General features: G+C 42.2%; 1 protein-coding gene across 2 annotated transcripts; it reads left to right on the forward strand.

The window, feature by feature from the left end:
* Positions 1-18,345: 18,345 nt before the first annotated feature.
* On the forward strand, positions 18,346-24,733 carry LOC147607243 (uncharacterized). 2 transcript variants are annotated; one of them, XM_086790238.1, is made up of 13 exons: positions 18,346-18,941; positions 19,177-19,238; positions 19,337-19,445; positions 19,586-19,666; positions 19,767-19,883; positions 20,008-20,547; positions 20,703-20,813; positions 21,020-21,495; positions 22,184-22,283; positions 22,387-22,446; positions 22,607-22,699; positions 22,808-22,927; positions 23,731-24,733. In XM_086790238.1, exons 1-13 carry the CDS (start codon positions 18,873-18,875, stop codon positions 24,106-24,108), a joined length of 2,316 nt encoding a protein of 771 aa, XP_086646364.1. In that variant the 5' UTR covers positions 18,346-18,872; the 3' UTR covers positions 24,109-24,733. The 2 variants fall into 2 exon arrangements, with proteins under 2 accessions (XP_086646364.1, XP_086646365.1); XM_086790239.1 differs by having other exon boundaries at positions 19,340-19,445.
* The last annotated feature ends 47,356 nt before the right edge of the window (positions 24,734-72,089 follow it).

Genomic DNA, 72,089 nt, shown 5'->3' on the forward strand with positions numbered 1-72,089 from the left:
CATACAATGCACTACTGCTATGGGGGTCCTGTTTGGTAATGTAAACTGCACAATTGCTTCAGCCCAATAATGATGAGGCATGCTCTTCTCAACCATTACTGCATGAGAAAATTTTATAATGTGCCTATTCTTTCTCTTATTAACACCATTTTGCAACGGAGTGTACCTATGTAAATTGTCTCCGAATTCCATGCTTTTTCAGATACACATTGAACTCATTTGAGAAATATTCTCCCACTCCATCTGACCTCAGGCACTTAATCTGTAACTTTGTTTGTTTTTCAACCAGCATTCTGAAATTTTGAAATTAAGTGAAACACTTCACTTTTCTCTTTGATGAAATACACCCATACTTTCCTTGTGTGTTTATCAATGAAAGATACAAAATAGTGACATGCTCCCATTGATGCCGTCCTTGTTGGCTCCCATACATCTCAGTGCACCACATCAAGTGCCCTCTTGCTTACATTTCTATCATGTGAAAATACATTATTTGTTTTCTTCCCCTATACATCTGAGTGAACCACGTCAAGTGCCTTCTTTCTTACATTTCTATTATGTAGAAATATATTCTTTGTTTGCTTCCCAAAATGACATGCTTTGCAAACCTTATGCATTCCATCCGCCTTGAACTTTGGTAAACTTGTAACAATTTCAAACTTCTGCATGGACTTCAACCGCTCTCATTTACATGACATGACAATACCTTTGTGCCAAGTATCTATATCAGCCCCACAACACTTGCACCTTGTGCAAACATAGTAGCTTTGACCTCAGGCATGCTTACATCCAAAGTAAACATTTTGCCCACTCTCTTGCCCTTTGCAAACCAAATGACATTTGTTCTTGAAGTCCTCTACATAACAACCATCAAGGTTGAAGCATACCTACAAAACCTGGTCAATCATATGCCCAATAGAAACTAGGTTCTTTATGATATTGGGCACGGTGAAGTACATCAGACAAGTACTTCATCTTGCCATTCTGTATAGCCAATGAGTTTCTAATATGAGTAACAGGATGAGATGTATCATTCCCCATCTCTACATAACCTATTTTTTTCAAGTTCTTCACATCTCTAAACCACTCACCATGATTGGTCATGTGGTTAGAGGCTCCTGAGTCAACATACCATACATCATTAGCTTTTGTGGATATATCTACAGGTCACCATGTTGTGTTGATTTGCTCTGATCTCTTGTACATCTGGTTCTTTTGTGCTTTTTCCCTCACACTCATATTTATATTCAGTCTACTTGCTTGAAGATGAATAATTATTTTCCTACAATTTTCCATTCTCCATGTCACTTTACTTCTTGTGACATTCTATATAAAAATGACATGGTTTTCCATAATAATAGAAACCTCTAGAACCTATTCCTAATTATTATTTGTTCCAATTGCCACGGCCTCTTTGGGTCCTCATGCCTTGAGACTGGCCTCTTCCATGTTGGAATTAGGGTTGCAGGAATGCACACACAACTTCAAGAAGATGAGGAAGCTTGAGCACAACACAGTAGTGTATTATGAGTGCCAAAAATGAAAGATAACAAGCCCTAGAAGATAATGGGCGTATATACAATGCACGGGGGAAAAAACCTCCTAGTGAGGGAAAAAGTGCCCCGGCGGTCCTAAGTGTGTTCACACACATCACTACTATAATATGGTAACAAATCCCCCCTGGAGTGATGCGGTGAACAAGAGCTAGCACTCATGTATAGGGAAGTGTCTAGCTATGTGGACGAATCCACAAAAGGGAGTAAGCCCAAAGCTTTGCGAAAAGCTTCGAACTTCTCACGAGGCAGAGCCTTTGTGAAAAGGTCTGCAAGGTTATCCTGTGTTGGCACATAAGCCAAACTGATCTCTCCTGCAGAGAGTCTCTCCCTGACATAATGGTAGTGCACCTCAATGTGCTTCGTACGAGCATGGAACACTGGGTTCCGCGCAACTGCCAATGCGCTCTGACTGTCAGTGAAGATGGTGGTGGCAGATGGCTGCCCAACACCCAAATCAGCCATAAGGCGTCTGAGCCACACACACTCAACCGTAGCTGTGAAAGCTGCCCTGTACTCAGCTTCACAACTAGAAGTGGCCACAGTAGGCTGCTTCTTGCTCAACCATGATATGCATGAGCTTCCAAGCATGAAGCAAAAACCACTTGTGGACACGCGTGTGTCATAACAACCAGCCCAGTCAGAATCTGAAAAAGCATGTAAATCTGGCGGCAATGATCCCCCCTTGGGATAAAACAACCCAAGATGCCGAGTACCACTCAAATAGCGAAAGATACGCTTCACTGCCTGCCAATGCTTAATGCCTGGGCTATGCATAAATCTGCTCACCTGTGAGACTGCAAACTGAATGTCTGGCCTCGTAATGCATACATAAATGAGGCAACCAACAGCTGTCTGATAGAGTGTGACATCAAAGTGATCTCCAGCATCATGAAGACTCAACTTCAAACCTGTCTCCATTGGAGTAGCAATAGGCTTGCAGTCTTCAAGGCCAAATCTCCGCAACAATGTTTCAATATACTTTGTCTGACACAAAGCAATACCTCCATCACACTGCTTAAATTGTATCCCCAAATAATGATGCAAATGCCCCAAATCTGACATCTCAAAAGAGGCATTCAAATCAGCCTTAAAATCAGCAATATGACTCTCATTTGGTCCTGTGAGCAGCATGTCATCGACATAGAGAGCAATGATTAGATGTACACCATCCACACGTTTAACATACAAAGTGCTTTCTGTTGGACTATTATGAAACCCATGTGCAGTCAAATATGCATGTATTTTTTCATACCAAGCTCGTGGAGCTTGCTTTAAACCATATAAAGCCTTTTTTAACCTGCACACTTTGTTTTCCTGCCCTCTTTGAACAAAACCACGAGGCTGCGATACATACACCTCCTCATGCAAATCTCCATTTAAGAACGCAGTCTTTATGTCCAGCTGATGTACATTCCAACCATTATGAGCTGCTAATGCACAGATGCTACGAACAGTGGTCATACGACATGTGGGAGCAAAAGTCTCATCAAAATCAATGCCCTTCTCTTGAGCATAACCTTTTGCAACAAGCCTAGCCTTATGGCGATCCACTGTGCCATCAGGCTTACGCTTCAATTTGTATACCCACTTAGTGCCAATGGCCTTCTTGCCAGGGGGCAAGTCACATAAAGACCATGTACTATTCTTCATAATAGCATCGTATTCTGCTTGCATAGCAGCCATCCAATTTTCTGAACTTTGTGCCTCATCAAATGAAACAGGCTCACTTTCATCGCACATACTAGAAACAGCCAATGCATAACAATCTGACGCATAAGAGGCACCATGAGAGCCAGAACGAGTGCGACTAGACAAAGGGGCATCCAACTTGCTGTCACGCAAAGTCTGCACCAGCCATCTAGGCATGTTCCTAGAGCCCTCAATCTCTTGTCTCTCATCCTCAAGTGCATCATGCACATCTGCATCAGATATAGGCTGATCTGTGCCATCATTTAAAACCTGCATAGGCTGAAAAACTGCCTCATGAGGTATTGCACTTGACTGTGCACCACTGAAAAGAGGCAACAATGTATCATAGACATCACGTGAGCTGATATCTGTCTCCTTAGTACATGAAACCAAGGGCTGAACTGCATCTTCCACAAATACAACATCACGGCTAACCAAAATGCGCTTTGTCTGTGGATGATACAAACGATAGCCTTTGCTCTCAGCACTATATCCAACAAAAATACATTTGACAGCTTTGTCATCCAATTTTCTGCGATGTTGCACAGGCACTAATGCATATGCCAGGCAACCAAAAACACGCAAATGGCCAACAGATGGCTTGCGGCCATGCCAAGCCTCATATGGAGTGACAACCTGTAATGCTTTGGTGGGACACCTGTTTAGTACATAAGTGGCACACATGACAGCCTCAAGCCAAAAACCATGTGGTAGACTTTGACTCTTAACCATACATCTTGCCATTTCCATGAGAGACCTGTTTTTTCTTTCAGCCACACCATTTTGCTGTGGTGTATACGGCACTGTACATTGGTGTTTTATCCCACGCTCAGCCAGAAATGCATTAAATTCTGAAGACATATACTCCCCCCCTCGATCTGAACGGAGGGTGCCCATCTTACTTTCTGACACATTTTCAGCCATAACCAAAAACTGTTTGAAGCACAAAAACACTTCGGACTTTGCCTTCAAAGGATATACCCATGCATGCCTGGTAAAATCATCAATGAAAGTCACGAAGTAAAGGTAGTTTCCAAATGATGGAGTTTGCATGGGTCCACAAACATCACTGTGAACAAGCTGCAATCTGCGTTCAGCTCTCACTGATCCATCTTTGGGAAAGGAAGCACGCTGCATTTTACCCAATATGCAGCCCTCACAAACATGCTTGACAGGTGCCTCAAGCTTAGGCAAAGAAGACACCATTTCAGATTTCTGCAGGCGCAGCAAACTTGCAAAATTCAGATGACCAAAACGTGCATGCCACAGTTTTGCATCTGAAATAGCCTGCGTATCCATAATAGCACATGCTGAATCCTCTACACATTTGCCATCCATATTGAGCTTATACAGCCCTCGACATAGTGAACCAGATGCTACAATGATGTCACCACAAGAGAGATCATGAACAGTACATCTGTCATCCACAAATTTTACAACCAAACCTGTTTTGGCAAATGCGGAGACTGACAGCAGATTCTTTTTGATCCCTGGCACATACAATGCATCAAAAAGTGTAAAGGTGTTGCCATTTGCAACATTCAGCACAATCTGTCCAACTCCTTTAACGGGATAAGAGGAGTTATTGGCACAAGTGACAGTATTCCCTGTGGGAGCAGACTCAAGGAAAGTGAATAAACTGCGCTGCGAGGTGATATGCTTAGTGGCACCACTGTCAAAGTACCATACATCTGAATCTACTGCAGACATACATGTGTCATGCAAAGATGGGTCATAACTGCACTGCGCATTGAATGCCCATTCTGTATCTAGCACAACATTAGCAGATTCATTGTTAGAAGGAGAGGCATCTGCAACAGCCATACCAGCCTCTTTCTTCTTAGCCTCTTTCGCAGCTAGCTTAGGACACGCTTTGATGACATGATCATTTCCCTTACAGTACTTGCAAAATGTCTTCTGTTTGTCACCCTTTTTCTCATCTTTGTCTTCCTTCTTTGGTTGCGCAGCATTTGCAGATTTCTGCTTACTAGAAGAAAAGCCAGCTTTACCTTTCCCGCTTCTCTGACTAGCAACGAAAGCTTGATCTGCGACACGCATAATATTCCTGTTTTGCCTTGACTGGTCTTCTTGCAGCAAAACAGAAACTAACTCCTCAAATGATAAGGCATTGGGATTGCCTTTCATCATCAAGCGAAGAGTGGAAGCAAAACCCTGATAAGAATCTGGTAGACCATTCAAAACAGTCTGCACAAGTGAACTGTCTGACAGGATTTCATCTGTAGAAATGAGCTGCTCTTTGAAATCCTTGATCTTTGTCAAAAAGCTATCCATAGAATCACCTTCGTTCATATGCTCACTCTCCAACTGTTTTCGGAGATAAGCAACACGAGCCTCATTTCTTGCCTGATACAATGTGGCAAGTACATCCCAAGCATCCTTAGAAGTCCTGCAGGAGCGAATATGTGGGATAATGGTACGTTTGACAGACAGCGCAATCAAGGCATGAGCCTGCGCATCTCTACCATCCCAACGAATCTGCTCTGCTGAAAGTGGTGGTTCTCGAACAGCTGCTACAGCACTTGTGCCTGCACCATCATCAACAGTACCTGTTTCTGATGTGTTTGCAGCATTCCCAGCCACAATAGGACGTGCATCAATACCCTGCACAATGTTCCATAACCCCTTTGCTACCAATACATGTCGCATCATATATGCCCACAATGGATAGTTGGTGCCATCCAACTTATCCTCAGCAGCCAACATGCGGAATACATCATTGTTGTCAGCCATGGCCAATGACTGTATTACTAGATGTAAATGCTGTCTGTAAGAGGTAAACCTGTATAAAACCGACCTGTGCTATGTAGCACAGCCCAAAACAGACGAATGGGCACCTGTCCTGCAGATTTTAATCTTGACAGAAAATCTGCACAGTAGGACGATTTTGCCTGCGCAGTACTTGGAATGCAAAAACGGAGGGCGAAATGACCTCAGATCAAAATTCTGAAACGACCGAGCCCTATGGGATCTCCCACGGCATATACTAACCTGCAGACGCTCGTGAAACCTCGTCGCAATCGGAGGAGATGAAGCGGTAGGTGCCGGTGATGCTGCCCGGGAGGAGGAAGCCTGCTTTGATACCAATTGTTGGAATTAGGGTTGCAGGAATGCACACACAACTTCAAGAAGATGAGGAAGCTTGAGCACAACACAGTAGTGTATTATGAGTGCCAAAAATGAAAGATAACAAGCCCTAGAAGATAATGGGCGTATATACAATGCACGGGGGAAAAAACCTCCTAGTGAGGGAAAAAGTGCCCCGGCGGTCCTAAGTGTGTTCACACACATCACTACTATAATATGGTAACATTCCACCTATGTATAATTGTTGCTCTGCTCTGCAAATCATTGGACTATTGTTGTCCATAATTTTGGTTTCCATGTTGACCACCACCTTGGCCTCAACCATAAGCTCTACTCTACCTCTACTTGAATTGGAGTAGAAGTCCCATTCTGATGTGTTCTTGCTTTGTGAAGAAGAGTCCTCACCCAGAGACTTTTCTTCCATGATCAACATAGACACTAAGTCTCCAAATTTGGGAACATTCTCCGTGATTGCAATGGAGGTCTTAAATGTCTTGTACTCTTTACCAAGCCCATTTAGACAAACGCTCACCAAATAATCATCTTCCACCAATGCATTGATAGACCTAATGGATTTAAAAATGCCCTTGATCTTTAAATCATACTCATTGTTGATAGACATGCTTTTGTTCTCTCCATAGCATGCAGCTCTTGTTTAGCTGCAGTTTCTTTGCCTCTGTTTGGTTTGGAACATTTTCCCCAAGTTCTACCATGCAATTACTGGAGTGTTGGCATCCTATATGTGTCCTATCATTGTGTCTGTGACACTGATTGAAAGCCAATACATGACTTTCCTTTCACCCTAGTTCTAGTCCTTGAATAACTTTAGAGTGGCATTCTCTTCAAGGAACTCTGGAGGATCCTCATTATCTCCTTCGACATAGTCCCATAATCCTTAACCCATCAGGAAATTAGTCATCTTGAACTTCCAAGCATGGAAGTTATTCTTTTCTAGCTTCTCACTGATTTAAACATGTTTATCTTTAACAACGAGAAGAAAATAGACAATTTCTTTTGTATATGCAACATGTAACACAATAATATCTTATGTGATTCCCGCAACAATACTTCTACATAACATGTATGTCACCATATGTGACCAAAGTACATGTACATACACCCAAGGTCAACAATACATGTGCAAACACTATCCACACTCCCAAAATGCACTATTGTACATACTACAATAACCAAATTTTGAGCAAAGACAGTTCTCAACCAGAATTTCTTGAAAACACGTTGCAGTGACCAAAAAAAGATCTAAATGCATATGAAACACGATTTTGGTCACAAAAATGTTGTACAAAGTCCTATGCATGTTACACGCACCTCCACACCTTTAAAGACAACTCCTTAATCGAAGATGTGTAGCTCCTAGAGCTAACAAGGGGATGTTGTACCTAAGCAAGAAGGGGAAGAGATAATGATGTTGTTACCCGTATACTACTTCCTTTGCCTTCATAGCTTCCTTTGCTTGCTGCTCACGTCCTTAGCTTGAACTAGGCTCTAATACCATGAAAATATTGGGGGAGGCAAGAGAGCTTGAGCTCTTGTGAGCACATACACACTCACACAACAATGGAAGGCTAAAATCTTCTTCTTCTTTTTACTCTCAAAAGAAGGCTACAAAAGAAAAGTGAAAACCTAGGCTCAAATCTTTGTCTTCTTCTTACTCTCGAAAAGAAGGCTATAAAAGATAAGGGAAAACCCAACATAAGTACTAGAGTACTATGTACAAGTGATTCATAATGTGAACACGCTAAGGCGGTGAGCTGGAAAGATAAGTATGCCATAGCTCGGTGGCTGGACTATGTAGGTGTATTCCAGCCATAGAATCAATGGTGAAGATTTCATCGTGTTGGCTACCAAAAGTGCCAGTGATGTAAATGTGGAACGGTCACCCAGGCACGTCGTGAGTGTCATTTTTTATTAAGCTTAACATCTCAATAGCCACAAAGGGCTTTGTAGCATCATCACATTGGCATTGAGTCACGCCCTATCTCGCCATCATAGGATAGTATAGGTATTTTGAATGGTGACACTAGTTCAAATGTAACGGTGTTATTTGCCTCCACACCTCCCACAATGAAACAAGCCAAGTGAGATGGTACGGATACATAGGCATATTGAACATGCCTGAAGTAAAGGCAGCCATGTTTGTGCATGGAACAAGTGTCATTGCAGATATTGACATATGGCACAAGCACATTGGTTTATGCAGGCCCAAAATATTATTTACAGGTTTGCCAAATTTTAAGGTTGATAGTATGCACAAAGTATGTGAAGGAGGCCAAACATGCTTTCCCACTGTTAGTGTGTGCAAGGCCATTAGATGTCATACATTCATATGTATGGGGACCGACCAAGATTACAACAATTACAGATTGCACTTTTTATGTTACATTCATTGATGACCACACTAGGAAAGTGTGGATTTACTTCGTGAAGGAGAAAAGTGAGATGTTTGCTCACTTTCAGAGATTTAAAGCCTTGGTTGAGAAGGAAAAAGGCATGCAAATAAAATGCATGAGATCAGATGGTGGGGGAGAATATTTCTCCAATGAGTTTAGTGATTTCCTGAGGAAGCAGGGAATCAAGAGATAGTTTACATGTAGGTACACTCCACAATAGAATGGTGTTGCAGAAAGAAAAAATAGGCACATTGTAAAAGTGGCACATGCCTTGATTGGCTGAAAAGAATATGCCACATTACTTTTGGGAAGAAGTAGTAGCAACTGCTGTGTACATTATGAACAGCACACCCACTGCAGTTGTTCATGGTATGATGCCTGAACAGAAGTTTACAGCAGGCACAAGGCCGGATGTGTCTCACTTGAAAGTGTCTGGGTGTATTGCATATGTGCATGTTCCTGATGAAGTGAGAACAAAGTTGGATCTAAAGGTAGAGAAATGCATCTTTATTGGTTATGCTATGGAGCATAAAGGTTATAGATGTTATAAATCTACCACTCGTGAGATGCGAGTAAGCAGAGATGTTGTCTTTGATGAGATGAGTAGCTGGTATGCACCATTAGTGAAGGCAACAAAAGATGAAGATGTAAGAAGTGATGATGCTGCACCACATATAGAGCAGCATTCACAGGTGCTTAGTGGACCTGGAGAGTCCTCTAGTAGTTGATCCAATGTTAGCCCATGGTCAGGTAGGTTGAGGATAGATGTAGGTACACATGTATCATGTAAAGGGAACGAAAAGGTAGATCAACCTTTTGTGCCTCATCTGTCAGTAGGTCACTCATGTCACGGATGGTGACTCTAGCGGCTCTGAAGCAGAGCCTTGATGAGGAGCTTGGCATTCCATCTGTGGTTACTCCTAGTGTAAGAAGAACGAGGGCTGTTTTGAGGACACCTGGAAGTGATCCAAGTGTACGCAAGTCTACGAGGGTTAGGTACCTTGTTGACAGGTTGAGATATGATGGATATACAACCCATCATTATGCTTACATGGTTAAAGCAAAATACAAGATCTGGAGCCCACTTGTTTTGAGTAGGCACTTGGAAATAAGAAATGGAAAGATGCCATGAATGAGAAGATGGTAGTATGGGATTTAAATGTAACATGGGAGTTAGTGCCTTTGCTAAGGAAAAGAAGGCGATTGGATGTAGGTGGGTGTATAAAGTCAAGCATAACGCTTATGGTTCAGTAAGCAGGTATAAGGAAAGATTTATGGCCAAAGGTTATGCGCGCAGACTTATGTCATTGACTATGAAGAGATATTCAACCCAATTGTAATATGTGGATGACTTGATTATCACTGGTGATAGTGATGTTGACATACATGATGTCAAGAGGATTTTGAAGCAAAAGTTTGAGTTGAAGGATTTGCATGAGCTGTGATATTTTTTGGGCATAGAGGTGGTGAGATGATCTCATGGAATTTTGTTATTGCAGAGGCAATATGGCTTGGAAATGTTGTCCAAGTATGGTATGATAGGCTATAAGCATATTTAAGTGCCATTGGACTAGAACACAAAGCTTTTTGCAGATACAGGTGAGCTTTTGGAGGACCCCACTACATACAAGCGCAGAGTGGGTAGCTTGATCTACATGGCCATTACTAGGCCAGAATTGAGTTATGATGTTGGACTTGTGATTCAGTTTATGCAGAACCCTAGGAAGCCACACTTGGATGATGTGGCTAGACGGATTCCCAGGTACATAAAGTCCATATTTGATTATGGACTTTTCTATGAGGCTGGTATAGAGATATAGCTACATGGGTACATAAATGTTGATTGGGCTGGTAGTTTTAGACAGGAGATCTACCAGTGGTTTTATATTTTCATTTTGGAGTGCTACTGTTGTGAGTTGGAGCAGTAAGAAGTAGCCAACAGTTGCCTTGTCGAGTACAGAGGTAGAGTATATGAGTGCTGCTATGGTAGCTTGTGAGGTAGCTTGGTTTCAGAAGCTACGTGATATGGGTGAGCCTGTGGATAGGGAAGTTGTCATTTATTATACAACATGAGTAGCATACAATTGGCCAGTAACCCATTATACCATACTAGAATAAAGAACATTGAGGTGCACTATCACTTTGTGAGGGAGAAGATTCTATAGGTGATGTAGATCTGGTATTTGTTAGCACAAAGGATCAGGTGGCTAACATCTTCACGAAGGCATTGGGCACACATCTAGTGCTATGATGGACATTGATGACTCGCCTGGGTGATAGCTTCTACACTTATGTCACTGGCATGGTTGGTGTGATTATGGTTGATATGCCACCAGTGGATGACGGGCTGTTGTCGCTGGGTGCACTACTAAGAAACCCTATGTATCATGTGCATTTAAGGGGTATTGAAAAAAACCCTTACCTGTGAATTTTTCATGAATAAAAATGACCCTTTTTTCTTTATGGAGGACTTACGGGTTTTCTTTCAAAATCTATTAAAAAACCCCTTCTAGAAATGTATTTATGTAGATTTGCCTTAAGTTTTTAAATTAAAAAATCCCTTCATTTGAACTCACGTGCTATACTTACATATTTTTAGGTGAACCCCCCAAGAGGCTGTGTGACAGCCACTTTGGAATACTAGAGTTATAGCATAATTATAGCGCCAGCTCATATAGTCGGCTTCACACTATAGGCCCACTACGTTTATATGTTGTTGTAGGAGAGTACTTTCCCTTTATGTATGTACTCTTATCTTTTAGTTCTATGGTTGTAGAGAAGAGAAGAAGATAGAAGAAAATTCCGCCATCCATCTCTCTTGTGTCTTGCACTCTCTTGTATGTGTGTGTGTTTTGCTTACAAGGAACTCAAGCTCTCTCTCTCCCCCACATTCTCTTTAAATTGCATACTAAGGGGGGTGATATTCAAATGCATGCTTTCAGTGATTTTGATTAGGCTGGATGCTATCACATGCAAGTGTCCACTAGCGGCTACTAAGCGAGTATTCAAATACTTATAAGGAACTTATTATTCCCTTGGCTTATTCTACACTAAGGGGGGTTATATTCAACTACATGCTTTCAATGATTTTGATTAGGTTGGATGTTATGACATGCAAGTTTCCACTAGTGGCTTTTACTTTCATCTTGGTGATTCATATATATCATGGCTTAACAACAAGATACAATAGAGACAGTGGCACTTCAAGCTATGAAGCTCATGAGTACAGGGCCTCTTTTACAGCACTCAACAACTGCTTTTGGCAAATCTTGGTGTTGGACGGGAGTCCCCCACTTCCATCTTCAATGACACCCAGAGTGCATTAGCCATTACAAGGAACCAGTGTTTCATGCTCGCATAAAGCACATTGAGGTGCATTATCATTATATCAGGGGAGAAGCTGATTGTTGCAGGGGAGAGATTAGCATGGCTCATGTCTCTACACACGACAATGTGGTAGGTATATTCACGAAGGCTCTCTCACGAGAGAAGTTTGAAGCTTTCACAAAGCTTTGTGCTTATTACCACATGAGGTTTGCTCAGCCACATTTCCTTGTACATGTTCACATCATCACTATGTATAGGGGGGATTTGTAAGCAATTTACATGTTAATGATGTGTGGACGTAGGCTAATAATGGGCCAGGGCACTTTTTCACTCTTGATCATATGTACACACTCTTATGAGTGTGTGTAGGTGACCTTATGACTTGTACTTCACTCATTCTTATCAATCTACTTTGATTGTTGTGCTTGCATATATCTCTCCTCTAGCTGCATCTATGTGTGTGTTGCTACTTTGATTGTTGTGCTTGCATATATCTCTCCTCTAGCTGCATCTATGTGTGTGTTGCTACTTTGATCTTCCCACTCCAACAATAGTGGCTCAACCAAACTACCACTAGAGCAACAACCACCACAAGGCACCCTCATTACAACATCCAAATACCTCTTTAATCCACACGTGATTCACACTGCATGTCAAAGACCTACATAGGAGATCCCCTATGAAATCCTCTATTAGACACTACTCCTGATCAAAGTCAAATATGCCAAGCTATTTTATCTTATTAAGTCTCCTAATGATAATCTCACAATAGACTAGGGGTTTTGTAGTTTCATTTCCATTTTGATAGTTTTTGGTAGTTTTTGGGAGATGCATTGTAGTGCATTGCAGTTTTATTGGGTATCATGTATCCTTTGAACCACCTAGGATAACGTCTCTCTCTCTCTCTCTCTCTCACACACACACACACACACACACACACACACACACACACACACACACACACACACACACACACACACACACACACACACACACACACACATGCTCACAAGTTTTCCTAGGAAAACAAGAAGCTTTCAAAATTTCATGATTTTTTGAGATTTTGTTGTCTACATAATACATCATTCCAATTGAATTGAAATTTCAATGTAGCTCCCGCAGTAGGTGAAGGCATCGTCATTTTTGGAAACACGACATTGTCATTTTTGTAAACACATTCCATGACTGCATCATGTCCAATAATAGGCGTTGCTTTTTTGCAGCCAAATGGTCAAACAATATGTGGAGAGTCGCAACCCCCCCCCCTTTCTCTATGATGTGTGCAGTAATAAATATCCAATCTTAGAATTAGAATAGAAAAAGTTGAAAAAGTTTTTTGAGTGAAAAAATTGAGGGGGGGCTCTCTAGCACTGCACTGGCCGAGGAGGCTCCTTGTGGTGGTAAGGGGAAGTGGAAGAGGCAAGCGTTGGGTGCTACCCTTGCACCTCAGCAAGGAAGGCGTATGCGGGAGGTGCTTCGGGAGGTAAGGAAGAGAGATGGAGGCCTAACTTTAGGCATGAAGGAAGCAGGAATTAAAAAAAAGGTTGGAAAATAAATGATTATAATACAGCTTACGTCTTATCCATTGGTTTTTGTGGTGGCCTGGTTTGTAACCAGTCAAAAGAAATCATGTAAATAATAGGTGGGAATGCATGGGGTGATGACGACTCCCTCCCTGCCATAAATGTAAACCACTTTCATTCTGGGCACATGTAACAAGGAGTTTGAGTCCTTTGCAACCACTGCCTATGGAATGAGCCCCCCCATACAACATGAGGTAACCATGGTGGAGAAGGAAGCTACGGCCCACGAAGCTTTCCATGGAACTAATGTACCATGCCATGGAGCATTCGGAGAGCCTTTTATCCTTATCTTCAGCTCCTTTGGGCCAGGCGAAACACAGGGTCATGGGGCTCAGTATTCGGCACCCCTCAACCTCGGTGAGCTTGGCTATGGATCACATAGAGGAGGCACGATAAATGCAGAAGATCCTAGAGGTTCGCTTGGAACATGCCCTTCAGTATCTATTGCCTTCCTATAAACCTAGTACAGGAATGGCAAAGTATATACTAGACCAGAGTTGTGGGTTGGCCTGTGCTGTGGCCCACGCCCCCTGGCGGAGACCCTTAAGGGCTAGATGAGAACCAACTGGGTCCAAAGGGGAATAGAAGTGGAAAAGACCCCTAATAACTTCTTCATTTTCCTATTCAGATCAGCTAACATGGTGCTCAATGCATTAGGAGCGGCTCAATGGGTGCTTAGGAACTCTCCTTTGGTGTTGTTCAAATGGTCTCCCAAGTTCTCTCCACAAGGCCCAAAGTCGACGCTGTGCCCACTGTGGGTCGAACTCCCCAACCTTCCTATGCATCTGCATCCCCCCTGGTGGCTCTCATTACTCAACCTTTGGGTAAACTTTGGGGGCCCCTCGTGTACTAGAGTTCAACCCAAGACGGCATCTACACGCCTTGATTGAACTCGACATCTCCATGGATCTCCCTGAGACTATTCACATAGATGTAGGAGGGGAAGAAACCCTTAGACAATCCGTGCACGACAAGAATCTCCCCAATGCGTGCTTCCACTATAGAGCTAAGGACCATTACATAAGATATTGCCCTACCAAATATCTGGAACAACTCATCCTTGAACTCAGTACACCCCCCCAAAGGTAAGTAAAAGGCAAAAAAGGTGGATGAATAGGGATTTCAACAAGTCGGGAAAGGGAAGAATGGGGGGAAACCTCGTGGCCGCACTCCCCATCACAACAACCATAACAACCGCTTTGTAGTGCTATTGACCCTTCCGGACTTAGACCCACCAGGAAATGAGGAGGACATTCCTAACACCTAACTAAAGTCAGATGATGAGGTCTTGAGAAGAAAGGTGAATGCTTTGGATTACGGTGAGCCTCCCAAGCAGAAGAAGCACTCCCCGGGGTCAATGGTGCCATAGGCCATCTCAATTTGTAAGTACCCAGGCTCTAGTGATAGCCTCCCCTAGGGGCACCCCGGGGTCAATGGTGCCATAGGCCATCTCAATTTGTAAGTACCCAGGCTCCAGTGATAGCCTCCCCTAGGGGCACCCCGGGGTCAATGGTGCCATAGGCCATCTCAATTTGTAAGTACCTAGGCTCTAGTGATAGCCTCCCCTAGGGGCACCCCCATGGATACTCAGGTGGTCAAACACCCCATCACAAGGAACTTGTCGTCATAGCGTTCCATGGAGAATGCGAGTGGGGGGACTCGCAAGAAACCTAGATGGATAGTGTCCATGTTTTGTCCTATAATGTGAAGGGCCTCATGGGAAAAAAAATAGGTCTGTCATGATCCGAAAATGGCTCTCTCAAATGGGCCTTAGGTCAGATATCATCTGTCTTTAAGAAGTCAAGGCTTCAGAACCAGTCCTGGCAGCCAGCCTCAGCAACATAGATCAGGATTATGAATGGCACGTCACGTCCCACATTCACGAAGGTGCAGGGACGACGATAGGAGCTCGGGGGGTTCACCTAAAAATATGTGAGCATACCATGTCAAATGAAGGGGTTTTTTAGTTCAAAATTTTAAAGCAAATTTATAAAAATACATTTATAGAAGGGATTTTTTTAAAATTGAACCCATAAGTCCATAAAGAAAAAGATGTCATTTTATTCATGAAAAATTCATAGGTAAAAATACCCCTTGAATGCACGTGATACATAAGGTTTCTTTTAGTAGTGCACCCCGGAGGATAGGAGTTTACTCAGCTCTCAAAAGCCTTAATCATTGAAGTCAAGATTGATATAAGTTACAGGTGGGTCTCCGTTCTCCTAGTAGCAAATGGAAAAGATAAATGGGCAGTGGTGTCAGTTTATGCCTCGGGTCCCTACTCCTCAAAACCAGCCCTTTGGTGGGAGTCTCTCCTACCCGGTTATCTTAGTAGGCGACTGCAATATGGTGGAAAACATCAAAGATAGGTACAAAGAATGGGGTGGTAGTCAGGGGTGTTGAAAAGGACGCCTGGAAGAGCTGCAAAGGATTTCATGCCCTTCGAGAGATCCCGGGAAAATCCCTCTTCACATGGAGCAACCATTAGGCCGTCTACGATTTTAAAAAAGCCAGACTAGATAGAGCTTATGTGGCATCATCCATCAACTTAGCCTTCCTCAAATCTGAACTGAAGGTCCACAACACCATCCAGGACCTTCACCATCCAAATGTCAGATCACCTCCTGATTAGACTTGCACAAATCCAGTGCGAGAGTGAGGTTGGATGGTTCCATGCTGATCCCAAACTATTTGAATTCCAATCAGTCTCAAAGAAAAGGTAGAAATTATATAGAGGAGAGAATTCCTCTCCCAACCCTCACATGCTGTGTTGCAGAGTGGAGCGTAGTTGTTCGCTTAACTCAGGAACTCTTGGTCAGTACCAAACGAAAAGTCACGAAATTCCAAGAGATAGACGATAGGAGAAGTATAACAAGCTAGCGGAGACCGAATGTACATGACCAAGCAGACAGACAGGGCAATGGGTGTGGCTTGGATCACCTGTAGGAGGATTGGGCCATCCTTCTCTTCAAATCTGTAAAAGGTTTCAGCATTCGAGAGCTTAAGAAATGGAGGAATCTAGAACTGAGCACGATCCTGTTCGGGGAGGTGGACGTGAAGCGGAGTGATCTGAGTAAATCGATTTGGAATGCTTGGCTTCGATGTCGGGCTTGATGAGTCTTGTTTCACTCCCACACTCCTACCAAGTGCAGGAACAATCCATATGGTTCATGATAGGTTCAATCAGGAAACATTCCCCTTCAATCTCACCATGGCACACAAGCTCTCAAAGAGAGCTTGTAAAATGTGAAAGGATCTTTGGGACCCCTCCACTTAATCTTGGCAGTCTGATGAGATTTTAAGCAAGGTGTTGGCAAACCACATTGCATCGGTGCTCTAGAATTAATTTTAACGCATGAGGTAGTAGTTTCTACTCTTGGGTCCATGTATTTGGTAAGGACTGTTTGTATTTCTTTCTTGTCTCCTATCTTTTTGTAATATGAAGCGCCATTTTTCAAAAAAAGAAAGAAAGAAAGAATTTGAAGAGCTTGTGAGAAAACGTTTGAAAATTTGAAAAAATAAACGGTCCGTGGCGCTTTAATACTACGTATTATGGTTGGAAGCAGCTAGCTGATTGACTCGAAAGAAATGCCTCGGAAGTTCGGAACGTAAATAGCCGCATGCATGGGCGCCGTTTTTAATTCATAAGACATTTCTTCTAAACTAGTAAAAAAATAAATGTCTGGTTTTGCAATGATGATCACAGTACTTCTCCATGAAGACGTACGTTGCGTGAAAAAAATGGCGTTATTATTAGCCATTCCAACTTCCAAGTCTGCATGTATCAAATCAATGATCAATGCCGGTTGCTTAGCGGCAGCCTGCAGGGCCAGTGTGCGAAAAAAACCCGGGTACAGTGTAATTGCACCTTCAAATTTTTAAAATTAAAATTTAAAGGTATAAATACTATAAATTTTTAAAAAAAATCCAAAATTTTCAAAAAATAAAAATAAAAATAAAAAAAATTTATTAATAATTTTTTTAGATTTGTAGGTGAAGGTTTTGTAAGTTTTGGAAAAATAGTTTTTTTTTTGAGCACGCATCATTTGTATGGCGTCTGGACATCGGGCTGGATTCTAATGTTTTCAAAAGCTCCCCTGCAAAAAAAGCAAATGCAAGGTGATGATGCATCGAGGGGTCAGAGATCTGTGACGTGTCAGCCAAAGTCACCACCTTTCAGTGGACCCTTGACCAAGGCGCCCAGGACGGGGTTTGTGCGGCCCTGGGCCCCGCCCGCGTATGTAGCCAGCTGCCAGACGGGCGCCCATACCCTTTTGTTTGGTGAAAAATAGCAGCTTTTTTTAAAATTTAACTTGTGATTTTTGACGGGCATTTTAAAATTTGGCGTGAGTCCCGTCAAAAAGCAACTACGGGCCCCGCCCGCGTATCCATCATCAGCAGGGGCTTAATCGGGCGGCGTCTCACGGTCTGACCGCTCATTTAGGGGCGGCGTAGTAGAGGATATCCACCATCTTGTCCTTCGCCCATGGCATATGTTCGCCCAGTTGTCCAAGCGCCACCGCCCCCTCTAGCCGCAAACGCCATGGCCTTGGTAGAGACAAGGAATACTGAACAATATTCCCATCTTTGCTTTCTGTGAATAGAGTTGCAACTGCCAGGCCTCCCTATTCCTCCAATTATTTCTGGCTCTCTCCCTTTTACTTGGTCCCTTTTATTATAGTTATCGGCTCCTTCATCATCATGGGCGCCTGCAACGCCAAACTCAACGGCTGTCTTGTTCTACCTTAGAGCCGCTTTTTGAGGCATCACAGCTACAAGCTTGTACGCCTGTGCTGGGCAAGCCTCAAGGATGCAAGCATAAATTGTCGGATGCCATTTTGTAACTTAGTAGACGCGGCAGCAGTCTGCGCGCCGCACTGTTGCGCTCCTTCGACATCCTGTGTTTGTTGAATCAAATGCCGTGGAAGCGGACGGTCGAAGATGCCGGAGGCGTCTCCGTGCGATTCCTGCAGTAATTACTCTCCCCACGTCTATTCGGCTGCCCACATTTTCTAGTTGTGTAGCAGGCAGGCGTCCTGCCCTGCGCTCCTCTCCCGATCTCCTCCCGGACCCAATCACGATGCCTCCTTCCAGCACATCATTATCCAAGCGTAGTGTCGTAGCAGCCCTTGATCACTCAATATACGCCCGCCCTCTTTGCTCCTCGACCAAATGCGACGCCAGCCTCGCTGCATCAACTCATGGAGGAGTCTCTTACTGGCCACCACACTTCTCCCGCACACATTGCTTCCCCACAGCAGCAGCAAGTGGTAAAATATTTCTCGCATTATTGCCTCGACTGCTTTCTCTGCCTGCATCCCTTCCAGTTCACCTGGCCAGGACACTAGTGGTGATAATTTCCACACATAATTACCCATAGCGTAAACAATGGTTTGTTAATTCACGAAGGTCTGCCAACGCTGTCTCCGAAATTCGTGTCGTTAATTTTGTATAATCTCCATGCTGTTAACTATGTCTTGCTCGCCCCCTGCGGTTTACAAGCAGGTACCCCGCAGAGCTTCTGATTCGCCCTCAGTCTCGGGTAATAATGCTACCCGATTAGCGGGGTAAGTTATTTGTATAAAAAATTAATGAGGGTAACTCATTCAAAAAAACAATAATCAATGGGGGTAAGTTATTTAACAGATCCTGTCGCCTTGTCTAGCAGCTCAGCCGGTCCTAAGCGATTTTGGAGAAGCCGCATGGCTTGCCGCACAGTGGCCAAAACATCTCTCGTGCACAGGTTCACTCAAGTTCTTTTCAACTCCGGGGAGGTGAAATTTTAACTTATCCACCCTTCCGATTTTTTATAATGCTGATGTTTGTAATTTATTAGAGCCTGTATAATGAGCCATCAGCTGTATCGTAATGAAAACCATAAGAATTTTCTGATTTTTTTCTCCTTCCATTGCAGGGAAGGGGCTCCAAAGAAGAGCGGCCAGCTCCCACCTCTGATCCCGAGCTGAAGTCCCATCGTTTGAAATTAGAGAAGGATGTAGGCCTTAATCCTCTCCTTAATCCCCCTTGGCGTTTGGGACTGAGAGGGTAACCATACAGAAAAGCGTGATTTATTTCCCTGTTTTATTTCTTTACAGATAGAGAGGCTACAAGAACGGCTTCAGCAGGAGACAAACTTGCACGCAGCTCTGGAAAATGCAATAGCACGAGCAGCAGGAGCCTTCCCAAACTTTCCACGAAACCTCCCTGTTGATGTAAGGCCCCAATGTGCAATGTCTCCTTGATGTGCGTGTGTGTGCTTCGAGCATGGCTTATGTATATACATAAATGGATATGAGGTACATGGATCAAGTCATGCTACATGTTTGCCATTCCCAGGCACAGGAGCTTCTTGCCGACATTGCTGTACTGGAAGTGGCGGTTTCCAACTTGGAAGAGCAGATGATTAGCTTGAAGATGCAGATAGGGCACGAACATAGCGAGCGGTTCCAAAATGCTGCATGCCATAGAGCACTTCATCTCTCACCCAAACTGCTAAGGGAGAAGGTCTTCCAAAAGAGTCCCATTGTTTTGCCGTACAAAGCAAGGGGTGTCACACAAGAATTTTCCCCCTGTGTGAGCAATTCCAAAGGATCCATAGGACCAGTTCTTGGTCCTCCTCAACACTCCAACACCTCTTCTCAGAATGCAACCATGAGCAACTCTAGCTTTCCCTATGCATCTACTTCGGAAATTACGGGTTCGGAGGAGTCCGCGGAGTACAGACAGGACTCAAAGTTTGTCCCTTCAAGTACCTTCTCCTCCGATGAAGAGCGTAGCATCCGCAGCATGCCAGCCAATTCTGCCCTTGATTCCTTCAGAGGATCAGCAGATACTGAAAGAATGCAACCACTTTCTCAACCTGTGACACCTCTTAAGGTGCACAAATAACATTTCACCCTTTGCAAGGAATGCTAGATCAAATCCAATTGGATTTGCAATCTTTATCATTTTACTTGATGTGAATAATGAAAAAAAAAAGCTTTTGTTCCTTGTTTGAAGTAGAAAAATGCAACCTTCAATGTTCTATGCAGGACAGCAAGTATAAGTCTCAAAGAAACATGGCCGAGGATAACCAACATGGCCGATGCGGTGTTTTTGAAGAAGACCTTTCTCGTATGACCGTGGGAGAAGCCAACCCATTGGTAAGCCTTAAAATGTTTCAGGAATTTAGACTTCAAGAAGTTATTGATGTGTTTAATTGCATGGTAGCATATGCCAAGGACTTGCAAGCTCCAAGGTGTTTAGTTCCTACTTTTCTTCTGATGCATCCTTTTATGGCTGAGAGAGAGAGAGAGAGAGAGAGAGAGAGAGAGATTGTAAACTTTCTATTTGCTGATTTTCATCAAAGGGAGATTATAAAGGACGGCCATTCTTGATGAACGATACCGAGTTTTATGATAATTGGCATGGAAAGTTGGATAGTTTAGAATCAAAGTCTTTGTGGAGGCAACCAAATAGGCTTTCCCAGGAGATGGTCTCTTGTATGATAGGCATTTACTGCCATTTGTCAGATCCTTCAGAAGTTGCTTGCAAACCCATAGTCTCAGAGAATGTGCCATCTCCAAAGTCTCCTTTTGGACATAAGGCTTCATCATCCTTCTCATCACTTTCGGAGCTATCATCATTGTCATTCGCAAGAAGCCCTCCTTTTGAGCTGAGAAACAAGGAGGAGTTTGGAACAGAAAGCAGTGTTGACCTTTATCGAGCACACGACAAACTACCATGGGCAGATATTGGCAGCTATAGTTCTGCCGTTGAAGTAGCATGGATGTCTGTGGGCAAAGAACAGTTGGAGTATGCTGCAGATGCCTTACGGATATTCAGGTATGTTTTATTCGGGCTTAATTTGTTTTTGATTAGTGTTTGCCTAAGACTTCAAGGAGTTGATTCTAACATGCTCTATCTACATCATGCATTCCTACCCGAGCCCCTCACCTTTAAGAAAACTCCCATTATCTCTTGCATGCAAAGGGAGGCTGAGGATACATTTTCGGCTGCTCGACTCCAGTTTCTAGGGCACATGCTGTTATTCCCTGCACTCGGGAGGTGTATTTTTAGGAAGACCTACATACATGTACAACATGTGTTCGAAGGGAACCCCTCTAGACTCATGCCCATTTTCTCACACTGGGACTTGGTTGTTTCCAAGTTTGGAGTGGGGGTGATTGTGATATTCATGTACATGGGATATGGTTCTATATAGAAGGAGTCGGATATACTGCCATTTTCTCACACTGGGACTTGGAGTTTTAAGTTTGGAGTGGGGGTGTTTGTAAAATTCATGTACATGAGGTATGGATGTGTAAGCAAGGAGTGGAATTTGAAGCTAGCAACTCCAGCTCCATAGGAGTCAAAACCTCTCATAATAAACTTACATATTTTTTAAGTGAACACGTATTGTACGTTCACGAAATTAGAGACCAATATAAAATGTATCTCTTCTAACTCAAATGCAATAAATAATTTAAACATCTTTTGTCTGGCTAACAACTTTCTAGCTTAAATATTGCAGGTCCTTGGTTGAACAGCTCTCTAAAGTGGACGCTGTATCGTTGGGGCACCAAGAAAAGATTGCATTTTGGATAAACGTTTACAATGCCCTGATGATGCATGTACATTTTACAATGCCCTATTTAAAGTTCTCAAGCATGGAATGTAAACGTTTGTATTGATCAATATCATGATAACTAACTCTCAGGAGAGCTGCTTTTACAGGCTTATTTGGCATATGGTGTCCCCAAGGATGATGTAAAGTTTTTTGCTCTAATGCAGAAGGTGGGTTGAGTTAATTTTTGCTCTAAAGCAGAAGGTGGGTTGAGCTAATTTCTACTTAATAGTCCGGGCAGCTCAGATGTATTGAGAGGAAAGTTAGAAATGTGTGGACCAAAGGTGCTTGGCATATGATCTCATTAACGTTCATGTGCAAACAATGCAGGCGGCCTACACAGTAGGAGGGCATTCCTTCAACGCGATGACAATGGAGCATGTGTTATTGAGGGGGAAAGCACCATCGTACAGGCCTCAAATTGTAAGCAGGGGCAAATTTTGGTTTAGCTGAATTGCAAGGCACAGCTACGCCCTCTTTACGACGTTAATCTATTTCTTTGTTTTTTTTGTGCGTGGGTGTGTATTGCAGGCTTTGCTTCTAGCGCTTCATAAGGTCAAGATTCCGGAGGGGGTGAGCAAGTTTGCGATCAGCCGGCCAGAGCCCTTAATTGCGTTTGCGCTGAGCTGCGGGGCCTGGTCGTCGCCAGCGGTAAGGAAGGGCGCTATAATGGGATTTAAACACTTCTGTACAGTTTATGGGCATGAGTGCGTTATGGGAAATGTGAGGCGTTGGAGCCAGAGGGGCATGGTGTTATGTATAGGCGAAGAGAGCATCATGAGTTTGGAAGGGTACTACACAGGTGAGGTGATAAGAGACTCGAGGGACAACAGTCAAATATGCGCTTTGTAACAGGCGAGTGGTGGTCTAGTTGCTGTCGTTCAAATGTAACGCATGCATGTAACTCCTCTCTGATGAGACCTCAACTGATTTGAAAGAAATGGTCTGTCAGTGGCGATCCTGGGGAATCTCACGGGGCAAACTTTGACAGTCGTGCCCTCTCTCTCTCTCTCTCTCTCTCTCTCACACACACACACACACACACACACACACACACACACACACCCACCCCGCCTCCCCAAAAAAACCATCACCAGCACTGAGACGTAGCTTGCACATTCCCACAAAATCTTTTATTCCTGACACATGCATATACACTGTACAGGTCTGCAGCTCCGTAGTAAAGAAAGAGAGTCCTCTTTGTCGTCGATCGGTCTCTCACATGCAGGCTTGCCAACGGCTAACGGCTGCTAGCAACCCCTCAGCTTTATTTCATGTCCTTGCTTTCCACCTGGCTTCTGATGAGATGTTAACTAAAACGATAGTGCCCGATCAGCCTGTTCAAAGCCCTGCACGCTTTCTCTCTTTTGCATGAAAACTACAGCGCTTTCCCCTTTGATTCCTGCTTCCTTGGGGTCTCCCGAGCTCTCTGATGACTGCTCTCATGCCTGCAGATTCGGATCTACACGCCAGAGAATGTGCACGCGCAGCTGCAATCTGCCTTGCACGACTATGTCCGGGCATCAGTGGGCATAACAGCGCATGGGAAAGTGCTGCTGCCCAAGCTGCTTCACAGCTACGCCGTGGACCTTATCCAACGGGAGGCGGATCAGGAGGGCGCCCTCGTCGACTGGGTGTGCGGGTTCCTTCCCGCCCAGCAGGCCACCGTCGTGCGCGACGCCCTGCAACAGCAGCACCGCCACCGCCGTCTACCACACGCCTCCGCTAACTTCACCGTCGTGCCCTTCGACTTCCGTCTGCGCTACCTCTTCCTCGTGGGCGATCAATGCGATGGAATAGTAGTAAGCAAAAGCCAAGAAACGGAAACGTAGGCAACAATCAACAGCAGCCCCATCTCATTACTTCAGTCATTAAGAGCTTGACATGGAAGCTCAGCTCATGCCCCGCGAAGGCTTCTTATATATCATTTGAGCTGTACAACAATGCTACGAGCTGGGTCTTCTCACAAGAGGTTTTCTCAAGCGAGCTGCTCATCAGTGATCACAGTACATCAACAGGGCCTGCGCAGTGCGGGCCATGAGAGCCTGCCCTGCTTGTCTCCATCGCCCAGCTACAATTTGGGTGCACATGGCTGCTTAATTGCCGCTCTGCTTGCTTTCGCTGGCTCGGCCCGAACTTCCATCCCTTTCTAACTAACACAGTGCACACCCCTCTCGATGCCCGAGCGACAAAATGTGTAAAAATATAGCAGCATGTACAATTCTTATTACAAACGTAATATTGTACAGAAAATGGCAATTTCAATCGATCACGTGTGAGCACCCCGAAAAAAGGACTATTCACATAATTTCTATAATTACGCATTAAAACATTTCACACAAGTTTATCTACTTCGAATCATGCAGAAGATCTCGTCTGTAATGCTCATGTTCTTTTGCGTCTGCAAGTTGTATTTTTTTGTGCTTTAATACAACGAATCTTGTACCTTCTTTACAATAATTAGGTTTGTAATAAGAATCGTACAATTGGGTTGGCTTTGTTCATACTGAAAATCGGATTTGTTCTCAAGGATTATTTCAATAAAGGCATTTTTATTATTGAAGAAAATCGAGGCAAGTTACAAAAGTCGGGGGCTGGCATCAAATAGCGGTCAAGGCCAATTTCAGGCCGAGACTTCTCTCACTATCCTAGGCAATCAGCAAAGAGCAATGACCCTCTAGGTCTCTATCCTAGGCTCTAGAGGTATTGGAGCTTCAGCACATAGTTTAGATCCACGTTTACAAGATATTCTCTCTTCTCTTGAAGCTGAAGAATCTTGACCTTATCTGAGACATTCTTTGGAGTGCTTCCAATAGGGCCAACCAGTTTTGAAATTCTGGCCTCAATGTCAATGATCTTCCTCAAGTAGAATCTCTCCCCTGCAATAATAAGGAGACTTTTGAGGGAGCAGGTATTCCGGGTATCACCGTTGTGTAGGGCCGCTAGTCTTTCAATCCAGAAGAACCAGAGGATTTCTGTTCTTAATACTGTCCATAGTTCAGTAGAGCAGCCTATGGGTTCTCCAATGAGCAGATGCTTCCAGGATAAGCAAGTTTTCCCCCAACTGGCCACATACTCATTGAGTTTCTTTACCATTGGTTCTATGTAAGGACACAGAAGAAAAATGTGAACATCATCTTCTTCTTTGAGGCATCTGGCACATGATCCATTTCCCTTGCCAAAGACTAGAGCTTTTTTCTGTGTCCAAATGGCCATGTACATGATAAGCCAAGCAAGACAAGCTTTCTTAGGTTCCACATGTATGCCCCAAAGTGATTTGAAGAGGAAATACCACTAGCTCCTATCTTTGAGGATATTCCATCTTTGATTTAGAATACAATGGATTGGAGGGGTATTCCACCTGGGAGGAATAGGCCAGATGCTTGTTTGGTTAATCCACTGGAAAGCCTTCAGCTTAGGGGGGTCTTCAATTGTCATTAGCCACCAGTCTTCTCGATGCCATAGCATCAGCCTTTTGCCAATAATGTCCAGTTGAGAATCTGAGAGGTTGTACTTAGCAATGAGATCAGCCCTTGATAACCAGGTTTTCTTATCCTAGTCCCAAAGGTTACTCCATGTCTTAATGCCACCTAAATGAAGCTTCAGTGCCTCTTCCACATCTTGAGTATCTACTTGAGGCAAGTCAAGAGCAGGCCACCAGATGGAATCGATGGGGTGGATGCCCAGCGTGTCCTTGTAGTCTGGAGATGGCATCAGCTGGGCTTTTACTTTAAACCAAGCCTTCCATAGAGATCAATAGCTCTGATCCTTTAGGGGTTATCTGATACTTGCTTCCCAAAATGGTTAGAAAAGGGAGCTGTTTCCATCTGTAATGACCTTTAAGAGCAAACAGATGGTTTTTCCTATTAAGAAGCCAAGCCCAGTTCTCAAGGATTATCTCTATTGCGTTTGATTACAAATTAAACATTTTTTTTTGGTAAAAACAGAAGAATATATTAAAAAAAGTGAGATTACAGCGCCCCATGAGGAAGGTCCATGGGGGGACCCTGAAGACAGCTAAATAGCTAAATAAGGGATTTAGCTACACACCCAGAAACACTTAAAATTGGAAATATAGAGACTGATGGCCCAAAACCTGAGGGCAATTGAAAAGGTGGTTAGCCTATACAAGATACAATGAACCTAACTGAAAAGGTTTTATGGAACCCTCCAAAAGCATCCGAGGACTGAACACGATGCACATAGGTGAAAAGACTGTATAAGCTGCCATGGACCTGACCGAAAGGGTTTAATGTACCCCTCCAATACCATCCGAGGACTGAATATGATGAATAGCATATTGAAGCCTTATGTGGCATTCCAACTCCAAGCCTTGACACATGATTTCCTTCTTTTTGGAGAGAGAAGAACTGAGCACTTTCCTCCACCTCCTCCATGAAAGAGCCTGCCAGCGGCCCACTTCCGTCGGCTCACCACTTGGTTGAATTTGATTGGCAAACTTGAGGACACTGTCAAGAAAAAGAAAGAAATTGTGATTAGTTTTAATTTCATAGAGGGCTTCATTCTTTTATTTCCAGACATGCCACAACAGAAGAATTCTGACAGACTGCCACATTAAGGGGTGAAGATGATGACATTCCCCTAAAAGCACTTCTTTCCAGCTGAGTGTGGGGAACTTCTAATCTTCACAAAGGCCTCATTCAGCACACTCAAGAACTGTTTAATGTCTGGGCAGGAGTAAAAGAGATGCGGGACAGTCTCCAGCTTTGCTTTACACCGAGGGCAAATACCATTTCCATGACCCAACTTCAGAGCCTTCTCTTATGTCCAATTTGCTTTGTGAATTACCAACCAAGCCAGAATTGCATGCTTCCTTTCTTGGGCAAAGGCCCAGATTAATTTGAAGCGAAAAGCCCATTGATGTTTGTTCCAGGAAGGACCACCTTTTGTTGAGTTTGAGAACCAAGTTGCCTGCATTATATGAGTTCGGTAGCTTGACGAGGTTAATAGAAGACCCCCACTGAAGGGCTTTGGAAAATTCTTTGTAATCACATTTAATCCCATGTGGAATGACAACCTTTAATGCATTACATCTTTGCTCAATCAGCTCAACACCACCCCTTGGCAAGGTGAACTTATTACTAATTTGAACTCTATTTAACATACCAGATGAGTCACATAGATCTTCCCATACCTTAACCCTAGCTTTGAAACAAGAGAGGCCAATCTGTACTTGATCATTGGCAATCGGCTTAACCAAGTGTCCAAACCAAACTGAATCAGCTACATACGCAAACCGACCCCTCTTGGTATACATCTGGAAGGAAAAGAGCTTCTTATAACCCATCCATGACTCCCACATTCTGCACAACAGAGCTTGCTGCCTATTGGTGAAAGGTGGGCCTTTGAGAAAAGAGCCTCATTGAGGGAGAACCCCTTCCAAGCCCTTTTGTCTTTCAGCCAGAATTTTCCCACATCCCTTTTGAGCAGGTCTGCCCATACATCATTGGATAGGATGGCCCTTTGAATCCATTTTGCTGCTAGCTTTTCAGCCAGCAATCCGATGTTGATAATACCCAAACCCCCCTGTTCTTTATCCATACAGCATACATGAAAGGCTACCTTGCTGACCCTCTTTCTGTCTAGGGAGCCTCCCCATAGGTAGTTACCCGTGATAGAGTTCAGTGAGTGTAGTTGGGTTTTGGAGGGTCACCAGCAGGTAAGAAAATACACCACTGAGGGAATAATGAAATGGTTGAGTACAAAAGCTCAAGAAGCAACACCCGTGTTTATATGACTCCATTTCATAACCTGGTTTTTGAGCTTAAGCAACACATAATCCCATCTCTGTTTGACTGATATGTTAAACCCCATGGGAATGCCTAGAACCCTGAACACGACCCCTTCCGGAATAGCCTTACAACCTGCGGGCGGCGGCGGACAGAATTGCGGGAGGGGCACCCCTTCAAAGACTCTGAAACTGGTCTTGGCATGATTTATTTGAGATTCACTGGCTAACAGAAAGTATCCAGGCAGGCCATGAAGTGGGTTGCCATCTGAACTTCATTTCGAAGAAGTACATTGGTGTCATCAGCAAAGAGTTGCAGACATAAGGGCTCCACTTTGTTAGGAACAAAGATGCCCTTAATATTATTAGTGGCTAATTCCTCATTCACCAGCCACCCCAGGGCATCAGCAACGATAGCAAAGAGCAGGGGGGATAATGGACACCCTTGTCTTATGGATTTCCTCAGTGGAAAGGAATCCGTGTGACGGACCCATTGACGGCCACCCTTGAGGAAGCATTCCCCAATAGGGTTTGCACATACTTAATGAATTTCCTGCTAAGGCCAATATCCTGCAGAGATTGGAAGAGGAAGGACCAATCAATTCTGTCATAGGCTTTATCAAAGTCAATTTTTAGAAAGATGTAATTTTGGCTAGAGCTTTCAGCATGTTCCATGCCCTCCCATAGACTAATGATAGCATCAAGGATATATCTTCCCCTAATAAAACCTTTTTGTTCCTTCAGGATCCATTCATCCATATAGGGGTTGATTCTCCTTGTCAGGATATGAGCAAAGACTTTGTAGAGAGAAGAGAGACATGTTATGGGTCTCCACTTCCTCAAGTCTTCCTTATCATCTTTTTTATGAATTAGCTTTATAACCCCCACATTTGACTTCTCAGCAAGCCCACCCTTCCTCATGGCTTCTTTCTAAATGTTTAGGATATGATGGGTGAGATCATCTTTGAATGCAAGAAAGAATTCGTTTGGGATCCCATCTTCACCCGGAGACTTTCCCTTTTTGAGGTGGGAGATAGCATCTTTCACCTCCTCCTCAGAGAAGGGGGCATCAAGTTTCATAGCTAGGGATGGGCTGACCATTTTTTTCCTCATGAGAGCGATCTTTGCTCTAGCTGCTGTAACTTCCTGAGTGGGAGGGGGAACTGTGGAGAACAAGTTAAAAAAATAATTCTTGATAACTTGGAGTTTTTCTACTTCATTAGCAGCAGCCTGACCATTGGGATTCTTGACCATAGGAATAAGATCCCTAGCTTTTTTCCTTTTGAGAAGAGAGAACATCTTAGGGTGAGGGGTGTCGATTTTCCCAGCCCATGCCTCTCTGTACCACAACATAGTGGACTTGGCTGCCAGCAACTCCTCGTCTAAGTTGGTTCCTTAGGTCAATTAGAGAGTGGTCCTTTAACCCATTGTTAGAGTGAAAGATACCTTGAATCTGATTTCTAATCTGGACTCTGCGATTCAGGCAAATCGCCGCTGCTTTAAGCTTATATTCCCTGCAGATATTATGCACCTTATTGACCAGACAAGTCCAACCCTTGGAGGGCGATGCAAATTGACTGAAGGCCTCAGCGAGATGAAACCTTTTATCTCCTACTGGGACACATGGAAGACGGAAAAGGGATGGGTCAAGGTGGGGCTAGCTAGCTCTTCCTTTAGCCTGCCCTAAGGAGAAATTACAGATCAAGGAGAGGTGGTCGGAGATGATAAGGGAAGAATCTGTAAGACACTTGACTTTTGTGAACATGTCCACCAGGCAGCCAGAGGCATAAAGTCTGTCAAGTCTAGTGGCCCTGTGGAAGTGACCTTTTTGATGATTAGACCAGGAGAATCCTGTTTTTGCTCTGAGAGGTCTGACAGGTTCTTACCGACCTTGAGCAATTCCCATTTATTCTTTTCCTGACCACTAATAGTTCTTCCCAGAAACCTTCTTCTGTCACCCTGACCTTCCACCATGTTAAAGTCACCAACTAGCAAAATAGGACCCACAATCTGCATAATAGAATGCCAAGTTGATGCTCTCATGCTGGCCAAACAAGGGGCGTAGATAGAAATCAATGTGAAGTTAAAAGGATTCCCCAACCTGTCCAACTGTGACTATCATCAGACCATGCACCCTGAATTATGTGTTCCCACTTCCTGTGGATGCCAACTGCGGACCCTCCTTTACCTGAAGGATGATTGGTAGAATACCAAATAGCATTCTTTGAGATTCTTTGAAGATTCACATGAAGTTGTGACCCTCCAATTTTAAGTTCTTGCAGATTAAGAAAGTCGAAGTCAATAGCCAAGTCTCTAACCCATCTATTGATGGCCACAGCCCTTTCAGGGTTAGTGAGCCCGTTACAATTAAAGGAGATCAGGTTTATAGGGTTCATTTTTTACTAGTTCTGGAGGGCTCCCTCGAGGACATGGAGGTTCTCAATGCCTCCTGAACTTTTTTCTTCTTCCTCTTCATTTTAGCACCCAAAGGGTGGGGAGAGAAACCTCCCTCCTCAGGCTGTTTAGATGGGGAGAGGGACATTCTTTTCATCATTGCAGCATCCTCAGCTTCTTCCAACTGAGATTTGAACACATCATCCGTGTGTTGAGTTTTATCTATGAAGTCCTCATCTGAGTCCATAGGGGAGTCTAGTTCTTGACTAAATAAGACTCTGTCCTTGCGGGGAACCCTTCCCGGAGAGAGTTGTTCTTCCCCGACCATGGCTGTCTTTGGGGCCTCCTTGACCTAGAACTGATTGACTAGACCATCTTGGACATCTTCCAAGAGGGGGGCGAACCTATTGGCAGGAATATGCCAATTAGATTTGTTATTTTTGAACTTCGACACATGTTTTTTTTGGGGAACCACAAAGGCCTCATCCTTGCCAGGAGTCTTATCAGTAAAACTGATGGTTGGTGAAGATCAGGGCAGTCCCTGATCATGTGGCCTTGTTTATTACATTTAAAATATGCATTGGGAAGATTTTTATAGGTTAGCACTTGTTTATATATGATCTGCCCCTCCCTGTTTTTCAGCGGGACTTTATCCTTTAGAGGTTTAGCAGTGTCAACTTCTATGAGCATCTACTGGGCCCATTGAGGATTGACCACCTGAAAGGGCTTTTGACCTAAAACTTTACCAAGTGAGCCCCCAATCCTTTTGGCCCAGATAGAGTACTTAGCAGGCATGTCTGTAAGCTCAACCCATACAGGGATTTTTGTGGGTTTGGGGCCCTTGGGGTCGAAGCTATCAAACCATCTAAAGAAGGACAGAGGTGTGTTCCTAATTATCCATTGGCCACTGTTACTAACAGAGGTAGCACTTACCGGATCCTCGAAATGAAACAAATAGTAAGCATTTGGTAAATGTGGACTGAAGCCACTCTATTCCCTTCTATTCCCAGTTGATCTTAATCCAGTACTTCAGGGCGTCCATCGGGGGTCTGGCCCCATGACAGAGGCCTATCAGAGTAAGTGTGTGGACAGGTGGTCCTGCCATGCAGCCAGTTCATCGTCATTGCAGATGACGGCTCCTTCATTCATCAACATCAAAATTCCCGACCCTTTCTTCAAAGGCCGGGTTCTGAGAGAGATTAACCATAGGGTTTTCATCAGACCTGGGGGGGAAAGAAGAGTGAACATGACCTGAAATAGCGCGAACACCTTTTGGATGCCGGACAGCCTCTGCAAAGGAGATAGGATGACCAAGGGGAACAGGGCCGGGATGCATGTGAGGAGAACTTTCTTGATGCCTCCCCTGGCCGTCTTCAGCTTCACGCAGACCTCCAAAGCCTTTCTGATGACGAAGCAGAGGAGAAGATAAATGGCCAGACTTTGGTGAGGACTGAAGAACACCATGAGGCCTCGTTGGAGCTTGATGATGAAGAACCAAGGATGAAGGGCCAGCACCATCTCTGATGAAGAACCAAGGATGAAGGGCCAGCACCATCTTTGATGGCATGTGGAGCAGGGCTTGAGCCAAATAGGACGATGTCTTGGAGAGACATCTTTGGGCAGAGCTCCCCCCTCTTGGGGGGGAGGGGCTTACCTGGTGGTGAGGCTCAGCGCGCAGGCGGAGCAAGAAGGGGCAGACGAGACGGAGAAGGAGGGGGGCAGTGCATGCAGAGAGGCAAGCATGCATGGAAGACACCTGGGCTTGCAGAGTCCCAGACGTGGTGAGCGCGATGTATCCTTCTTAAACATTTTTTAAATCATCTTTGAACAATGCTTCATGCTAGATTTAAGTAGCATATGAAAACATGTTGAATCCATTTAACACATTCTTTTTTAGCATGTTCTTGCATCTACTTCTTTTAATCCATTTCTTCTTAAGCAAGTGCATGCCATGGTCAAGCCCCCCCCCCCCCCTCTCTCTCTCTCTCTCTCTCTCTCTCTCTCTCTCTCCGTGATCCTCCCAATCACCCTTAAGAAATCTCACTATGAATTTTCTTTAACTCTTGCTCTCATTCTCACTCATGTTTTAACTTCGATTCTCACTCACTCTCATTCACAAATCACATTTTCAATAACTCCCAAAATATATGCTCCTTAGAGGTTTGATTTCATTACAAGGGTCGTGAGTATCAATAATCATGGTTCATAGTCACATAATTCTAATCTCATATTTTATAATGAAAAACCCTAATTTGTCAATTACTTTTCTTGGATGACAATCTTGAAATTTGTGTGCATGCACTCCAAACATAGAAAGAGCAAAGCACCTCAACTTAGCATAAAAGTTATCTTTTGGAGAGGGAAAGTTGTGGACTCATAGTTGCTTTTTGACGGGTGTCACATCCATTTTGAGTATTTTGGTCGTAAAATACTTGCAAATTTTTAAAATGCCCGTCATAAATTACATTGAAATACAAAAATTTGCTATATTTCACTAACCCCGTCAAATTTGAAGGGTAACTAGCATACCCTGCCCACATAAAAAATCAAGAATTAGTTCAAAATGGCTAGTGCAAGAATACGAGTTCAGAATTATTAGTGCACCATAATGGAGGTTGATCTAGAAACCAAGGAGAAGAATCTAGATTGAAGTCAAATTGACAAAGTTTTTCAACCATGAAAACTATATAACTCTCTCATACAACATTTAACATGCTTTAAAAGAGCTCACAAAAAACCAAAAATGACTTTAGGAACTAACTCCAAAAATTTAAAAAAATTAATTCAATAATGAACAAAAAAAAGTTTCTACACATATTCTAAATACAAACGGAGTGGATTTTTGCTTTTGGTAGAAATTGGACCATCATATCCCAAGGTTTATGACCCTTTTAGTCTAGGTTGAATTCTCCCCTTATCCTCCTCATACCTCACTAGAAAATACATTGGCCTCTAAAAGGTAATTTTGTAATTATGATACTTTTATTCGAGTCTCTTTTGTTGGGAAGATTGATAAAGCCTTTTGGCTCCCATAGACTCCTATGACTAAGTGCCTATGCATAGATATTTCTACATAAAAAGAACAAAAAAGCTCCACTAGATTTGCAGATGTGCAAGCAAATGCATGAATGTTATTTTGAAATCACTTTTCAAAATCATGGGTATCTTTCTAGAAAAGCAAGTCTACACCATAAAGAGGAGGACTGATGTGTCGTCATAGTAATTTAATGTGATAATTAACGTCATAATATGATGTTTTACATCACAAAAAATGACACTAAATGGTATACACCATTTTTTAAAGGTTGGGGAAGGGGGGGTGTGATGTTAGGACCCCCATCTTCTTGTAAAAGAAGATGATGTCAAAGAAAAATAATTGTTCAACTAGGTTAACATGGATCTTGAGACAAACCATGTCCACATACAGTGATAGAAGAGTGTCTTCTTTAATATTGACATTGTAAAGTGCTCTAAAAATGTTCGCAAGTCTTGTAATGAGTGTTCCATGGTGTCAAGCACTAAGAGACTTGAGAAATTGGCACTGTGTTCCAATTCATAACCCAAACATGCTCTGATGGTGGTGAGCAAACTTTGCAAGCATGTGGGGGGGGGGGGTCTTTCCCCACATGCTCGCAAAGTTTGGTCGCCCATGAGAGCATGTTTGGGCACGATAACTTGGGGAGGAGCAGGATTTTCCATGGCCTCTTGGGCATTAAGAGACCTGAATAATCTACACTCAGTAGTATTTCGGATAACCCAAATATGCTCCGATCATGACTAAACTTTGCGAGCATGTGGGGGGGTCCTTCCCCGCATGCTAGCAAAGTCTGCTCACCAGTCGGAGCTTGTTTAGGTACGATAGCATGGGAAAAGCAGGATTTTCCATGGCCTCTCGAGCACTAAGACACTTAGAAAATTCACACTGAGCGCTTATTGTTAACCCAAACATTATCCGATGGTGACTAAACTTTATGGGAGGGTACCTCCCCACATGCTTGCAAAGCTTAGTCACCATTGGAGCATGTTTGGGTACGATAACATACGAAACAGTGGGATTTTCCATGGCCCCTTGAGCACTAAGAGACTTGAAAAATCTGCAATGAGCATTGATTGATAACCCAAACATCATCTAATGGAAGAGAAAAATTTGTAAGTATGTGGGGGGGACTCTCCCCACATGCTCGTAAAGTTTGGTCACCATCAGAGTATGTTTAGGTACTATGGCATGTGGAAGATAAGGATTTTCCATGGCCTCTTGAGCTCTAAGAGACTTGAAAAATTTAATATGAAAATATTGTAGCAACACTAAAGAATACCTGAATCGAAGCTATTGGCAAAAAGGTAGAAGATGATGAGGCACTAGCAGTGCTTCTGAAGAGTGTGGACAAAGGTGAATATGAAAATATTATAGCAACACTAAAGAATACCTGAATCGAAGCTACACGAGATAGAAGGAGCTCTACTAGAGCAAGAGAGTAGAGGCAAAGAGAAGAAATGGCTCGACTCAATAGCATGAGAAGAAAAATTATTCTTCACCCGAGGAGGATTCTCTCGAGGACGAGGACGAGGAAGAGGCAGAGTAGGAGGAAGGACCTTCACTTGCCACGACTGTGGAAAGCCAGGACACATGGCAAGAGACTGCTGCTGCGGCAAACCCAGTGGAGAAGGAACGACATCGGCAAACTTCATGGAGGCTCCAAAGGAAGTGGAGTCGGATCATCTTTTCCGAGAGAGAGAGAGAGAGAGACCCCACAACCCAATAAAACCTGCCCCAACAAAGTAAAACCACCTCTAAGCCACCGATGATGTAGGCCACGTGGTAGATGTATGTGTGAGCACTTTAGTCAAGGTCGTGGGCACTTGTAGTAGCCTTGGACACATAGAGAGAGAGAGCAAGGACTATGAGTTTAGGGACTTGAGGCACTGGTCGCGGGCTATCAAGTAAGAGAGAAACTTGGTACAGGATCCAGGTGTGCTAAGTTCACTTAAGGGGAGGTGTGCTAGGCACTGGTCTTGCGGACTATCAAGTAAGAGAGAAACTTGGTATAGGGTCTAGGTGTGCTAGGAGTATTCACTTGAGGGGAGGTGTTGAAATATACAAGTGAATAGGGTGTGTGCGGGAACAAGCCCTTGGTTAGAGGCTGTAAAAGAGAATGTGTAAATGTGAGAGAATGTGTAAGTGTGTTTTCACTCTCAAACTTCCCCCCAACATACTCTAGGTTTGGAAAGCTCATTTTGAACCTCTTTCTTCCTCTTCTAAGCTCTTCATTGCTGCAAAAACTCCATACCTCTCAAGCTCTCCCTCCTTGTCAAACTCCCTTAGTCTCAACCTCCCTCTCCCTCTTTCTTCCTTTTCTAAGCTCTCCATTTCTGTAGAAACTCCATCCCTCTCAAGCTCTCCCTCCTTCTCAAGCTCCCTCCCTCTCAATCTCCCTCCCTCTCTCTCTCTCTCTCAAACTCCCTCCCTCTCCATTGCTATAGAAAATCTATCCCTCTTTAGTCTACTCTAGGTTTAGGAAGCCTATTCTCAAACTCTAACCCTCTTTTAAGCTTTCCATTGCTGCACTGAAAACCCTGAACTTTCTCTCCTTTCCATTCCTCTATTGTAAAACAAGCTTTTCTTTTCTCTTCTTCTCTTTTTTTACCACCATGGCCTCTTCCAGTAATGTGAGAAGACCTAGGGAGAAGGTGGAAGAACTTGTGCTGCATAACACACGTGAGATCCCTGTCCCCACCGAACAACGGATTCGGGGTGCTAGCAGCGGAAGTAGCACATCTTGCACGGGGCAGGGTCCCACACTCGGGGCCTTGCCCACGGATATCCGGACAGGTGACTAATTCTTCGATTCTTCCAAACTGAACTCGAAAAAACTTCTCTTGCTCGGAAAGCACGGGCGATTCCACCAGGATAACTTTTCCCTAACGTAGTCAAAAGCCTTACTTAACTGAACTGATCTGACCGAACTCGTAAGTTCCATAGTCAGATCAAGGGACAGATTGCACTTGGATCATAGAGACCAACGCTTTTTTCCTCATCGAGAGGCACAATCGTTGATCCTTTTTCCATAGAACATTTTTTGTCCGGGATTTACTTCATCTATCGAACTAAACAACAGAAATTGAGTCTCGATTTACGGATCCATCAGTCCAGCCTAACCCCATCTAATCCCATGGGTAACCACTGTGGTGATGGGATCCAATTTAGAATTTGGTTAGGTTTTGTCTCGGGTACTAGGGAAAAGAGTTCCCAGGCCCCCTAGCCAGATGTTCATGCAAATATAAACTAGTCACGCCACTTACACACCCAATATGAAATTGCTTTTTTCTTAGCATCAGCTAACTTTAAAACAATCCTTTAATGAAACCATTGTGTCACTGATCACAATCCTTAAAATCTTTAGTTGAGTCCTTATTTCCAATCATTCCTTCATTGGAGTATCTATGGCATCATTGGCAACCAGAACGCTCACCACCTGTCCACAGGGGCCTTTTCAATAGTTCCTAGACCATAGTACCCGGTAATATAAACACTTATAAAAATCAAGATGGAATACCGTTGAAGATCAGCAAGATCAACCAACAGATCCATATAAAAGAGCCATGGACTCATCCATTGAGGACCAGCAAGGTTAATCAACCAGATCCATGCCCGGTTTCAGAAAACAACTCTTACTCCTTGTTCCAATATCTTCCACGATGCATGTGTGGGTATCTTCGGCGACCCAGAGCCCGAGCACTGTATGGTCAACACCCTCTAGTATCCTTCGCAGGTCACCTAGCGCTTCACTCATAGGTCGCTTCCTTGGTTCCTCACCCACCGTACCGGAAGCTCACCATTTAAATGGAACCGAGGTTGGTCAAGACCTCGGTCGACCTTGCTACGCGAGACGTCCTCCATTGACTCTTCGTACAGCAGTTGCAACTTTATCAGTAGGTCTTCACGACCACATACTTAAGACAGTCAAAATGCTTCCCCAGCATCTTTGACATAAAACAGTCATTTGCAAACAGTTCATAAATACAGTTTCAATAATGAACTCACATCTTTCCAAACTGTTCCACATCAATCTATATTACTTAATCCAAATCCAAATCATATGTGTATCCATTCTTGACCAGATACATCATTTTCCATCCCATCACATCAGATTCATTCACTTCGCAAAACATCCATTCCTATCTTTCTTAATTTACATTACGTCTCATCTCATTACATCTCATTCGTTCAGATCTTATATAGGAACCTTAATTTAAAATTTTGAAAAAATCTTCACCCCCAGGATAATGCCTCTTGAGACTTAATTTCTAATGCACCTTCTGAAAATCTTTTTGAACTTCTGTTTTAGGGAAACTTATTTTAATAAGATTAGGTATTTTTCTATCCAAAAATATTTAAAGTCTGAATAACCACTCTCTAGAAGATTTTCTCTCTCTAGGCCAAAACTGATAGAAACAAGATCTTTTATATTTCTGAAGAGGAAATTGATTACAAGGGAAGATACTGGACATCCTGAGAGGCTGGGGAAGGAATCTTACAACACAAGAGATGAGAATGGAGTTTGGGCTCCAACAAGATTCAGGGTTGGGGCTTGGGTCTACATGCAGCCAAGCTCTAAGGGACCACATCGAGTGCGTTAAACTGGCGAATATGCTACATCATTGGAAGGGGCAGCTACAATGCTACATCATTAGAAGGGGCGGCTACAAGGCTTCAAGCATACTAAGAAGGAAGGACTGGTTGCCATAGTGCGACATGTGTATACCCTTGGAGACCTGTACATTCAAGGCCAACGACCAAGGTTTCCTTTAAATTGTCAGTGTAACATAAACATAGCTTTAACAACATGCTAATATTGGATTTTTTATTTCAAATTTTCTTATGATTCTCCATTTTCTTATGTCTCTCCACAAATATTTTTCCCTCTAATTATGTTGAGGAACAACCGCTCCAAAGCCTCACTTGAGTTTTCTATGCTATGCATGCATCCATTGGAGAGGCAATGTTTGTATCTCAAAGCCCAAGTGATCGTACAGAACAATATCTTTTTCTTTTCTCACTCATATTTTGTAGATAAAAAACCAGGTTTATTTTGCAAGCTAGAAGAGATCCCCAACCCTCCTCAACAATCCCGAATGGCCCAAACCTGATGCTTGGACCATCTTATGCTTAAAGTTTAAGATGGTAAGTGATATCAAGACATCACTCAAGTTTTCAAAGGCATCTAGGTCAGTAGGGCTAAATTGGTTTTGTCCTTTACATGTTTTTGTGCACATGTTCAATTCTATGCCAATGCACAAACAAAAACAATGTATATCTGTAAGAAGGTACGGTCTGACCTCATTCAAGGATTACTAGGAGAGGGTTGGGAGGTTAATGAGGGGTCACATCAAGGTGATGTGTACAAGTGCAATGTAGTAGATTCTACAGTGTCTTTCAGGTTCTTGAAGGCACGCTCTATTTTGTACATGCGTCTGCACTACCAAAGATGGATGCAAAAGCACGGGACATGGATCCCACTTCAAGCCTCAGAAGAAGAAATTATGCCTATTGAGGTAGCTGTGATGATGCAAAATGGATGGATTGAGTGAGTGGCAGCAAGCAAGCATTAGAGCCTAGCAGAACTACGTCAATACTTTAGCATCATGGGCTTTGACAATGTGGAAGAGTCAAGTTTCAAGTTGATGAGAAGAAATGTATATCTGATTCCACTACATGTCTAGAATTAACCCTTACACTTTCTGGTTATTGTGCCACTTTCTATATTTTTACAGATTGGGAAGCGTAAAGACGGGACAACCATGGTCTCAAAATCATGGCAAATGGGGGGCCTTGAATTTTCAGCAGCAGCAAGGTGGTGCATAGCCCTACCAACACATAGTAGGCATGTGGAAGAGCTTGAAGATGAACTAAGTATATGGAAAAATAGCCTCTGTTTTGATGCACGTGAGGGGCAAGAGTTCAGGATCGAGGTGAAGGCAATGACAAGCTTTCAAGTCAACAAGGAGATGGAGATCAACATGAAGTAAATGTCACAAGAGGGGCAAAAAATGAAGACATTATAACAATTTTAGATTAGATGACATGCTTGTAATTTTGTAGCAGGCTCTTTTTTAACCAATCTTTATTTAATTGAAATTTTAATATTTTTGCAAATTGTAATTTTTTTGTCTAGCGATCTAGTGTGAAAAGGCCAAACTTTGAATTTTAACTATAAATAGCCAAAGGTGCCTTCTTTCTCATTTTCACGCGATAGAAAACAAGCACGATCTCACACACTCTCTTTGCATTCACATGGCTACCCACTTTGACAACTTCTGTGAGTTCCTCTCCACCACCCCGTGGGTGGGCCAAGAGCGAGCTCTTTGTCATGTTCTCTCGTGAAGTTGACTTTGAAAAGTCACTCGCCCTTGCGTCCCAACAACATTATGAGATGCAGATTGCATACATGGAGCAATACTTGGCTCCCCACTCCATCTCCTTTCCCCATTGCCCCAATGATCGATGGGTGCCTGTTGAGCTGCTTAAGTACATTCAACAATATGCCTTCCCCTACATCCAACGCCTTGAACGCTTCATCGACATCTGCATCCCCGCAGGAGCTTATTGTACCTTTAATAAGCAGGAGGTGAAGAGGTTGGGGAAGGGCAATTTAGGAACTAGGTTCCTCTCATGGCTCGCCACTTTTGCGTTCAGATGAGGAGGTAGAGATGCCTGCATTGCCGTTGGCAGGGTATTTGAGGGATGACAAGGAAGTGAAGGCAGTAGAAACGAGTGCTGGTGTAGAAGAGTAGCTTGCATCAGAGCACTTTCCAGAGGGTGCACAATCTACAGCTGAACAGCCCATTGTAGTAGAAGATGCGAGGCTATCTTCCCCACACAAGGAGAGCAAGGTGCTACCAGAGCTTGAGATCAATCTCTTGAGCACCATTGTGGTGGAAGGTGAAGAATACTTATTTCTTCGTGACCGTGAAAAGGCAGCTGGCTTGAGAATGGATGAATGCTTGGGCATTATATGCACACGATGTGAGGTGGACCTTGATACGTCCAACCTCACCTAGATAGTGCTATATTACCCCTATCGCAGAGACAATTGCTTTAGTCAAGGAAACTGTGGTTGAGACCACAGAGCAAGCCCTAGTTCTAGAGGAGGAATTCACAACCTTACAAGAAGACAAGCTAGAGGCTGAAAAGGATACCCTTGCTGCTGGAGTGATGGAGGAGACCAAAGCACCAAAAAAGGATGAGGCTAAGTCCTCGATTGACCTCTCGGCCCCCACCAGCACTTTGGCAAAAGAAGACATTGAGCAAGAGGTAATAATCGACCTTTTACAACCTAGAAACATTTGTAATTATGTATAGGAAAATATTTTAATTTTTCCTTTGATTGCAGAGGGTGGTTGAAATTGACGCATTTGCTGGGAGAGGCGACGGCGGGGCAGGCAGAGACCAGGCCAAGGTCCATGGACATGATGCTGCGTTGGCGCACTATCCTGGTCGAGTTCCACAAGCACTGGAAAAAACGCGAATATCTCCTGATTTTGTTGGCGGTTTGATGAGATTCTTGAATGGTGAATGGGGGCTGGAGCCCATTCATGGGTATGGCTAGCTATAGCTGAAGGCTTTTGAGCTAATGTTGAGCCTACAGGGAGAGGGAGCTCCTCCACTGGCTGGGGGGTACAGTGGGCTAGTTGAAAATAGCTTTAAAAAAATGATTATTTCTTAATTATCTACTAATCCTAACTAGTTAGGATTAGTTGAAAATAGCTTTAAAAAAATGATTATTTCTTAATTATCTACTAATCCTAACTAGTTAGATAATAGGCTCATAAACTTGATTGATTCTAGGCTAGGCTCTGATACCATGTTAAAATTACAGCAATGTGATGAGCTATGGTGGATCAAATGCTAGAATCAACATCATTAACAAAGAGATTAAATGATAATTAAGATATGATTAGTGAGTAATTAACAGCTGATAGCTTAATGTAGACATGGATAATAAAAAACCAGCAAATTCTCATTAGGCCAATGCCTCAATTTATAGGGAAAAATGGTCAGCCATACAAAGGAGGTTATGGCAAAATTTTTAGAAATTAGTGAAATAAATTTCATCTTTTATTAATCAAAAAGAGTAACCCCCATCGTTAGAGTATTCTAAAAGTGTCATTTTCATTCATGCATAGAAAGATGCATATTGATTAGTTTTTATAAAAGAATGATTTTCAATAGAATTAAATTCTATGAAAGATACTTATTGATAATTTTTTATTATGAAAGTGTTACTTTCTTCATTATGGATAAAATAATGCATAAAAGTATATATATATATATATTTACAAAAGAGTTACTTTCATCATATTGATTTTTATGCATAAAAGAATATTTTTTTTATAAAAGTGTTACTTTTATCATAAATGATTTTTATGCATAAACATATGCATAAAAGATATTTTTTTATATCAAAAGTGTGATTTTCATCATAAATGATTTTTATGCATAAACATATGCATAAAAGATATATATTTTTATATTAAAAGTGTGATTTTCATCATAAATAATTTTATGCATAAATTAGATGCATAAAAGAAATTCTTTTATATTAAAAGAGTGATTTTCATCATAAATGATTTGTATGCATAAACATATGCATAAAAGATATTTTTTTATATTAAAAGTGTGATTTTCATCATAAATGAATTTATGCAGTAATTCCTACTAAATTGGATTTATGCATGGAAAGATGCATAAAGAATTTGTTGCCATATATATATAGGCAGTGATGTGTGTGAACACACTTAGGACCGCCGGGGCACTTTTTCCCCTCTTTAGGAGGTTTTTTCCCCCGGCTTGTATATACGCCCATCACTCTAGGGCTAACTTATCTTTTGTACATTGACACAATCTAACACACTTTGTGTTGTGTGCATTCTTGCTTCTTCTTCTCCAAGCTTTGTGTGCTTTCCTGCAACCCTAATTCCAACAATTGGTATCAGAGCAGGCATCGACACCCAGGGCTATGCCGCCAGCACCCTTCGACTCACATTCTCCGATTGAGGTGAGTTTTCACGAGCGCTTGGAGGTCCCTATACTCTGCAAATCGGCCCGTAGGGCTTCGCGTTCTCAGAAATCGCATCTGAGGTCGTTTCGGGCTCTGTTTTTGCATTTCAAGTTCTGCTGCGTCATTTTCTGCAGAAATTTTGACAGTGCAGTTTTCTGCAAAACAGGCATACGTACTCTATTGTGGACCGTGCTACATAGCACGAGTTGTTTTCTGTTAAGTGTTTGCTTCATTACAGGTAGCTTTTGCATCAGTTTCAGTCAGTGGCCATGGCTGATAACAGCAATGATGTATTTCGCATGTGCAACTACCCACTTTGGGCATACATGATGCAGCATGTTTTGGTTACAAAAGGAGTGTGGAACATTGTGCAAGGTACGGATGTACGTCCAGGTTCTGTGGATGTAGGATCTGTTGAGGATGTTGCAGGTTCTAACAGCTCTACTGTTGCTGCTGTTTTACCCACTGCTGAACAAGCTCATTGGGATGGTAAAGATGCGCATGCTCATGCCTTGATTGCACTTTCTGTCAAACGTAACATCACCCCACATATTCGTTCAGCTAAAACAGCAAAACAGGCTTGGGATATTCTAGCTGGTTTGTATGCAGGTCGTAACGAGGCAAAAATCGCTTACCTGCGTAAAGAGCTAGAATTGAAGATTATGCAAGAAGATGATGACATGAATGTTTTTCTTGCTGAGATTAAAGATCTCAAAGAACAATTGATTTTTGCAGGTGAGATTATTCCTGATCATTCTCTTGTGCAGACTGTTCTTGATGCTTTACCTGAGACATATCAGACTTTTGCTTCCACATGGAGACTTCTTAATGAGGACAAACCTGATGCTGTCAAGTATGATACTTTAGTCAACAAGCTCTTGCAAGAAGCACAGTCCAGGCAAAACAAGGCCAGGCAGCGTGCAGTTGATCAAGCATTTATTGCTGCTCAGCAGAGCAGAGAAGAAGTGGTAAGGCAGCCCCTTCCACTGTTTCTTCTCCTATTAGTAGGTTTGCAACTTCTTCTCCTTCCACAGGTAGCAACAATAAGTCTGAGAAGGCTCTTGATAAAGGCAAGAAAAAGACCAGGTGCAACTATTGTAAGGCAAATGATCATGTCATTAAGAATTGCCCTAAGCTAAAGGCTAAAGAGGCAAAGAAGAAAGAGTCAAATGCAGCCACAATAGCGGATGCTTCTACAAATGCAGATTCTGCAAATGTTGTGCAGGATACAGAATGGGCGTTTAGCGTGTATTGCCAATATGACCCATCTGTACATGATGCATGTTTGGCAGTTTCTGTTGACTCTCATGTATGGTATTTTGACAGTGGTGCTACAAAGCACATTACCTCGCATCGTGATATGTTCACTTCTCTTGAGGCTGTCCCTAATGGGAATACTGTCACATGTGCCAATAATGCTTCTTACCCAGTGAAGGGCATTGGTAAAATTATGCTTACTGCTCTGTAAATGGCAGCGCTTTCACACTTTCAGATGCTTTGTATGTGCCAGGGATAAAGAAGAATCTATTGTCTATCTCTGCGCTTGCTAGACTTGGACTTGTAGTCAAATTTGTGGATGACAGATATACTGTTCATGATTTGACTTCTGGTGATACGATTATTGTATCTGGCACCTTGTTTCGTGGGCTATATAGGCTCAATTCTTATGACAAGTGTGTGGAAGATTCAGCAAATGCAGTTTCTGATGAAAAGGCAGTTTTAGATGCAAAACTATGGCATGCTCGTTTTGGTCATCTGAACTTTGCTAGTTTGCTGCGTTTGCAGAAATTTGATATGGTTGCTTCATTGCCCCCTCTTGAGACACCATTGAAACATGTTTGTGAAGGCTGGCAAAATGCAGCGTTCTGCGTTTCCAAAGGATGGTTCTGTGCGGGCCACTCGCAAATTGCAGCTTGTACATAGTGATGTATGTGGGCCTATGCAAACTCTGTCATTCAGTAAACACTTGTACTTCGTGACTTTCATTGATGATTACTCAAGGCATGCATGGGTATATCCACTGAAGGCAAAGTCCGAAGTGTTTTTGTGCTTCAAACAGTTTTTTCTTATGGTTGAAAATGTATCCAATTGTACTGTGGGCACCCTCCGTACTGATCGAGGGGGGGAGTACATGTCTAAAGAGTTTGATGCATTTCTGGCTAGTCGTGGAATAAAACACCAATGTACAGTGCCGTATACCCCTCAGCAAAATGGTGTTGCTGAGAGGAAAAACATGTCACTTATGGAGATGGCACGATGTATGGTCAAGAGCCAAGCTTTGCCACATGCGTTTTGGCTTGAGGCTGTCATGTGTGCTGCATATGTACTCAATAGGTGTCCCACTAAGGCCTTGCAGTCTATTACTCCATACGAAGCTTGGCATGGCAGGAAGCCTTCTATTGGTCACTTGCGTGTCTTTGGTTGCTTGGCCTATGCTTTAGTGCCTATGCAACAACGCAGAAAATTGGATGATAAGGCTGTCAAATGCATTTTTGTTGGTTACAGTGCTGAGAGCAAGGGTTACAGATTGTATCATCCGCAGTCAAAGCATATCTTGATTAGTCGAGATGTTGTTTTTGTGGAAGATGCTGTGCAGCCTTTGTTATCATGTACCAAAGAGACAGGTGTGAGCTCATGCGATGTATTTGATACATTGTTGCCTCTGTTTACAGGTGGGAATTCAAATGTAAGTCCTAATGAGGCAAATATTCAGTCTATGCAGATTTCAAACGACATCATAGATCAGCCTATTCCTGATGCAGATTTACAAGATGTAATTCATGAGGATAGGGCTGAAAATGAGCAGGCTAGAGGTATGCCTAAATGGCTGGTGCAAACCTTGCGTGATAGTAAGATTGATGCACCTATGACTAGTCGTACTCGTTCAGGTTTTCAGCATGCCTCTTATGCATCAGATTGTTATGCTTTGGCTGTGTCTAGTATGTGTGTGAAGAGGAAGAACCTCTTTCATTTGATGAGGCACAAAATTCAGAGAATTGGTTGGCTGCAATGCAAAGTGAATATGATGCTATAATCAAGAATGGTACATGGTCTTTGTGTGATTTGCCCATTGGTAAAAAGGCCATTGGATGTAAGTGGGTTTTTAAGTTGAAACGAAAGCCAGATGGTAGTGTTGATCGCTATAAGGCTAGACTTATTGCAAAGGGTTATGCTCAAGAAAAGGGCATTGATTTTGATGAGACCTTTGCTCCCACTTGTCGTATGACTACCATTCATAGCATTTGTGCATTGGCAGCTCATAATGGTTGGAACGTACATCAGCTAGACATAAAGACTACGTTCTTGAATGGAGATTTGCATGAGGAGGTGTATGTATCGCAGCCTCGTGGTTTTGTTCAAAGAGGGCAGGAAAACAAAGTGTGCAGGTTGAAAAAGGCTTTATATGGTTTAAAGCAAGCTCCACGAGCTTGGTATGAAAAGATACATGCATATTTGACTGCACATGGGTTTCAGAATAGTCCAACAGAAAGCACTTTGTATGAAAAACGTGTGGATGGTGTACATCTAATCATTGCTCTCTATGTCGATGACATGCTGCTCACAGGACCAAATGAGAGTCATATTGCTGATTTTAAGGCTGATTTGAATGCCTCTTTTGAGATGTCAGATTTGGGGCATTTGCATCATTATTTGGGGATACAATTTAAGCAGTGTGATGGAGGTATTGCTTTGTGTCAGACAAAGTATATTGATACATTGTTGCAGAGATTTGGCCTTGAAGACTGCAAGCCGATTGCTACTCCAATGGAGACAGGTTTGAAGTTGAGTCTTCATGATGCTTTGGAGATCACTTTGATGTCACACTTTATCAAACAGCTGTTGGTTGCGCCTCATTTATGTATGCATTACGAGGCCGGACATTCAGTTTGCAGTCTCACAGGTGAGCAAGTTTATGCATAGCCCAGGGTCTCAGCATTGGAAGGCAGTTAAACGCATCTTTCGCTACTTGAGTGGCACCATACATCTTGGGTTGTTTTATCCCAAGGGGGGATCGTTGCCGCCAGATTTACATGCTTTTTCGGACTCAGATTGGGCTGGTTGCTATGACACAAGAGTGTCCACAAGTGGTTTTTGTTTCATGCTCGGTAGCTCATGCATATCTTGGTTGAGCAAGAAGCAACCTACTGTGGCCACTTCTAGTTGTGAAGCTGAGTACAGGGCAGCTTTCACAGCTACGGTTGAGTGTGTGTGGCTCAGACGGCTTATGGCTGACTTGGGTGTTGGACAGGAGTCTGCCACCTCTATCTTCACTGACAGTCAGAGCGCATTGGCAGTTGTGAGAAACCCAGTTTTTCATGCTCGCACAAAGCACATTGAGGTGCATTATCACTATGTCAGGGAGAGACTCTCAGTAGGAGAGATCAGCTTGGCCTATGTGCCAACACAAGACAACCTTGCCGATCTTTTCACAAAGGCGCTTCCTCATGAGAAGTTTGAAGCTTTCCGCAAAGCTTTGGGCTTGCTCCCCTTTGTGGACTGATCTACTTCGGGCATGGCACTCCCCTATACATGAGTGCCAGCTCTCGTTCACACCATCACTCCCAGGGGAGATTTGTTTCCATATATATATAGGCAGTGATGTGTGTGAACACACTTAGGACCGCCGGGGTACTTTTTCCCTCTTTAGGAGGTTTTTTCCCCCGGCTTGTATATACGCCCGGGCTAACTTATCTTTTGTACATTGACACAATCTAATACACTTTGTGTTGTGTGCATTCTTGCTTCTTCTTCTCCAAGCTTTGTGTGCTTTCCTGCAACCCTAATTCCAACAACCTGCAACCCTAATTCCAACAGAATTTATTTTTAATCCAAAAGTGTTATTCTCATCAATTTTGATTTTATGCATAGAAAGATGCATAAAGAAATCTATTTTTAGTTTAAAAGAGTTATTTTCATCAATTTTGATTTTAGGCATAAGAAGAAGCATAAAAGATTGAATTTTAAATTCAAAAGTGTCATTCTCATTTAAAATGAATTTATGCATAGGAAGATGCATAAAAGATTGATTTTTATTTCGAAAGTGTTATTCTCCTTAAAATGAAATTTATGCATAAATAAATGCGTAAAGAAATCTTATATCAAAAATAAGAATTCTCTTATATTCTATAAATAGATATGAGGATGTGAAATGAATAAGATAGATGTGGATGTGGATGTATGAATATGGATGTGAAAATGGATGTATAGATGTAGATATAGATGTGAATGTATGGATGTGGATGTATGAATGTGGATGTATGAATGTGGATGTGAAAATAGATGTATGGATGTAGATGTGGATGTATGAATGTGGATGTGAAAATAGATGTATGGATGTAGATGTGGATGTGGATGTATGAATATGGATGTGAAAATGGATGTATAGATGTAGATATGGATGTGAATGTATGGATGTAGATGTGGATGTGGATGTATGAATATGGATGTGAAAATGGATGTATAGATGTAGCTATAGATGTGAATGTATGGATGTAGATGTGGATGTATGAATGTGGATGTGAAAATGGATGTATGGATGTGGATGTGTATGAAGAATAATGAATATGAATGTGTATGTGAAATGATGTGACGTCGATATGAGTGAATGGATGAGATGTGATGACATATGAATTGGGATGTGAATAAATGTTATGTGATGTGAATGAATCTGGGGTAATGAGATGGAAAATGATGTGATTGGATGACAATGAGTACACATATGAATGGATGTGAAATAAGTAATGTGGACTGATGAGGGATAATGTGGACTGATGAGGGATAATGTGGAAAGACGAGAGTTCATTATAGAAACTGTATTTGTGACCTGTTTGTAAATGACTGTTTTATGTCAAGAATGCTAGGGAAGCATTTTGACCGTCTTGTGATTAAGGTCGTGGGTGGAGACCTACCTGTTAAAGCTGCACAACTGCTGGACGGAGAGTCAATGGAGGACGTCTCACGTAGCAAGGTCGGCCGAGGTCTTGACCAGCCTCGATTCGATTTAAATGGTGAGCTTCCGGTACGGTGGACGAGGGACCAAGGAAGCGGCCTATGAGTGAAGCGCTAGGTGACTTGCGAAGGATCCTAGAGGGTGCTGACCATACGATGCTCGGCCTCTGGGTCCTCGAAGATACCCACACGTGCATCGTGGAAGATATTGGAACAAGGAGTAAGAGTTGTTTCCTGGAACCGGGCATGGATCTGGTTGACTGACCTTGCTGGTCCTCAACGGAAGAGTCCATGGCTCTTTTATATGGATCTGTTGGTTGATTTTGCTGATCTTCAATGGAGATTCCACCTTGATTTTTATAAGTGATTATATTGCCGGGTACTATGAGCTAGGAACTATTAAAAAGGCCCTTGAGTGAACAGGTGGTGAGCTTCTGGTTGTTGCCATTGATGCCATAGATACTCCGATGAAGGAATGATTGGAAATTAAGATTCAACCAGATACTTGGAAGTTTATGATCAGTAACACTATGATGACTGAATTAAATACATTGGAATCTAGGAAAAAGGCAATTTTATATTGGGTGTGTACGTGGTGTGACTGGAGTTAAATTTGCTTGAAAATCTGACTAGGGGGCCTAGGAACTCTTTTCCCTGGTACCCGGGACAAAACCTAACCGAATTCCTAATTGGATCCCATCACTATAGTGCTTGGGTGGTTGGTTAACCCATGGGACTGGATGGGGTTAGGCTGGACTGATGGATCCGTAAATCGAGACTCAATTTCCATTTAGTTCGATAGATGAAGTAAATCCCAAACAAAAATTATTCTATGGGAAAGAATCAACGGTTGTGCCTCTCAATGAAAGCGTTGGTCTCTATGATCCAAGTACAGTCTTTTTCCATGATCTGACTATGGGACTTACGGGTTCGGTCAGATGAGCTCAGTTAGTTAAGGCTTTTGACTATGATAGAGAAAAGTTATCCTGGTGGAATCGCCCATGATTTTCAGGCAAAGGAAGTTTTTCCGGGTTCGGTTTTGGAAAAACCGATGGATTAGTCTCTTGTGTCCGGATATCCGTGGGTGAGGCCCCGAGTGTAGGATCCTGTCCCGCGCTAGATGTACTACTTTTGCTGTTCCAGTACCCCGAATCCATTGCGTGGTGGGGGACAGGGATTTTACATAATTTCAAAACTATATTTCCCTGAAACAGAAGTTCAAAATAAATTCTTCAAGGTGCATTAGAAATCAATTAAAAATGATATAAAGGACCTTAGCCTAAGGGTCAAGATTTTCAGAAATTTTTGGATTATGGTCTAATTACGGTTCCAATGGGCCAATAAGATTAATCCAAGTGTTGGGATGAGATAAATCCAATGAATAAAAGAAAATACCCAAAAATGAGTAAATGCTCACACATAAGATGAAGAGTTGACTGAGTACAAGGTTTATTAGTTAAAAATTAAGAGATATTACTCTAAAAAGATGAGGTATTTTGGAGGAATGATGAAATTTCGACACCTTGGTAAGAAGAAGAGGGAGACCTTTGAGGTACGCGCCTCCTTCACATGTATGGGAGGGTTTTTAATTCAAAAATATTGAGATATTTTTATCTCTCCTAGATCAAACTGGATCAAAATAGGAGCTAAATTGGTCCAAATCTTGTCCAAATTCAGCCAAACTGAAGCTGGAAAATTCTAGAGCCTAATTGGACTTAGTTAGTAGTCTCCCTCACCTATAAATAGACCCCCATTCTTTTGTATTCTCATCTATGAACTATACCATGCTAGTATTACATTAAAACAATCATATTTTCTATTATCCCTTAAAACTCCTCTACTTTTGGAGAGACTAGAGCTTCTCTCTTTCTTCAACAACTCTTGGAGCTTTCCTCTAAACTCACTAAACCAATTGATTGGTTGGGGGCTTCCTTCTAAGATAAAGAAGCAAGACAAACCTAAAGGTAAGAAGAATTTCATGGTTTTGTTTGTTAATATTCTCAATGATTTCACTTCTCAACCCCTCTCAAGCTTGAGAAGTTTCTAATTAATTGTTTTTAATGCAAATCAAGCTTTCCCTAAGAATTATAATGAATAATTAAGAAAAAAGTTAATCTTTATGCTTAATTAGAATGCTTTTTGTGTATATCTCTCTCTCCCAAAAGAATAGTCATTCCTATGGCTAATTCTTTAGCAAATGAATGCTTCTCATTGATAAATTCTTAATTCAAAACCATACTCTAAGCTTGTTAAGCTAGAGGTTAAGAAAATGGCTTGTTTATGCTTTTATGATAATAAAATAATGGTAAATTCTTATAAGTAGTTAAAAAACTACTTTAAGTGATTATAATGTGAAAGAGATCATTTGGAAAAAGAAGAATAGTAGAAATAAGCCTAATCTAGTAGATTAATCATAATTAAGATTATGATTATGGCTAAATTTATGTTTTAATTCCATAAATTAGATTTAAGTTTATGAATAGGTCTTCTATCATAATTGCATTGCAATGTCTTATTCTTTTTTAGGAAAATTAAAAATTATCAGTATTAGCAGCAAAACTATGGTAAAATTTTTAGAAAATAAAACATATCTTATTTTTATGCATAATGCTAAAAGAGGACTTCCTACCATATTCTAGGATTGGTCATCCTATGCTAAAAGAATGATTTTTATCATATTCATGGGAAACAAAATTTTAGTGTTTATGCATAAATAATTAATTAAAGAAAAGGAGAATTTTTGGTAATTTAATTTTTATGCAAAAAATGGAATCCATGTAATTCAATAGAAAAAGAGAAATTTCGGTATATTAAAATAATGGATATTTTTATAAATTTATTTTATGCATGAGAAAATTTAAATGATAAAAGATGAATTTCCATGACATTTGGAATTCAATCATTTAAATGGTAAAAGTGGAATTCTTGACATATTTGAATTAATGGATATTTTTATTTAATTTAAAGAGAAATTTTAGACAAATTTATTTTATGCATGAGAAATTTTAAATGATAAAAGAGGAATTCCCATGACAATTAGAATTTAATCATTTAAATGGTAAAAGTGGAGTTCTTGGCATAGTTGAAATAATGAATATTTTTATTTTAAAGAGAAAATTTAGATAAGTTTATTTTATAATAAAAGGGAAATTCTCATGACATTTGGAATTCAATCATTAAATGAGAAAAAGAGAAATTTTAAGTATATTCAAAAAAATGGATATTTATATTTAATTAAAAGAAGAATTTTTATGGTATTTAAGTAGAGAAATTTAAGTAGAGAAAGGTTTGAATTAAATTTTGGGTGACAAAAGAGGAATTTTCACCATAATTCCACCTAGAGGATTAGGGATGATAAATTAAATCGGTAGATAGAATATCTTTAGATATTTTATGTGGATAAAGCACCAAATTGATATTTATCCAAAATTAGAAGAGCATTTTTTATAAAAATCAGATATTCTCATATAGAACCAATTCTTAACTTATTATGGTTTTAAGAAGGAATGAAATTCATAAAGATGAAATTTTCTTACGGCGGTTAGAAGTTCAGTAGATGTTTATTTGAAGAAAATCCTTGTTAACCGAATGATTTTGGTTAGACCACGACTGTGAGAGGGACGGCCAGTAAACTACTTGTCCATCTCTCGATATGAATCAAGCAAAAACTTCGTGACCAATTCTAGTTCTTAATACAAAGAATAGACTATCGTTGACTTAACCTAGTTTTCCCTTGACTAAAATCACCAAGAATCTAGTTGGACATCCAGTTAAATGATGGGTAGATTACCCTGATGAGAGATCGATGATTCTCATTATGAAAATATGGATTAAGGAAAAAGGGTTTTGTGGAACCAATCTCAAACCGGGAATTTTACTTGCATAGGACCTCTGTTTTCTTTTAAAGGTCTGTTTTACGTCAGAATACTGGAGGAAGCATTTGGTATGTGTTTAATTAAGAAGAGGCTCATTGCAATAGCTGGCGAGGAGTCGTCGAGGGACGTCACTCGCGGTGGCAAAGCCTGCCGAGGTCATTGCAATAGCTGGCGGGGAGTCGTCGAGGGACGTCACTCGCGGTGGCAAAGCCTGCCGAGGTCTTGACCAGCCTTGGTTTGGTTAAAATGGTGCGCTTCTGGTATGATGGTCGAGGACCAACGAAGCGGTCCCTGAGTGAAGATCTAGGACACCTAAGTAGGATCCTAAAGGGTTCTGACCAGGTGATGCACGGGCTCGCGGTTGCTAGGACACCCATGCGTACATCGAGGAAGATTCGGATAAACTGAGAGGAATGACTTTTGTGAATCGAATTTTGATATTGGATCTCGTTGGTTAACCAGCTGGTCTTCACGGAGAGTCCAGATGATATATTTTTTAATACAATGGACCCAATATGATCATTATGATCAGTAATACTATGATTTTCATTGAAAGATTGTTTTAAAGATAGACAAATCTGTTATAATGGAAATTTCTTATTAGGTGGTATGCCTACCTTAAATTTTGCTTGAAACGCCGGCTAGGGGGCCTTGGGACTCTTTTCCTTGGTACCTGGGCAAAACATAACCAAATGTTTATAAAGAAATCTCACCAATACAGTGGTTGGGCGGTTGGCTAACCCATGGGTAGGCTGGATCGGGGGATTCTTGCGATACAAATAAGTTATGATTAGTTACGTTAGTTAGATTAAGTCCTAGGAAGACCCTTGTTCTATGTGGGAGGGAATCAGCAATTGTGCCTCGTTAAAGGAGGAAAAAAGCGGCGATTCTATGGACCAAGTGCAAGTCTCTTCTTTGATCTGACCATGTGACTTTCGAGTTTGGTCGAATTAGTTTGGATAGTTAAGACTTTGACTCGTTAGATCAATTCCCCCGTTAGAAGATTTTCTTGGTGGAATCATCCGTGCCTTCCAGGCGAGGGAAGTTTTTCCAGGCTCGGTTTCGGAGGAACTGCCGGGCTAGTCTCTTGTCTGGATATTCGTGGGCGAGGCCCCGAGTGTGGATCCCTACCTCGCGCAGGAAAGGCTGACACTGCTTCCACCGCCAACGCCCTCGTTGGAGGGGGCACCGTGGAGGGGGGTGGGGGTCTCACAGCTGGTATCAGAGCTTTGTTGAAAGCTAATAAGGAAAAATGAATTCTTATCAAAAATTTATAATAAAAACTCAGAAACAACATTTACGTAGTGTATTTTCATTCATTAAGCTTCAATAATGAAGATTTTTAATCAAAGAATTTGGTTTTATAGATGGAAGTTCCACACTTATTTGGTGTTCCCGACCTCACCCAATTACAAGATATGACTGCTTTCACTTTCGAGCATCTCTTCTCTTCCATTGAAACTCGAACGAGCCGAGCCAGACTCGCAGGCCATTTTGAGGATTTATATTTCCCAAACCCAATGGAGAGACGGCAGCACAAGTGGTTTGCAGAGGGCAGTATGTCCACGCCTGTGACTAGCGTCGTGCGATGCTGAGGCAGAATATCTCATTGACCATGATTCTGATGAGGCTAAAAGTGATACATGGTGTTATTTTATATCACCTAATGCCTCGAGATTTCAGACTTTCCTGCCATATCTACAGACTTCTTAGTCACTTTATTCATAAGAAGAAGACAGTAGCTCCCTTGGCAGTAAGGGAACATTTGTATCGGGGCATGTCTATAGCCCAGTATCGCCGTCTTATGCGTCTCCCGAGGAGATTTTAACTTTCTGAGCCAAGATGCTCTATGTATATATTGCAACCTTTATATAAATAAAGAAATGTTTTTTGGAAAATTCCCTGTTATATAAGTGATTGTTTATTATGTGACGAAATAATGAAGCAAAATCTATTACACGGACATATGTCATAGATCTCCAATAAGATCATTTATCTTGTTTAAGAAATTATTTTTCAAGCCTCTTAAGTCTTAGGATCTCGTGGACGAAATAAAAATAAAAATTTAATAATGTATAATTTTTGGCAAAATCATGAGGCGAGGGAACCGTGGCCAGCAGCAGCCAGACCCTCTCACTGATGAAGAAGAGCTTGACCCCGATGTTCGCAAGGCTCTTCACACAGAACTCAACCAGGACCCTTCAAAGGTGAATGGGAGAACTTGGGCAAGGCTGTGGAGAGAAGTGGGTCGAGGCAATGGAGGAATATTTTGATGTCACCGTATACAACGAGAGGAGCAAAATGGCTCTTGCTAGGCTGCAAATTGTGGAAAGAGACAGGGTGGCATGGAGAAACTATTGCGACACCAACCATTTGGATAGGAATACCCAGTCCTGGAATGATCTTAAAGCCTATCTAAGGAAGAGATTTTTGTCCCCCCGAATTTTTAGAAACCAAGATGAATGAATTTTTAGAGCTAAACCAGGGGAGAAAAACCATTGAAGAATATCACCAGGTATTTGCTCTTCTCCTCAAGTACTCACCACCGCCAGATGAAGAGCATCGGGGAATGAATGAACCTTTAGACACCTTGGTCAAGAATGCCAAGCCAATTTCCATGGCAGAAGCCGTAAGAATGGCGAAGGACTTTGCCAAAGCCTTCATCTCGTTAAAGTCCTGCCAAAGCCACCTCCCTCATCCTTCAAGAGATTCTAGACACTGGGAAGTTCTTCCAACCTTCTGCCTCCAAAGAGACACCAAGGTCCCAACCAGAATCTGGAGTCTGGAAGTTTTAAGAATGGAGGAAGACCTTTCCCTCGAAGTTCTTTCTCAGGAACTTTGGCTCTTTCAAGAATGCAAAGGGAAGAGCTTCGAAGTGAGAACAGGTGCTTCGAATGTCAAGGGTTTGGGCACCAGCTCAAGGATTTCCCATCTCCTTTTGTGGACCAAGGAAGCCAGGGTCCCAGAATTTAGAGACAGACTCCTTCGTATCAGTCCAATCAGGCTCCCCACACCAAAATCAGGGTAACCCCAGAAGAGTGCCAGCTCAGCCTACAACCTCCATGCAAAGCAGTCTCCGAACTCCCTCCCAGAATTGGGGTACCCAAAGAGTGAGAGCTCCACCTCAGACTGCAGTAGCTAGAGCCGTCACTTTAGCTGAGGAAGTGGAGGAAGAAAAAGGATAGATCTATGCCGCAATAAAGCATCAGGGGAATAACCACCATCAATTTTCAGTCCTCTAGGCTCTAGTAGAGTACCAGGGTAAGCAATTCAAGCTTTTGATTGATTCAAACGGTACTCATTCTTTTATTTCCCTAGGATGTCTATGTAAGTTAGTCCTAAATTAAAAATCAGGGAAACCTATGCAAGTGGAATTGGCCAGTGGAAAGATTCTTTTCACACACCTTGAGATAGACCTTATTTCAGTTAACTTTAGATGGGAATGTAACAGAGTGCCAGTTCAGAGTCCTACCCTTGGGAGTCTCTGATGGAATCCTTGGAATGGATTGGCTCCATAAGAATCAGGATGACATTCATTGCCTCACAATGGAACCATCTCTTTCCTTGACCTTCACAGGAATAAAGTTCAAGGAACTGGAATTTTCGGATCCCCAGTGCTGCAATTACTCAAGGCTTCCAAATTGTTAAAAGGGCTCAGAAAGAGGTAAGTTGTTTATGTCGTTAAGATGAATCCGGTAGACATAAAATGCAAGGCTAAAGAACCAGAGTTGTTAAGTGAGTATGCAGATGTGCTCCCTGAAGAGCTGATTGAGATGCCTCCATCTCACAAAGTAGATCATGAGATCGAGTTAACCCCCGAAGCTCAACCGAAGCTCAACCCAGTAGCCCAGCGTGCATACAAAATGCCAATCCCTGAAGCCATAGAACTTAAGGAACAATTAAGACAATTGTTAGAGCAGGGATTTGTCAGACCCAGTGTCTCACCTTGGGGTGCGCCCGTTCTCTTTCAAAAGAAGAAAGATAGAACTTAAGGAACAATTAAGACAATTGTTAGAGCAGGGATTTGTCAGACCCAGTGTCTCACCTTGGGGTGCGCCCGTTCTCTTTCAAAAGAAGAAAGATAGAACGTTAAGACTTAATATTGACTACAGAGGATTGAATCAATTAATAATTAAAAATAAGTATCCTATCCCTAGGATTGATGAACTTTTGGATTGGTTAAGTGGGACCCAAATGTTCACAAAGATACTAGATACTACTAGGTACTACTAGATTAGAATCAAGGAACAGGATATCCCGAAGACAGCATTCAATACTCGCTATGAGCATTATGAGTTCACAGTCATGCCATTTGGATTGACTAATGCCTCGATGACGTTTAATCATCTTATGCAAGATATTCTCAGAGAATACTTGGATGATTTTGTTCTTGTCTTCTTTGATGATATCTTAGTATACTCAAAGAATGCTGCAGATCATGAAGATCATGTGCGCAAGGTCCTAGAAATCCTAAGGAAACACCAACTCTTTGCAAAAAAGAGCAAGTGTTCTTTCTCTATTGACGAGGTGGAATACTTGGGATTCATAGTGTCAAAAGATGGGATTTCTCCTAACCCCCCCAAAGATCCAAGATCATGTGCGCAAGGTCCTAGAAATCCTAAGGAAACACCAACTCTTTGCAAAAAAGAGCAAGTGTTCTTTCTCTATTGACGAGGTGGAATACTTGGGATTCATAGTGTCAAAAGATGGGATTTCTCCTAACCCCCCCCAAAGATCCAAGCAGTCATAGATTGGCCGGAACCCAGGACGGTAAAGGAAGTCATGAGGATTCCTAGGATTAACCGGATGGTATAGGATCTTTATACCTAGTTTAAGCGGATGCTCAGATAGCATCCCCTTTAACTAACCTTCTCAAGAAGAGTACCCTTTTTTAGTGGACTACAATGTGTTAGAGTGCCTTTGATCAGCCTCAGTAATAACCAAACCTGTCCTTAAATTGCTAGATTTTACCAAACCTTTTGAGATAGTTACTGACGCCACTGGGTTTGCCTTAGGGCAGTGCTCTTATGCAGGAAGGTCATGCAATGGCCTATGAATCCAAAAAACTCAGAACACATGAGATAAATTATGCCGTCCATGACTTGGAGTTACTCTCATTAGTTTATGAAGTTGTGGAGTTACTCTCATTAGTTTATGGAGTTACTCTCATTAGTTTATGAAGTTGTGGAGTTACTCTCATTAGTTCATGAAGTTGTGGAGACATTATCTTTTGGGATAGAGATTCACCTTGATGATAGATCATCAAAGTTTGAAGTGGATCTTCACCCAAAGGGATCTCAACATGCGTCAAAGGAGATGGATGCAGACCCTGCAGGAATTTGATTTTGAAATTAAGTATCAACTGGGGAAAGAAAATGTGGTGGTAGATGTGCTCAGCAGAAAAGTCTCCTTGCTTGCAATTACAGTGGTGTCAAATCCATTGATTAGTGAAGCAAAGGAGAAAATCATGCAGGACAAATTCTTTGCCCCTATTGCTACCCTTCCGATGCAAGAAAGCAAGACTCCTCAGGAGATGAGTCGAGTTCTTGGGTACAAATTGGATGAAGGATGCATGTATTATAATAATCGGCTATACATTACCAATGATGAGAATAAAGGGAAGAATTCTGAGAGAAGCCCATGATAGCCTGATAGCTGGACATCCACGGTTTATAAAAACTTATATGTCTGTGAAGAAAAACTTCTTCTGGCTAGGACTAAAAAAGGATGTACTTGATCATGTGCGGTAATGCTTAATGTGTCAAAGAGTCAAGGTAGAGAGAGTCAAGATGCTAGGGAAACTGCAGCCTCTAGACATTCCACAAATGAAGTGGGAATGTATCAGTATGGACTTTGTCACTGGATTACCTTTAGTGCAAATCAGGTTACAACTCCATTTTTGTGGTAGTTGACAGACTAACCAAAGTTTCCCATCTGATTCCAGTGAAAGAAACATACATTGTAGTGGATGTTGCCAGAGTTTTCCTTAAAGAGATGTTCAGATTTCATGGCTTACCTAGGAGGATAGTAAGTGACAGAGATTCCAAATTCACATTGAAATTTTGGATTGCATTCTTTGAAGCAGTAGGAACTTTCTTGGATCTCAGTACAGTCTATCACCTCGAAACAGATGGCCAGACTGAAAGAGTGAATCAGGTAATGGAAGATATCCTTCGGTCATGCTGCGCGGCAGAGAACCCAAGAAGTGGTTAAGCCATTTGCATCTGGTTGAATTTGCTTACAATGCTTCTTATCATCAAAGCATTGGGATGAGCCCTTTCAAAGCTTTGTATGGACAAGATTGCCTCACACCGTTGACTTGGTCTGACCCATTGATCAGAGTCGAAATGTCCACACAAATGCTTGATGACATGGACTAGCAAATGCAATCAATCCGTAAAGATACTAAGGCAGACCAAGATAGGCAAAGCAGTATGCAGATAAAAAGAGATCAGAGAGAGAGTTTGAAGAATCAGATAAGGTCTTCATATTCGAGACAACCAAAAAGAAGTTCCTCATCTTTAGGGAAGTACAAGAAGCTCTCTCCCCCAAATACTGTGGACCGTATGTTGTTATAAAGAAAATCTAGCTTATAAACTTCTTCTGCATCCCCATCTCAAGGTACATAATGTATTCCATGTCAGGTTGCTTGAGAAATATGTACCAGCCTGAGTCACATGCTTGATGATGAACAATTGATTTCTCCGACTACTCCAACCTGAAGAAATTCTTAATGTTTGGGAGAAGGTTCTCAGGAGTAGAGTCCTTAGAGAGTTTTTAGTCAAGTGGAAGTTCTTCCCTCTAGAAGTTGCCACCTGGGAGGAAGAAGAAGAGTTGGCAAAAGATTACCCCCACTTGGTGAGATGAGGACATCTCGCGTTTTTCAAGTGGGAAAGGATGTAAGATTCCTCCTCAGCGGAATAATGAATAAGCTTCTACCTCAATCCCCTGTAATCATTCCCTATTTTAGAATACAAAGAAAATATTGTTTCTCCTTGTTTTTGCCTAGAGAGATAAAAAAATTCTAGAGAGAGGTAATTTAATATTGAGATATTTTTTGATATAAAAATTATCCTAATATCAAAGATATATTTCCTTGAAACAGAAGTTCAAAATAAATTCTTCAAGGTGCATTAGGAATCAATTAAAAATGATATAAAGAACCTTAGCCTAAGGGTCAAGATTTTTAAAAATTTCTGGATTATGGTCCAATTAAGGTTCCAATGGGCCAATAGGATTAATCCAAGTGTTAGGATGAGATAAATCCAATGAATAAAAGAAAATACCCAAAAATGAGTAAATGCTTACATAAGATAAAGATTTGACTGAGTACAAGGTTTATTAGTTAAAATTTAAGAGATATTACTAAAAAAATGAGATATTTTGGAGGAATGATGAATTTTTAACACCTTGGTAATGAGAGGGGGACCTTTGAGGTAGGCGCCTCCTTCACATGTATGGGAGGGTTTTTAATTCAAAAATATTGAGATATTTTTATCTCTCCTCTCTCCTGGATCAAACTGGATCAAAATGGGAGCTAAACTAGTCCAAATTCAGCCAAACTGAAGCTGGAAAATTCTAGAACCTAGTTGAACTCAGTTAGTAGCCTCCCTCACCTATAAATAGACCCCCATTCTTTTGTATTCTCATCTGTGAACTATACCATGCTAGTATTACATTAAAATAATCATATTTTCTATTATCCCTTAAAAATCCTCTACTTTTGGAGAGACTGGAGCTTCTCTCTCTCTCTCTCTCTTCAAAAACTCTTGGAGCTTTCCTCTCAACTCACTAAACTAATTGATTGGTTGGGGGCTTCCTTCTAAGATAAAGAAGCAAGCCAAACCTAAAGGTAAAAAGAATTTCATGATTTTTTTGTTAATATTCTGAATGATTTCACTTCTCAACCCCTTCTCAAACTTGAGAAGTTTCTAATTAATGATTTTTTATGCAAATAAAGCTTTCCCTAAGAATTGTAATAAATAATTAAGAAAAAAGTTAACCTTTATGCTTAATTAGAATGCTTTTTGTGTATATCTCTCTCTCCCAAAAGAATAGTCATTCCTATGACTAATTCTTTAGCGAATGAATGCTTCTCATTGATAAATTCTTAATTCAAAACCATACTCTCAGCTTGTTAATCTAGAGGTTAAGAAAATGGCTTTTTATGCTTGTATGTTAATAAAATAATGGTAAATTCTTATAAGTAGTTAAAAAACTACTTTAAGTGATTATAATGTGAAAGAGATAAATCCTATCATTTTGGGAAAAGAAGAATAATAGAAATAAGCCTAATCTAGTAGATTAATCATAATTAAGATTATGATTATGGCTAAATTTATGTTTTAATTCCATAAATTGGATTTAAGTTTATGAATAGGTCTTCTATCATAATTGTATTGTAATGTCTTATTCTTTTTTAGGAAAATTAAAAATTATAAGTAATAGCAGCGAAGCTATGGTAAAATTTTTAGAAAATAAAACATATCTTATTTTTATGCATAATGAACTATGGGCACCAATGTACTATCAGGATATATCTCATCCACACTAGCAAGTTGCTCCTTAAAATCTTTGATCTTGGTCAAGAAGCTGTCCATTGAGTCTCCCTCATTCATGTGCTCAGACTCCAACTATTTGCGCAGATGGTATGCAGCAAAGTGCATCCCATGCCTGTTTTGAAGTCTTACATGGCCAAATATGAGGAATAATGCTTCGCTTCACAGAAAGTGCAAGCAATGCATGTGCCTGTGCATCTCTTCCATCCCATCTCGTTTGAGCAATAGTGGGAGGTACTAGTGGTGCATGTGGAGGAGCCACATCTACATCAGATTCTACTTTAGATGTACCTACAGCACCTGGTTACACTGGTAGTTGTGAAACAAGACGAGTTTCACTACCAACTGACCACATTCCAAAGGCCTTTAGAAACCAGTACATGCCTCATCATATAGGACCATAATGGGTAGTTAGTCCCATCAAGTTTGTCCTCTAGCAGACAACATGTTGAATACATCACTACTACAATCCATGACTTTCTACCAAATACAAAATCTTTCAACAGACTGCAAGTACTCAGTATTCACTGAATGCAATCCTGGATGGCTGCTACCAACTAGCTGAACCACCTGCAAAGTGTATGAAAAATAACACAGAGTAGAGAATAGAGTGTTATTGGCAAAATTATGATGGTCGATGTTGTTGAAGACACTGTAGATGCTACTACACAACACCAAATCTTTGCCGCCGCTGCACATCCCAAACACCCAAAATCAAGTAGAACCAATCCAAAATGATGCCTCTCCAGAACGTCTACAAAAACCTTGCAATGCCCAGAATGCACCCGCCGAAATGTGCCGCCCCTGCAGACCCCAAAAATGTTGTATACTTCGTATACAACAGCACACTACAGTATATATCTTATTCTCCTAAGAGCGTATCTCAATTGGAGACATAAAAAAACGATCGTGAGGAGACAGAGGCAGACTACTAGATCAAGTGTTAAGGAAGCTAGCTTTGATACCAGTTGTTAGAATTAGGGTTAGGGTTGCAACAATGCACACACAAGATAGAGAAGCTTGAGAGCACACAAACTCACTAGATTAGAATGAACAAATGTGTGCCAAATACAAAAGATAAGTACACACCCCAAAATGAGTAGATAAGAGGGTGTACATACGCACGAGGGAAAAAATCTCCTACTGAGGGAAAAAGTGCCCCGGCGGTCCTCAGTGTGTTCACCCACATCACTACCATATAATGCTACAACCATCATACCCAAACATGCTCTGATTGTGACTAAACCTTGCAAGCATGTGGGGAAGAACCTTGCCTCCCCCCCCATGCTCGCAAGGTTTGGTCACCATCAGAGCATGTTTGGGTTCGGATTTTTCATGTCTCTTGCTGGAGGGGCCATGGAAAATCCCACTCTTCCCCATGCCATTGTACCCAAACACACTCCTATGGTGGTGACTAACCTTTGCGAGCATGTGGGGAGGGACCCCCCCACATGCTCGTTGCAACTGCTGATGGAGAGTCAACGGAGGACGTCTCGCGTAGTAAGGTCGGTCGGTTTGATTTAAATGGTGAGCTTCCGGTAGAGTGCATGAGGGACCAAGGAAGCGGCCTATGAGTGAAGCGCTAGGTGACCCTGCTGTGCGAGGTCTTGACCAGCCTCGGTTTGATTTAAATGGTGAGCTTCCAGTACAGTGGTGGATGAGGGACCAAGGAAGCGGCCTATGAGTGAAGCGCTAGGTGACCCTGCGAAGGATCCTAGAGGGTGCTGACCATACAGTGCTCAGGCTTTGGGTCGCCAAAGATACCCACAAGTACGTCGGGGAAGATATTGAAACAAGGAGTAAGAGTTGTTTTCTGAATTCGGGCATGGATCTCGTTGATTGACCTTGCCGGATGAGTCCATGGCTCTTTTATATGGATCTGTTGGTTGATCTTGCTGATCTTCAACGGAGATTCCATTTGGATATTTTTATGTGATTATATTGCCGGGTACTATGAGCTAGGAACTATCGAAAAGGCCCCTAAGTAAACAGGTGGTGAGCGCCAATGATGCCATAGGTACACCGATGAAGAAAGGAATTGGAAATTAGGATTCAACTGGATAATTAAAGGATTATGATCAGTAACAGTATAGTCTCATTAAATGATTGTTTTAAAGATTGTTGAATCTGTGAAAAAGGCAAGTTCATATTGGGTGTGTAAGTGGTGTGACTAGTTTTATGTTTGCATGAATATCCAGCTAGGGGGCCTCGGAACTCTTTTTCCTGGTACCCAGGACAAAACCTAACCAAAATTCCTAATTGGATCCCATCAGTGGTTGGGCGGTTGGCTAACCCATGGGACTGGATGGGGTTAGCTGGATGGGGTTAGGTTGGACTGATGGATCCCTAAATCGAGACTCAATTTTTGTATAGTACGATAGATGAAGTAAATCCCTGATAAAAATTGTTCTATGGAAAAGAATCAACGGCTGCGCCTCTCGATGAGGAAAAAAGCGTTGGTCTCTATGATCCAAGTACAATCTTTTCCCTGATCTGACTATGGGACTTATGGATTTGGTCAGATCAGTTCTGTTAGTTAAGGCTTTTGACTACATTAGAGAAAAGTTATCTTGGAGGAATCGCTCGTGCTTTCCGGGAAAGGGAAGTTTTTCCGGGTATGGTTTTCGAAGAACCGATGGATTAGTCTCTTATCCGGATATCCGTGGGCGATATCCGTGGGCGAGGCCCCGAGTGTGGGACCCTGCCCCGCACAAGAAGTGCTACTTCCGCTGCTAGCACCCCTGAATTCGTTGCGCGGTGGGGTCAAGGATCCTACAGAGCATGTTTGGGTTATGAATTAGAATCCAGTGCAGATTTCCCAATTCTTTTAGTACTCGAGAGGCATGGAAAATCTTGCTCTTCCCCATGCCATCATACCCAAACATGCTTCGATGGTGACCAAACTTTGCGAGCATGTGGTGAGAGACCCCCCCCCTCATGCTCCCAAAGTTTGGTCATCATCAGAGCATGTTTGGGCTATCAATTAGAACCCAGTGTGGATTTTTCAAGTCTCTTAGTGCTCGAGAGGCCACAAAAAATGTTGCTCTTCCCCATGCCGTCATACCCAAACATGCTCTGATGGTGACCAAACTTTGCGAGAATGTGGGGAAGGACCTTGCCACATGCTCACAAATCTTGGTCACCATCAGAGCATGTTTGGGTATGATGGTATGGAGAATAGCGGAATTTTCCATGGCCTTGACACTAAGAGACTTGAAAAATTCGACTAAGTTCTAATTGATAACCCAAACATGCTCTGATGGTGACCAAACTTTGCGAGCATGTCAGGAGGGATCCTCCCCACATGCTCTGATGGTGACCAAACTTTGCGAGCATGTCAGGAGGGATCCTCCCCACATGCTCGCAATGTTTGGTTACCATTGGAGCATGTTTGGCTATGATGGCATGGGGAAGAGGGGGATTTTGCATGGCCTCTTTAGAACTAAGAGACCTGAAAACTCCGTACTAGGCGCCGCTAATTGATAACCCAAACAACATCCACCAAAGGTTCAAACATGCTCACCATCCGAGCATATTTAGGTTATCAATTAACGCGTAGTTCAGATTTGTAAGATTCCTTCCTCCAGCTTTTGAGGTGTAAAGGTGTAAGAACCTCCCCTTCTGTTCTTGTAATTATTCCCCTCTCTAAAATAGAAGAAAGATCTTGTTTTACCCTGTTTTGGCCTAGAGAGAGAAAATGTCTAGAGGAAGATAATCCAAAATTGAGATATCTTTGGATATAAAAATCCTCCTAGTGTCTAAAATGGATTCCCTTGAAATAGAAATTCAAAATGAACTTTCCAATGTGCATTTGGAATTAATTGAAAATGTGTATAAAGGACCTTAGCCTAAGGGTCTACATTTTTAGAAATTTTTAGATTATGGTCCAATTAAGGTTCCAATGGGCCAATAGGATTAATCCAAGTGTTGGGATGAGATAAATCCAAAAGAATAAAAGAAAATACCCAAAAATGAGTAAATGCTCACATAAGATGAAGAGTTGATTGAGTACAAGGTTTATTAGTTAAAAACTATGAGATATTACTAAAAAAATAAGATATTTTGAAACAATGATGTATTTTTGACACCTTGGTAGTAAGGAGAGGGGTGATGAAAAATAGGTAGAGGGAGAGGAGACACACACAGAGAGGAGCAAATCCTAATGTATTAATCAAACCCTAACCATAGAGGGAAGCCATGTCCCATCTCACACAATGCATAAAGCCATAATCCTTAAGCTACAACACACTACATGTGTTGTGTCCACACACAGCTAACCCTAGCTACTGTCCACACACTATGACCAGTTGGACGCGGTCATGTATGTCTCACACATGTTACTACCTAACATGCCAGCACATAGTGCAACTGGCACAAGCTGACATCGAGCTTGAATCTCAACAGCCCTTCCTCTCAAGCTCATGATGTACTGCCATAGATGAAGATGTAGATGAGCTTGGGCTATCAAAGCTCAGAGCCTACGGACATAAGAAACATCAGACTTTTGCTTTTATTTCTTTATGCACGTGACATTTTTACACACAATGGCGACCTCCCTAAGGCAAAACTAACATTGATCCTAGTACCATGTTTAATACAAGGCATTCTCCAGGAATCTATTAGTTAGGCATTCTCCAGGAATCTATTAGTTCACCTTAGGCAAGGCTACCCCCTTCCAACCCAGGGCATCGGTCTGGAGTAGAATACTCCTCGCCTACCAAGTGTCAATAAGGCAATAGGACAACATTAGAGCACATAATAGACTTGCATTGCCATTCATTGTAGGATTTTTTTTTAATTTATTTATTTTGACCTTCACTCCTGAACTATAATGTGTTCTTACATCCTTTCGATAAAGGGGTAAAAGCTATGTCCTAGAGGTCAACACACACACAGCCAGGTTGTTCAACATTAAGATGGTTATAATTCTAGACTTAAGACAACCATATTCCCACGTTAACTAAAGACTTCATGCATTCTCAAGAATATATCCAATAAGGTTAAGCTTATTAATGATTTACAATAGCACGTCAGGCAACTTCAAAAACTAAGTAGTACTTTGACAAGTTCCATGTGGTCATGCCTTCAGTTCATGCAATTAATTGAACAGTAAAAACGAAAGAGAGTGGGCATGGAAGAATTACACCTGTATTTTGGAGATCTCCTTGATTCGATGAGAGAAATGCCCGCAATTTGATGAGATATTTATGTATGAGCATTGCGGCTATCTCAGGACTTGAAAGCGAACCCACCTCAAACTTTTCAACCTGTACAACCAACTAACAAGCACTATACCTTGAGAGGCACATCAGTGTGAAAAATTAAAGACTCGTTTAAGGACTCCAAACTAGAAAAAACTTGAAAACACTAACCTACCTACCAGTCACCACACTACTACTGAGGATATGGTAAGAGGATGTTGTAGAGTCCTGGCTCTAGCCCTAAGGCTAAGCCTCTATCCGCATCATCCAAATAAATAAAGTCAGACTCAGTAGTGCCATGAGTTTCATCCGTCCATTCATCATCGTCAGATATATCGTTTTCATTTTCCCATCCACATAAACTCATCAAGAATGTAACCATGCGAGGATAGTCATCTTGTGGAAAAGGAAAGTCTTGGGCTATCGGGGATATGACCCAAATCTGGTCATTCCCTTCGTAATATCCTTGGTCTACTAATACTTTTTTAGGGATCCATCGTGATATTACATTACCCTTTCTCGAGTGGGTAGCTGCTTTTCTTCTACGAGGCTTCTTGTCTGAATGAGATTGAGCAGGGGAAGTAGCTGTTAACGAAGCTTTTGGGACCCATTTGTATGTACTCTTTGGCATAGTAAGCGGAGCCCTAGAGACCACACTGCCTGGTTCCACTCTTGGCGTTGAAGCGTTAGAGGGGTGGCAAACAATCAAAGATGGTTTTGCCATTGGACTTTGTGTTTTTTTGTTATCCAGCATTTTGTCCAAAGTTGATGGCTTTGAGCGAGATTTTGAGTGGTCAGACTGAGTGTTGGTTCTTGCGTTGTTACTTGTCTGGTTTCCCAATCGATATTGCACTTGGCAGCCAACATCCATTTGCACCCTAAGTTTACAGTCCCTTCCATGGTACTAGCAGGTATAACCAAAAAGCTTTGAATTACGGTCCCCTTGTCATAGTAGGCAACCGGAGTCTACAGAATTCCTGAGACAGGGGTTTTCTTCTTGTTGATTCCTTGATAGCAAATTGTGTTGAGCTCCTGTATCCAATAATGCATTATACAGCACCTCCCTGTAAGGACTCTATAACTCAATTGGGTATCTTAGAGGTGGGTCAGATTCCAGTGAATCCTCCTCTGCCTCCTCGAAAAATACTTGCATAATCCCCAAGTTGGCTTCTTGTTGGCGCCTAGCATGCTGTTGATGTTCTTTGGCTTCAATTCTTGCTTGTATCTTCTTAATCTCAGCTTGTTCTTTAGCTGCCTTCTTCTGATGAATTGCATGTAACTCCTCTTGGCTTAGGGGGTCATAGTATCTTTTGAATTTACTCCCATTAAGAAATCCAATGGTTTCAACTCCGTCAGAGTCTCTACTCGGATGGTACCTTGCGGGGTAATTTCACATACTCTATACGGTCCCTTACCAACATATTTGAGCTTCTTCTTTTCGTTACGCACTCCATACATCAGGACTTTATCCCTAACCTTGATGTCCTTGTCTTTCAGGTGGCGATCAAACCATTTATTCCTTCTATCCTTCTCCACAAGGGCATTGTACACAGCCAATTGTCTTTCTTCGTTTAGCCGCTCAAGGATATATAGATGCTCTACTAAGGGATTACCATCCCAACCCTCTTGAGTAGCCACACGAAGACTAGGAATGACAAATCCCCATGGCATGACTGCTTCTTGGCGATATACCATTTTGAATGGTGTGCAGTTAATAGCCACTTTATATGCAGTACGATAGGCCCATAAAGCTATCGTAAGCTTTAGATCCCAATCCGTGCGATGAGCTTCAACAGTCTTTGTCAAAACAAAGATTAATGTCTTGTTTGTACTCTCGGCTTGGCCATTCGCTTGTGGATAATAAGGAGTAGATTTATGATGGGATATCATGAAATTTGTTGTGAGCTCCTTAATCACTTCATTTATAAAGTGTGTACCATTGTCGCTCACAAGTTCAAAAGGACAACCGAAGCGTGTGATTATATTTTCAAAGAGGAACTTGGCTGTTGTCCTTGCATCTGCCTTACGTGTCGCTTTCACTTTAGCCCATTTGGTCATATAGTCAGTGGCCACAATAATATAGCGAGATTGTGTGTTGCGGGCCGCTAGGCTAATTGGACCTACAAAGTCTAAACCCCACTTTTCAAATGGTTGGTTTACTTTGATTGGATGTAGGGGCATCTGATCTTTCCGCTGGGGTTTCTTGTATCGTTGGCATTCATCGCAACCCTTCACAAAAAGTGATGCATCTTGGAACATAGTGGGCCACCCCAATACCCTGATTGTAAGACCTTTCACGCAGTTAAGTCTCCTGAGAAGTGACCACCGGCTACATTTGAAGAATTGACTGTGTAACTACATTCGCAGGTACAACAGGTGTGGTTCCTCGTGCCTCGTTGGTGACTTCAACCAAATTCAATGGTGTAATCTTGGGTGCACTAGGATTATGTGGACATTGAGCAATCAAATGATCTATGCCACAACGATTACATGTAAGTACCGGCATTCTCGATGTGCTCCCTTGATTTGGTTGCATTTGAGTAGCGATCTTCTGTAGCCTATTAGGGCACTCCGCTACACGATGCGGTCCACCACAATCGTAGCATTGAAGAGGTGGTATCCTCGCCAGGGTATTAAGGTTTTGTCCTCTTGTGGTGAGAGCAGCCGCTTGATATACAGGCTTGACTTGCCCGAAATGATCCTCCATGTAGTACTGGGGAATCATTTCAAACGTATCAATCCCATATGAAACAGTGGGGTCTATCTCCTCTTCTAGCACTGGCGGTGGTAACGGCACAGACTGGACTACATTCGGGTTCCTTGGAACTATGTGTTGTGACGGTTGCTCGACAGGTGGTGCAGGCATTAGCGCGGGTACTTAAGGTGTGTTTGACCAGGCTAGTGGTGCCTGATTTGCCAACATACGCTTAAGTACTAGGCCATTAGGAACTCAATGGAGTCTTCTTGGGCCCTTTAATTTGCCATGAGGTTATGGAAACGTTTAACTTTTTGACAAATAGGAGCCCGCCATGTAAGCAAAAACCATTGGTTTGTAAGAGAGGTGTAAGAGTGGTCAAAGGGTGCACTTTTTCCCCCAAAAGGGGGGGGCAATTTTACAATTTTCGGACCTCCATAACTTCTACATACAAGCTCCGATCTAAACGGAGATTACAGATCCGTGATCTACGCATCAAGAGCTTTCCATAGATATGTTACATGATATGGTTTTATCCGCTAGATTTTAAATTCTATTTTCCCCCCCAAATTCAAATTCGAATAAAGTAGCCGTTTTGAAGCTTCAAATTAGAAAACGTTTCTTCTTAAGAGAAAAGGTTTGACTTCCTTAAACTGCCAAATAAAAGGGCCCAAGAAGACTCCATTGAGTTCCTAATGCAATCCTTAGATTGATGGCCATACTTACCACATGCATTGCAATTCCCATTGAATTCAACTCTGAATTCAACTCTGAATGTGGGACATTCACTCGTAGTATGTGGTCCTAAGCAAACCGAACACCATTGTTGCTCTCTTCTTGGGTACATATGGCTATTTTGAGGAGCTCGATTACCCCTAAAATATTCTTGGAGAGCCTTAGTAAGGTCGGTCAGAGACATTTCGGATATCTTGGGCTCCTTGGCAATAGGTTTTACTGTCATTGGCTCATGCCCAGATACTTGCGAACTAACGGATTTTGTCTCGAAAGACACCTTTTTACCGGTAACCATCAAGTTGTCTTCTAACTGGATTGCATTGGCAGTGACTGCTTCCCACGTCGTAAGACCTCTCTTAGCCACTTGTATCGCCTTGCTTCTGGGTTCTCTCTCAGGCATGCCCTGCATGTTTTCCGCAATAGATCGTCCGATCGTCTGAGCAAACACTGCGAGATCACCTAGGTGAGCAAGCATAGCTGGTGGAGGCACTTCTGGGATAGCCTGGTTGATAAGAGTTGGCGTTGGTCTTGGTATGTAGGCAGCTGACGTAGGATATGATATGTGATTAGGCCTACCTCCTCTTGGATAAGGGTTGTGATAAGGTAGTCATGGAGCATATGCCATTGGCATACTAAAAGGCATAGGAGCTACATGAGCATGAGTAGCGATAGGCACATATGGTCGATAGGCACTGGCACGCACTGTTGTAGGTACGGTTCCACTAGGTAGCGGTGTCGTACTAACTACAGTGGTAACAGGTGCACTTTCCATCATGCTCATCATCGGAGTAGGCATTGTGGATTCCCTAATGGAAAGTTGAGCCAAGTTTGGAAAGCTAAAGTTACTGCTCGTGGGCTCAATCTACATTGAGATTCCAGGCGAAACAACATACGAAGGGTCTATGGGACTCAACGAGGTGTGAGAGGGTTGGTTGTTTGGCCTTGCCCGTATCCAAAAATTTCATAGGGCCAGTGGAAACTAGGTTCACTCCCCTATTTTGCCTCTCAAATTGGATAATTCTATGAATAACCTCACATATCATTTGTTGTTGCTCCTCTAGATTAGTGGCACTAGATGTAGATCATATGACTTCTAACCAACCTACATGGTATGTGTAACCCGTGTATAGGTCAGTCAGAGTCTCCGTGTGTAGATCATACTCCCAATTTTCATTGAGAAATATCCCATCTAGACTTGGAGTGCCAAACGGTTCTCTTGAAGTGGATGCAATGTCACTTCTTATGGATTGACTTCTAGGGACCTCTACTTTAGGAAACGCGTCAGAAGGTGGTAGCTCCGTAGGGCCTTCATTAAACGAAGTGGGTAGAATATCCTCATGGACACTCTTTGGGATGGTAGGGTCTACATAAGATGTGAATGGCGAATCCACTCTTTGGGTCTACATAAGATGTGAATGGCGAATCCACTACCCCTCCTTCTTCATTTACTTTGCTTGTTGCATGTTCAAAGCGTGTAGCTCTACTAAAGGTCTCTATTAGATGACTAAACATGCTAGATCCGGGTTATGGGGCCCAAACTGGCATGTTTTGGCTTGCCTCCTCAGGGTTCTTGGTAGGGTGCCCTTCCATGGCTTCTGAGTCAGAGGACGAGTCACTATCCGCTATTCGTGGATCTTGGGTCGCACTTCCTTGGGTTCCAGCTGAAGGCCAAGATGCTAACATGGAGGGATGGTGTGAGCCTGCGTAAATTGAAATGCTTTCTAGTTGCGCAGGCTCTAGCACCTGACCACAGCGTAGATGCATGTGACATGGGTACCCTACGGACATTGGTAACTATCCTTGAAGCCCACCCAAGTGGTTTCTTAGGTGCTTCGCAACCCGTTTTTACTTGTTTTTATATTGTTTTTAACCCCTCTTTTACCCCCTTACTTATGGTCAAGCCTGGACTAGGGCATGTGATAGCTCGAGATGAGCGTATCGTTTAAAGGGCCCTAGCGTGCTTTACAGCACAGTGTTCACCTATCCGGAGCTCCTGTGGTCCTCAGAACATTCTATTTGCTTGTGGGGGGAAGGGTGAAGGCTTTATCCCACATGCTCACTCCACTCCTTGTCGGGTGGGCTACATATAGAGCTCTACTTCCCTTAAGCTCTCACTTGAAAGAAAGCTATGGAGGCTCACTCTCCTATATATATATATATATATATCAAAAGACCGAGGCCGGGGTCAGGGTCAATTGGGGGTTTTTTCTTTTCAAATTTTTCAAATTGGGGGTTTTTTCTTTTCAAATTTTTTTTCTCAAATACAAAATTTCTTTCCTCTTCACACGGGTTTTTTTAAATATAATTTTTTGGGTGCTTTTTTATTCATTTATTTATTTTTTCTAGGGTTTGGACTTGGCTGCGGCACTGCTCGCACACAGCACAGGACTAGGGATTCAGAAATCCCCTCGACTTCTCTCACACGCGAGCAACTCAGAAGACTAGACAACAGAAAACCAGGGGATCCAGAATTGCAGAAACTACAGAACACGAAAAAACATCAACAACATACACACAGTCGCCTTTCCTACAGTGTAAATTTCACGTCACGCAGCAGCCTGAGCTGCAAACTTGAGCTTGGTGCAGGGCATCTCCCCG

This window comes from Cibotium barometz, chromosome 55 (assembly GCF_041138505.1).
Source record: "Cibotium barometz isolate CiBa-2024 chromosome 55, ASM4113850v1, whole genome shotgun sequence".
Taxonomy (NCBI): domain Eukaryota; kingdom Viridiplantae; phylum Streptophyta; class Polypodiopsida; order Cyatheales; family Cibotiaceae; genus Cibotium; species Cibotium barometz.

Bases quoted from the DNA above. Each gene is read 5' to 3' on its own strand.
- LOC147607243 (XM_086790238.1), top strand. From the start codon at position 18,873: ATGGAGGAGTCTCTTACTGGCCACCACACTTCTCCCGCACACATTGCT. The intron at 18,942-19,176 runs GTAAAATATTTC...GTTTACAAGCAG, and splicing joins CCCCACAGCAGCAGCAAGTG to GTACCCCGCAGAGCTTCTGA. The intron at 20,814-21,019 runs GTAAGCCTTAAA...TTTTCATCAAAG, and splicing joins TGGGAGAAGCCAACCCATTG to GGAGATTATAAAGGACGGCC.